General features: G+C 41.0%; 2 protein-coding genes across 2 annotated transcripts; one reads left to right on the top strand and one right to left on the bottom strand.

Annotated features, from left to right (window-relative positions):
- Positions 1 to 27,933: 27,933 nt before the first annotated feature.
- LOC128533271 (olfactory receptor-like protein OLF3) lies at positions 27,934 to 28,896 on the bottom strand. The gene has a single exon (XM_053507518.1). The coding sequence runs from the start codon at positions 28,894 to 28,896 to the stop codon at positions 27,934 to 27,936; it is 963 nt and encodes a 320-aa protein (XP_053363493.1).
- Positions 28,897 to 32,336: 3,440 nt separating this feature from the next.
- LOC128533624 (olfactory receptor 2AT4-like) lies at positions 32,337 to 56,852 on the top strand. The gene is made up of 2 exons (XM_053507911.1): positions 32,337 to 32,392; positions 55,843 to 56,852. Exon 2 carries the CDS (start codon positions 55,857 to 55,859, stop codon positions 56,814 to 56,816), a length of 960 nt encoding a protein of 319 aa, XP_053363886.1. The 5' UTR covers positions 32,337 to 32,392; positions 55,843 to 55,856; the 3' UTR covers positions 56,817 to 56,852.
- Positions 56,853 to 72,089: the final 15,237 nt, after the last annotated feature.

The following is a 72,089-nucleotide window of genomic DNA, read 5'->3' as shown; positions in this document are numbered from 1 at the left end:
CAACGAGCAAGTCTCAGAGGTTTTGCGGCGATGCCGAGGCAAGGGACCTCGAGACTACCGTTGCAACGTCCTCAGGCCTGAGGGACAGCGTACTCCGGGGGGCGCTAAGGGGAAGCCACCTCCCACAACCGTTCTTGCTCCCCCAACTGGTGGAGTCAACTTCCGTTCGGGACGGGTAGGACATCGTGCAGGGACAGCACACAGTTGACAAACTTACTACGGGCGCTCGTGGACACTGTCTCCACTGTTTCGCTGCTGCGCTGTGGATTACTGGGGCAAAGCAAGCGCGTCTGCAGACTGCATGATCCTGCCTTTGACATCCGCACCGTTACTGGGAGATATGTAAAGGTACGGGCGTGTCGCACAGTCCGAGTTAAAATAGCTGAGCGAACTTATTCACACAAGTTCTTTGTGGGAAATGTCGAGGAGGACTGCATTTTGGGGTTGGACATTCTGGAGAGATGGGGTGCGGTGCTGAATTTGGCTAACAGAACTCCGCGTGGTAACTTCGGGGTAGCCAGATTGCTAGGACCCAAACCACAGCCGGACAGGTTAGTAGCACACACCCGGGGGGGGGGGCGGAACTTTCGGTAGCAGACCGATCTCGTCGGCCGGGGCAGCAAAACACGGGGTCGGTAGTGCAAGTGAGTGGAGCGCCGTGGCGACGTAGAACCCTCGACTCCGAACATTCTCCCCGTGTAGTCCTCCAGGCTCTCCGGCCGTGATCAGCCGTCCGAGCCAGCGTGCATCACCCAGAGCGTCACCCGTAGTCCCTTCCCCGGTTTCACAGCTGGACCATGATCCGCTCATTGTCAAGCAGGAGAAGGGCCCCACCCAGTGCTCGCGGGCACCACTGCAAGACTTTCGGGTGGTGGCACCTATGGGTGGCCTATGGGCGTGGACACTCACATCGGGGGGGGGGGATTTTGCTACTGGAGAGCAGGTATGGGTGTGTTCCTCCGAAGGAAAAGGGGGCTCTCGGCCAAGCTTATGTCCCACTGGGTGGGCCCCTGTTCGGTCCTTGCCCAGCTTTCTGATGTCATCTAGCGGGACCGTCTTGCGCCATACCAGCCGCACGCCGACGAAACATCGAACTCTGTGGAGGCCGGACTGCCTCAGGACACTGTTCGCGCTCATCCCTCCCCCGCCAAAGGACTCCGGCGTTCCCAACGCCAGCGCCTTCACGCTTCCGAGACGGAGTTCGTCATGGTAACCGGGGATGGTCACAGGTCGGGTGGGGGCAGTGTGGCATAGGCGGGGATTCGGCTGGCGACCATCATGCTTTGCGGGAGGGATTGCTATGTGTTCATATTGGGGAAGAGTGTGTCTGGGTTAGTGGCTTCGGCCATGTTGTGTGTGGGGGTCTGTGTGACATGTTGAATGTGCGCCGGTTTATGCTTAGGCTAAATTGGATGTGGTTCTTGTGGGAATGTGCTGCTTATGCACATTGCATTGGGCAGCAAGTAAGCTCACTCGTCTCTCCAACATCCTTTCCAGCGGTAAAACGCTACAATATATTCAGTTTGTGCTTTTTAGCACACTTTCAAAAACTCAACAGAAACAAAACAGCTTAACAAAAATTTGTTCTGGGTTCTGAGATCACAGCTTTTACTTCATTAAACTTAAGGTTATGCTTGGCAGTATATGGCTGCTTATGTTTGCTACCACACTGTAGCTCTAAACGCCACAATCTTAAAGGGGTTTGAGTGTTTAATCAACACCCACATTTATTGCTTCTTTTAGGCCATGATATTGAATCTTGGACTTCCTTCTCTTCCTGTTGGTGATGTAGCTTCCTGTTTTTGTATCGCCATGAAAGTTTCGCATTTCTATCAGCGTTTAAATTATATAGCTTTTCCATTTATACAATAATAACATTAATAGCAACTAGTTTTTGTTATGTTTTTCATACTATTGGGCTTTGCCTTTTTTTCCCTTTTTTGCGCTTTTTAGAGAACGTGCGAGTATCTTCGTCTAAGAACAACAAACGAAATTCAGCTCAGAACAACTAAACTCCGACTCAGGTATGATATAATGGATAATTTTCAGCTTGTCCAGTGAGTGGAGTGCAGGATTTTAAGACATTCTTCCTCCGTAGTTAGTGGTCATTTTATTTGTGATAGTTGTGTGTTAGTTAGCACTCTGACGGAAAAGATATCAGCGTTAGAGGAGCGCATCCAGACTTTAGAGATAGTCTTAGGGTTAGAGAGAGCAGTGTTATTCCCGTAGCGGAAAGTCTGGGTGCCACAGACAGAGATAAACAGCCCCCAACTCCAGCATTAGAGCCCTCACAGCGGGGCGGGTGGGTGACGACTCGGCGGCATACTCGTTCAGGCAAAGCAAACGCTAAGGCTACACCCATCTGAGCACACCTCTTCTGCGCTTCACGTGTCATATCGGACATATCAGGTAATCATAAGGCTCTAGGACAGCACAGGTTCTCAAAGACAGTGATACATGCTGGAGCTAATGATATACGCCTTCGTCAGTCAGAGGTTAGTAAGGGTAACTTTACAGAGGTGTTTAAATTAGCAAAGGCGATGTCCGATTAAGTAATATGCTCTGGTTCCATCCCAATGAGACGTGGCAACATAGCTTACAGCAGGTTATGGTCGCTGAACCGCTGGGTGTCCAGGTGGTGCTCTGAAAACAATGTGGGCTTCATAGAGAATTCGAAGAACTTTGACGACAAAGCTGGCCTGTTATGGCGGGACGATGTCCATTTCACTCGGAAAGGTGCTGCTCTCATTTCTTGTAATATATCTCATAGTCTCAGAAGAGGCCTAGTTAATTGGTGACAATCCAGAGCCCAGGCCAGGGAGTAGACAGGCTAAAGCAACCATCTGCTAGCTGCATAGAGTTGTCACTCAGGGTTCATCATATTAAAACTGTGTCTGTTCCCAGAGCTAAGCAAAAATGTACAAAGACTCAAAGTCTGTTTAATTAACATAGATACCACAAACTCGGATCACACTGGACGCACAGCTGGCACCTCTGATCTGAAGCTAGGACTGTTAAATATAAGATCTCTCACCTCCATAGCAGTTATCGTTAGTGACATTATCACGGATTAGGAATTTTATATTCTTTGTTTAACTGAAACCTGGATTAAACAGGATGAGTATGTAGCTCTAAATTAAGCTAGTCCTTCTGGATACAGCTACATACACCAGCTTCGGTTAACTGGTAGAGGTGGAGGTGTCACAATTATTTACAATGATAATCTGACTATCGTAAAAAAACACGGACACAAATTAAACCAGAGGGATGGCATTTGATTTTTAATTTTAAGATTCGAATATTTAAAAAAAAAATTTAACCCATGACATCGATCCCTGCGAAACGGTTCTCATTCGCGCTTAAATGACTACCCCTTGTGGCAAACTTGTGTCATGCACACTCTGTCCGCAACCAGCACTAGGACCCAGAAAATAATACGGTCGTGAACCAGAAGGCATAAAAGGAGACAAGATGGTGTGGCACATCGCTCAGTCATTGAGTTCGCCCATGTCGCTTCGGATGCTTTTGCCGATTTGTAAGTACTCACTTTCTTGGGTTTGCTTTCAGATTGTGTGTGTTAATAGGACGCAGTTTAAATTGTGTTTATCCCTTGCTCCCCATTCGAGAGGGTCCTTAAAACAATCGCGTGGTTATCCTACCTACTCGTGTTACTCCGCGTTTAGGTTTACCATCCATGCTACAAAGAGCTAACCACTAAAGCTACGTCTTCTGGTCTACTCAGGTTAGTTCATGACAACTTGCCTGTATCCATATTACACAAAAATGTGACTTTGCACTCCCTTGCGTCCGCAGCAGTTGGATAAATGGTTCTCGACATAAAAATGCAACAAACAGACACACACAGAGAGATTCCTGCCTTTATTAGAGATAATTATATATTCAGCTCCCTCCCACCGAAGCTTCGAATATTCGATGTCGATCACTACCGAATACTCGAAGCTCAAAAAATGGTATTCAGACCAGCCCTACATAACAAGTGTAGCTACAAATATTAAGTCAGCTCAGTCGATCGCGATAATCATCATTTACAGACCTCCGAGGCCGTATTCTGAATTTCTTTGTGAATTTGCATATTTCCTCTCAAACCTAGTCGTTTCTGTAGACAAAGCATTAATTGCTGGAGATTTTAATATTTATTTAAAGAATCCAAAAGACCCTCTGCGTAGAGCATTTACGTCCATACTGGACTGAGTAGGAGTAAATCAGTGTGTAGGAGGACCCACTCATAAGGCGGGTCACACTTTAGATTTAATAATATCTTCCAGGTAAGCATAAGAAATTTGCTTACAGTTCCACACAGTTCAAGTTATATCAGATCACGATCTTGTCTCAATTAAAGTGTGTTATAGTGATAATGTATGCGCAGCACCACGCTACCTTACTAAACGTACATTCACATTAAATACCACGCAGAGCTTTACCAGTAATCTCTCAGAGTTAACAACTTTGATTGGATCACTGGACCCCACAGAACTCGATCGGGCGACTGAATATTTAGAGTTGACGTTCCATTATACCTTAGATAATGTAGCTCCAGTTAAAAGAAAAATTATTAGAGATAAGAAACTTGCTCCCTGGTATAATGACCACACGTACTTTAAAACAGACAGTTCGGAACTTAGAATGCAAATGGCATCAAACTAAATACTAAATTGTAGGGATGCACCGAAATGAAAATTCTGGGCCGAAAACGAAACCGAAATTTTTGGATGCACTTGGCCGAAAACCGATACCGAAACTGAAAATGGCTTCATTAAGAAAACATGTTTAAAATATTTTCTTTTTGTTTGTATTAAAAAAATGTTGCATATTGCAACTTGCTGTCCTCATCTGAAACTTTGAAGTGCTTCCAAACCGCCGACATACTCCGTGTTTGATGCGTAATGACAGCGCGAACGAGACGGGAGGATGGGAGAGGCGTGGCGACAATTTCGGCTTTTATTTTCGGCGCTTTCTTACGTTTCGGCCGAAACCGATAATGCTATTTCGGCCGAAAATTTTCGGCGGCCGAAATTTCGGTGCATCCCTACTAAATTGTTAGTATTTCAAATAGCATGGAAGGAGAGCATCCTGAATTATAGAAAAGCTCTTAGTGTAGCTAGATCAACGTATCTCTTCACTCTTATAAAAAAGTAATCCTAGATTTTTATTTAATACCGTTGCCAAATTAACTAGAAATAAGACCACTCCAGAAATCTCCACAACAACATCGTGCAATAGAAAGGACTTTATGAACTTTTTTAATAATAAAATTGTAAATATCAGGCATAAAATTAAGGCTTTGAAATTGGACAATGCAATTGATGCAGATATTAAACTAACTATGTCAGATCAGTACCTAGAATACTTTACAACCCTTGAAGAGAATAAACTAATTTCACTAATTTCTTCTGCAAATTTATCAACTTGTATTATAGATTCTATACCGACACATTTTATTAAACAGATAGTACCAGCAATAACAGAACCCCTGTTGAAAATAGTTAATTCCTCACTCAGCATTGGGTATGTTCCAAAATTTTTTAAATTAGCAGTTATTAAGCTGATTGTTAAGAAACCTGACCTCGACCCCTGTCAGCTGTCCAGTTACCAATATCAAACCACCCCTTCATCTCTAAGATTCTCGAAAAGATAGTAGCGGAGCAGCTATGCTCATATCTACATAGGAATAGCATACGTGAACTGTATCAGTCAGGATTTTGGTGTTCCACAAGGTTTGGTTTTAGGCCCACTGATTTTTGTCTTATACATGCTTCCTCTAGGCAACATAATCCGTAAACATGATATTAGTTTTCATTGTTATGCTGACGACACACAGTTATATGTCTCAGCAAAACCAGATAAAAAAAAATAGCTTACAAAAGTTGAGCAATGTGTGCAGGACATAGGAGATTGGATGCTAATTAACTTCTTTCTGCTTAATCCTGATAAAACAGAAGTTCTAGTCATAGGACACATTCAGCTAGAAGTAAGATTTTAGATCACACTGTAACTTTAGATGGCCTTTCTGTTCCATCGAGTGCAACAGTAAAAGACCTTGGTGTGATTATAGATTCCAGCCTTTCATTTAAAGTACATGTAGTAGATAATATTACCAGGAAAGCATTCTTTCACCTCAGAAATATTGCCAAGATAAGAAATATATCGTCGCTAAACGCGAGAGCCCTCATGCCTGTGTTTCCCTCTGGCTCTCCCCTTTTAGTTATGCTGTTTTAGTTAGTCCTGCCAGAGTCTCTGCATGCCCTGTATACTAAATATACAGTGGGAGCCACGTCAAACAGCCGCTTGGAGCATGATAGGTCCATGACAGGACCGTGACAGGACCATGATTGATCCGTGCACGGAATGTGATCCCCCGCGATGACGTAGTTAACGATGCCCCGCCCCATAAACGCCCCCATGCGCTTTCTAAAAAGATGGTTGCAATGCTGTATAATTACGCCAGATGGAGCATTGACTGCTTCAGTTAACTGCAGTGTCCAAGCAGCCGGTTACTATATTTGATATATATAACATAACTTACGTCAACATAGTTTCATAAATAGATGATGTGGTAAAAAAGAGGGATAAAAAACGATTCATAAAACAGATTTAAATCACTCGATACACAACCCATGATGCTTATGCTATTTTTAATTAATGATTAAATTAATTAATTAATAAAACTACTTATTGCAATATTTTTCACGACATCCTTAATAATACTTAAAGACACAGTAACATCTGTAATTTATCTATACCAGTCGTTGTAGGTACGGAATACAAATGCGGGCTATGTACAGTATTTTACATTACGGTGTATTTTATCTATTTCCGTTTAATACACTGGTAGATAATATTTTGCTGCAAAGTAAAGCTTAAAATTTAACTTCTGCTTGAGTTTGTTATCGTTATATTTTTGATGTTTTCGCTGATGTTTTTTTTTTTCGCTAATAGTCAAAAATTGGCAAAACAAATCGATTAATAACGCATAATATCTAGAACAAATATCTGCCAATACGGATCAGTATGTTTTTAGTCATTTAACCAGTATAACGTCCCCCATCAAAGATCTGATGGGACATTAATCACTTATCACTACGGTAAATAGATGCGGCGGGAGAGACGGACTAAATCCCCATAAACATTCACACCTGAACACAATACTAACAGAACTAAACAGTTCCAGAGGGTCAGCGCCTGTTATCGCAGGATCACCTACAGGATACTACTGTAATTTGTACTGCTTATATTTTTTGCCATAGTTTTATTTGGTTTTACGTGATTTCATGTTTTATTTGTTTGTGTGTGTGTGTGTGTGTGTGTGTGTGTGTGTGTGTGTGTGTGTGTGTGTGAGTGAGAGAGAGAGAGAGAGAGTGAGAGAGAGCGCATGCGCGAGAGAGGGCTTATATTGTGATTTGTCCAAGGTTACTAAAGCCTGGCTTACTACTACTAATAAAAATATTTCAATGTAACCCATGGGTCTCAATCACAAAATCAGCCAACGCTGCAAACAGATGACAAGACAAATTATATAGGCTACTCTGAAACGTTAATTTGAACATTAAAAAAATATATATATATATATAACATAAATATAAAAACAATCGACTATTATTGTCAGGGTCAAGTTCGTTAATTTTACTTTTAACCTGAAACCAATGTGGCTAATTAAAGATGCACTGTTTTATTGGACATGGCTGTTTTGTAATGTTCTGCAAAATAAACACTGTCTATGGTTCGAATATACTGTGAACGTCTCAAAGTCACGTCTCTAGATCCTTTTGCAGTAATGTTATCGTGGTGTAAATTATTAACGTATCGATGTATTTCACTTGCAAACAAAATAGTCTAGTAACGAAAGTAATGAATTTGTCACTACTCTTCTCTTACGCAGCACGGCTAAAAAGATAATAAAAATGACACCAATCCTGCCATGATGCTACCCTGCCCATACACAACACTGGCTGGGGAGATGAACTCAGACTTTCCAAAACTTACTATTATTTCATGAGATGAAATTAAGCTGAGATGAAGAGAACAGCTTAGGGGCAGGGGGCGTTTTAGGGCATTACAAACCTCTGAACGTCTTGTGTCTTGTAAATGATTATCTTCGTTCACCTTCTAATCCCCCACAGTGCACACACTCTGTATACTGTTGCTATGTCTGTTGGGGCACTTTGTTATACACAGCACTTTAATGTATGAAACACTTACTTCCTGGTTTGTTTTATTTTAAATATTGCTTATTACCTTTTCCCGCAAAATAAACATTAAACATAAACAACATGTTCTCATTGTGTAAATTATTAACATCTTGATGTCTTTTAATTAAGGACAAAAACAGACCCTGCGCTTGTGTTTAGGACTGATGCTGAACAGCTGTGTTTATAGGTTTAATCAACGATTTACAAGACAACAGTTAAAGCGTTTGTGGATGAGAGGTGTGTGTGTGTGCATTTCTCCGTTGGTTTAACACAAACTATTGAGCACAGACAAGTAAGTCTGAAGTACCCCTCCCCCCGCCAAAACACACACACACACACACACACACACAGAGCAATTAGCACCATATCATAGTCAGTATTCTCCACTGAGGTTTCTCTTTTGATGGAGTTCTTAAAACCCCCCCAAAATTTTATACTGAGAAAAATGATTATGGGTCACATAATCACAAACACAAACTAGCACAGATACATATGATCAAGTGTTTAACTGTTGTTTTCGTTTGTTTCTATAACCAGTAATAATAATAATGATCATAATAATAATAATAATTATTATCATTATTATTAGCCCAACTCTTTGACTATTTAAAACGTCGGGTCACATTTTTTGCACATTGAAATTGTTTGTGTATTTAAAAATACATTTACTTAAACCAAAAATTCCCCAACAATTAAAACACGCACACATGACTTTAAAAATAAAATTTATTCTTCCAAAACTAGTCAAAGGTAAAACAATAATTTGTATAAAACAGGTAAAAGCATGTTTAATTTTTGCTTAAAGGTCATTAAAATATCCGGATAACACCAGCTGCTTATCAGTCTCTATCTGGTTCTTTTATATTAAAATATCATTAAAAAAAATATTAAAGAGGGAACTGTTTAATTCTTTATTTCCCCCCCAAAGTATCAGACGTTTTGCAATTCTATGTCCAGAACATACAGTAGACCTGACCAAACATCATTCTAAAGCTGTTGCACTGTGACGTCATCCCTCCTACAGCTCCCTCAACAGCTTGTTCAGGCTCCTCCAGTAGCTCCAAAAGGCCAACCGTCATCCGTCTGACACCCCAATCCTCCACAGCGGAGCCCCGATTAAAGACAACAGGAGAATTTAGTGAAGACAAAGATAAATAAACTTTAAAGAATATCTAGTTGTAATAAATATAAAAGATATTAGTAAACACCGTAAGAGTGTGTAAAATACTGTTTTGGGGAATTCTGGAATGTAAATAAACTGGGATAACTTTAACCATTGACCTTTGTTAGTGTCGGTCTGTCTGTATTATCGTCTGCATTAAATTAACCGAGAATTTACTTAATGCACTTTTCATACAAATAATTTAGGCGATATAACACTCGTATATATTAATTCATCTCTGAAGCCAAACTATAACTTCCCGAGTACTGAAGCCCCCCACACCTCCGCCCCCCCCCCCGGTAAATAAACTGTAAACTAATCCCAAACAAATTTTATAAATTAAATCACCACTTACCGCGAATAGTCCATTAAGACGCCATCTTCATCTCTAGTGCAGTTTGGCAGCATCAGTTCGGCGGGGGTGGGTTGTTAAAATCACGTGATTGCAACTCAGCGCAGCTAAATTGCTGGCTTGTGTTAACGTGTCCTTGAGAACGAAGCGCCTTTTAGTGGTGGAACCAGGTAAATGCATAAATAGGGCTTGAATGGGCGTTTTTACTGTGAAATCTTGACACGCCTTTCTCGAAGGAAAAGGAGGGGGGATTACGGCGTGCATAGGGCAGCCGTACGCCATTCGTACGCAATTCACACGGCCGCGGCTATTTGGCGTGGCTCCATCTGTACATCTACATTATACATTTATGTGACTGCGACCATACATAACTGTTATCTCTTCTTTTCTGCTCTCCCCTCTTCTGTTCTCTCTCCCCTCTTCTCTCTCTTCCCTATCTCCCCCTCTCTCTTCCCTCTCTCTGTCTAGCCACACATGTTGTTCCTGACCTGCCAGTAATCCAGACTCTCTCTGCCCTCCGGAATTGCCTGACCCATCCTGGTGCCCCGCTTCTGGTTGGAGATCTCGTTGCATAGATGCCCCGTGTGTTTTTTTGGGATGCATCTGGTGTCTGGGGATGGTTTCACTCTACCATAAAAACAGTTCTGGCCTCAGCTGGTGTTGACGGCTGTTTCTCTCAGGACTTGAGGTTCCTCTTAACGTTTCTTTCTATTACCATCTCAGGGAATTTTTCCTTGCCACTGTCACCTGCGGCTTGCTTACCAGGGACGATCTGCTTATCTTAATTCATGCAGACTTACATTCCATATAGACTTAAATTATTTTTTGATTGTGCTTTGCGACAATGACAATTGTTAAAAGCATTATACAAATAAAATTTAATAAAAAATTGAATTGAATGATAGACCCTCCCGACTTTGCATATTGCAGAAACAGATGGATGCCACTGCTCTGATCTTGCACAGTGCTCTTATACACCTGGATATAAAAAAAAAAAAAACATGTATGAGAATGCTGTTCATTAAATACAGCTTTTCCTTTGACACCATAATTCTAGCTAAACTCATCAGTTATCTCAAGGACCAAGGATTGACCACTCATCTATGCAACTGGATCATAGAAAATCTGTTGAAACGAGCATGGGTAATAGCATCTGTTAAACAGACCGTGGGTAATGGCATCTTGGCCACACTGTTTCTGAACACAGGAGCTCCACAGGAATGTGTTCACAGCCCCCTGTTTACTCATGAATGTGTCACCAAGTATAGTTCAAATAATGCAAGATGTACTCAGGTGTGCTTTCTGAAGGTTCAGTGCTTCTGTGGGGGTGCCTAGGGCAGGGCTGTAGGTCCACTTGGCGTAGCTCGGTGCAGGTATCAGTGCTCGGAATTGCAGAATGATGTGCGGAGCAGGTAAGACGCATGGCATGGAGCAGGAGACGAATTAAAGACAGAGGGTGTCTGGCACGCTATTTCCTTCTTGGTGAGATCTTTCTTAAACTCGTGGAATCCGCAGCATTGGATAGTAAGTGACTATTGCAAAAAGGATTTACTTACTGGTCTGGGATTCCGCAGACTTTTTATAGACCATACACAACACCTAAATGGTAAGCCTCCAGGCAAGTGAGTTACCAAATACACTGGCAACACAATCTAAAGATTGTTAAATATGTTAAATATTATATCTCTCATATCAAAGTGCTTATTGTTAATGAAACTATTACTGATCAGGAGTTTGATATAGTTGGACTCCATGGAATTCAATCAGGCAACTTTAAAAAATCAACATTCTATTATACTCTAGATAATGTACAGTAGCTTCAGGCTAAAGGTAAAATAACTAGAGAGGCAAAAACTTGCTGCTGGATATAACAATTACATACAGGCCTTAAAACAGAATGCCTAAAAACTAGAAGGTCAATGATGATAAACTAAATTGAAAGTATTTTAAACAGCATGGAAAGAGACAAATTTGAACTATAAAAAAACTCTTAGTGCTGGTTGGTCAGCTTATCTTGCCACTTCTAGACAATCCTAGATTCTTATTTAATATTGTAGCATTTTCCTTGGCTTCATTTTTGTTTAATTAATAATGGCATGGTGAAAAAGTTGTATGTGTTGTTGCCTAAAACTAAGATTTTTATTATATTTGTACACAAAAGACATTTTGAAAGGTAGTACGTACACTAACTTTTACACGAATGTCTTGCAGAAAAGGCAACCTCTAGCCGGAGGAACTGATAAGGCAAGCTTCCTGGTCGAATGGGCTCTACTCACTAGAGGCGAAGTGTGCCACGCCCCTCACAGGCTAGGACGCTAGCATCTCTCACTCGACTCGTCTAAGAGTCTAAGACTGATCAGGCCCGCGAATAAGCCAGCAACTAAGGGTGTTTTCCACAACCCCATCAGTCAGGACTGAACCATGGCCTCCTGCCAGTGCTCAGCTCTCAGTAGGTCAGTCTGGGATACCTGCAAAGCCATTGTGTGCATGACAGCACCAGCCTGACCCGCTGTCTGAAAAATCTTTTCCCACCAATGAAGATGTTAGTCTACACGCTTGGTGGGGAGTGTGGATTTTTCCCCGGAGGTGAGCTCCCAGAAGAGAGATAGCCTGCAAGCGTCTCTTAGATCTGGGACATCATCATAAAGGACCGCGCTTTCATCAATGACATTTGCACAAATCAATGTCAATAGCACAAAAACACGAGATAAATACTATGGAACTCCAAAGTGATAATTAAATAAATAAATAGGACATGATGAAATAAATAACTCTGTGAATAAATAAGACATATATACGTAATATGAGAATGATATTGTGAAATAATGGAACATATTTTTAAAAAAGCATATTAATGTGAAATATATTGCACTCTGCTATATAAATTTACTTATTATTATGAAATAATACTTCATGGTCATTATTTTTCCCAATAACAGAGATTATTGCAGAGGCATTTAATTGAATTAAATTACAGCTGTTTTTATTTTAAAATCCAGTTTTTCACGATGGCTTATTTATTTTATAATGCGACTTTTCAGCAGAATGAGTCAGTCTGTCAATCCAGAGCAATAGGGGGGAGCCAGCTGTGTGATTGATTGCTTCTTTATTCAGACATAAGTATCAGCGCATGAAGTATTGATTTAGATCTAATGGTGCAATATGTATTCTATGCAGTAGGTGGCAGTACAGTGTCTACTGGTAAATTATCTATCTCCATCTGATCAGCTAAAATGAGTAGAACTGAATGAAGTTCACACTAGTCCGCCATCTTCCATGACTTTTGACTTAGCACACAACTTACTAGTACACACTAAAAAAATGCTGGGTTGTTTTTTCCAACCAAATGCTGGGTTGCCTATGTTGGGTCATTTTTCTGGGTTATTTACAGAGAGTTGGGTAGTTTTTGTGTAACCCAGCTGCTGGGTTGGAGTTTGATAAGCCCCTCCCCCAAAGTTCACCGGTGTGTTCAGTGGCTGCCAGCTTTTTGTCTTCTCTTTTGAGCTCTGATGATGGTTCATCCTCCTCGTGCATTTAAGGGAAAATGATGTTAAATACATACACATGTTCACTCACCTACAGTAAGTCACATATGACTAAAAAATTATCACTATATGTAACATTTATTACTGTTACCGTGTTAAGGTTACACTCAAACTTTCAGGCTGGTCTGAGGTATGATAATTTAGCTGACAATAGCTGCTAGTTAGCCAAAGAACCCCACCTGTGTATGAAAGAAACGGTTAAGATGTCTGAGCTTTTTAGCTTTCTTTGTAGAATGTTTGCAGGGTGATGAAGATGGTGAAGTGATGAATGAACGCTAAACTGTTAACTGTAGTGCCAGCATGACGCTAGCACTTAGTTAGGTTGCTAACATTAGAACTTTATTAATCACACTGCTTAAGACAATAAAATGCTGGGGTGTTACAAAACATTGATCTTGCATATTGCATGTAAGCTAACCAGGTAGCCCTCTTTAACCAAAGTTGCTTGTCACTCAGACTAAATTAACTATCAGTCAACGCGCCAACTACAGGAAAAAGTATTAATATTTGGTTGATTGTAATGTGCCAGTATGACCCCAGCTATGATTCTTTTTTTTTTTTTTGGTAATTAGCTTAAAATCAACGCAGACCACAAGATCAACTAGATTGACAAACAAAAATAAAAATATTTAGAAGCTTTATCCTAAAAGCCATGCTTATTTTGCTGTTTTATTTTTGGTAGAAGCTGTCTTCATGTTTTTGTTTCAGGTTACCTATACCCTAGCTTTGTCATTTTTTTATTTAGTATTAATCCTATTCCACATTAAATTAATAGTCTTATTCAGTTTGATGTTTGCTATTCAACAAAATTCTTCTTTTCTTTCGTTTACAATTTAAATTCAAATTTTATTTGTCACATACACAGTCATATACAGTACGTTATGCAGTGAAATGCTTAGACAACTTCTCGTGACCTTAAAATAAAAGACTATGAATAAGAAATAAATATGAAAAATCAAATTAAAAGGTCAATTTAACTAAAATAAAATATAAAATTAATGTAAAAAAAATAACTGTACAACAAAAATGCACAATATAGAAAATGTATAAAGAAATATAGAACAAAAAGAAAACAGCTCTACAAAGTAGGTAAGGATTTATGTCATTTTGTGGATTGAAGTTAGATAAAATGGTAAAAAGAAAATGGTAATGTTCTTTTGTGCAATACACATATTTAAAGGTGCAGTGCAAAGTGATTTATTTAAAGTGGCCTGTGATAGTGATTTAACTAATGACCACAAAGTGTAGTTGTGCAGTGGCCACTAGTGTGAATGTCCAGAATGTCCAGAGTGAGTATAAAAACCATATCTGTAAGTCAGTACTGTGTGGTGTACTGATTAGGAGACCGTATCACCTGCGGGAAGAAGCTCCTCCTCAGTCTCTCTGTGTCCTGACGTCAACAGAGATAACAGTCCATTGATGGGATGGCTGAGGTCCTTTACAATCTTCCTGGCCTTGGTTCAGCACCGCCTGCTGTAGATCAAGTGCAGGTCAGGGAGCTCGGTGCGGATGATGCGCTCTGCTGATCGCACCACCATCTATAGAGCTCATCTGTCCTGAATGGTGCAGTTCCCGAACCAGGTTAAGATGTTTCCCATCAGGATGCTCTCCATGGTGCAGGAGTAAAAGTTCCTGAGCCCCTTGGAGGGCAGTCTGAAGTCTCTCAAGCATCTAAGGTGGTAGAGACGCTGCCGGGCCTTTTTCACCATGGTGTTGATGTGACAGGACCATGACAGGTCCTGCATGATGTGAACACTGAGGTATTTTAAGCTGTCCACTTATTCCACTGGGCTCTCGTTCATGACGGGGGTCTGGTAGTTCCTCTCCTGCTTAGTGCTGAAGTCCACTATCAACTCCTTTGTCTTACTGATGTTTAGAAGAAGGTTGTTCCTCTGGCACCAGTTCTCCAGATTCCTAATCTCCTTCAGGTAGGCCGTCTCGTTGTTATCAGAGATCAGGCCCAGGTTGCTGACGACAGTGTTGTCAGCAAACTTGATGGTGGTGGAGCTAGTAGTGGCAACACAGTCATATGTGTACAGAGTACAGCAGGGGGCTCAGAACACACCTCTCGGGGGCTCCAGTGCTAAGAGTGATGGAGACTGAAACATGTCCGCCCATCTTTACTGCCTGTGGTCTGCCAGTTAGAAAATTAGAGATCCACTGACACAGAGATGAGCTAAGTCCCAGGTGCTCCAGCTTGGTGGTGAGTGTGGAAAGAATTGGAATGGTATTAAATGCAGGGCTGTGAGTAGGTGATGTGTGGAGGAGATGAGAGATGGCATCATCAGTAGAAGAACTGTAGTGGGTCCAGTGTGTCTGGTGATGAAGACATGATGAATTCCTTGACCAGGTGTTCAAAGCACTTCATCACTACTGAGGTTAGGGCTACAGGGCGATAGTCATTTAGAGAAGCAGGATGAGTTTTTTTTGGAATCGGAACAATGATGGACACAGGTGCTAGCTGGTCTGCGCAGGCTCTGATGATACGACCTGAGATGCCGTCTGGTCCTGCTGCTTTTCTGGTGTTCACTCTCTTGAAGGCTCTCCTCACATCATGCTCTGTGATGATGAGTGCGCTTCCGGTGCTGGCAGTGTCTTCCTGTCTGCAGCCGTTAGCGCCACTAGCATTAGCATCGCTAGCATCTTTAGCTGCAGCCTCGAAGTGAGCATAGAATGTGTTGAGCTCGTCTGCCAGAGTCACAACCACGTTCATCATACCGGATGTTGTTGCTTTATAGTCCGTAATTGTCCTAAGTCCCTGCCACAGGCTCCTAGAGTCACTTTGTTGGGGTTGTAACTCTAGTTTTCTCCCGTAGCGCTGCTTCGCCTCTTTCACCGCCTTCCGGGCGTTATATGACGCAACCTTGTACAGTTTCATGTCCCCTGACGCAAATCCCGTGTTGTAGGCAGCGATGCGAGATCTCAGAGCGTCGCGGATGGTTTTATCCACCCACGGCTTCTGGTTGGAAAACATTCTAATAGTCTTTTTCTCCACGGTATCATCCGCTAGTATCCCGATAAATCCCGCAACCGCTTCCGTAAACACGCTGAAGTCATCATTGGAGCTGTTCCAGAACATGTCTTAGCTGCTGTTCACTATTAAACACACGCCGCCTCCCCTTGACTTCCCCAAGTACTGTGTCCTGTCCATGCGGTGAACCGAGAAGAACTCGGTCCGGCACCGCTGGGTTAAGCCATGTCTCGGTGAAGCAGAGGAGATTGCAGTCCTGAATGTCTCTCTGGAACTTTACTCTGGCCCTGAGATCATCTAGCTTGTTCTCCACTGACTGTACATTGGCGAGCAGGATGCTAGGCAGAGGTGTGCGGTGTGCACGGGCTCTCAGCCTGTTCTTGATGCCGGCTCGATTCTCTCGGGGCCGGCGATTCGCGTCGCGTCCTTCGTTTTCCCTCGAGATCTCGCTCGGCCAGCTCGGTTCTGGAGTTAAAAACGTTGAATTGTGAGTACATTGTATACCAATAGAAACAAGAGTGTCTCTCTCATACCTAATGTACTCAATAGTGGTGATTTTTGCCGGTTTTAAAACGCTGAAAACTAACTTAAAAAACAAAAACAAAGAAAAGGGGGTCAGAGGAGTCTCACGGGGGTCATCTTGCATCTTGCGTTCTTTCATTCTTTCTTTCTTTTTAGAATACCTCCAGCAGGTTGAAGTTATTCTTCGTCATTCTGGTGGGACAGGCTCTGGAGCAATGCACACTACTTGGGGCGGTTGATGTGTGCTGCAAGGCATTTTATATTTTTTACATTAACTATCCAAAGCAGTGTGCTCCTGTATAGGACTTATTGTAATGTTGCTATGAAATAGCGAGGCCTACCTAAAAAATGTCATAGTGTTTGTATGTTAAAATGAGACCAGGGCTGGATAGTTTTGTTCTGCAAAAAGGTTTCTGAAGTCACAGAGAAATCCTACTCTGTAGAAGCTGCCTCAGCCTATTTGTGCAATTACTCCATTCTGGCCTTGTGAGTATTAGTATAGTAATGATGTCGCTGTTAATTATCTGCTCTTGTGCTTTTCAAAAATAAATGTTTTTTTTCTATGAACATTTAATAGGATTTTGTTTATTGTGTATACAGTACGTATGGTTTGCAAACCTTGGAAGTTTTTTTTTTTTTTTTGTAATAGACCAGTATATCAAAGTAATTTAACTGTTTAATAGACATGGTTAGTTTTTTTTTTTTCAGGTTCACTACCAACTTATTATAAAAATAATAATAACTTTTATTTCTTCTAATTCTATTTGTGAGGTGGAATTAACCCAACATTCCAGTTAAAATGAACCAACATCTTGGTAGAACATTTGACCAATTTATGTGGTAGAATTAACCCAGCATTATAGTTAAATATGACCTAGCATTTGGGTTAAATATTTAGCGAAGCGAAGGAATGGGTGATGATCTGGACAGATGGGTACATGGAAGTACGCGTCCTTTAGGTCTATGGAAGTAAACCATTCGCCCGGCTCTATGGACTCTAGAATTTGTTTTGTTGTCAGCATTCTGAACGGTAGTGTTTTTATGAACCGGTTCAGTTGCCGCAAGTCCAGGATTGCAAGTCCACCATCCTTTTTTGGTACAAGGAAGTATTTTAAATAATGCCCAGTGGGCTGTTCGCTGGGCTTATCTGGCCGATTTTTTTATAAGGTTGCAACCTCATTGGCTAAAATTTGTGCCTGGATTAGGTCCTTGACTATGGTCATGTGGACTCCTAAAAAAAATAGGAGGAGGACGCCAGAGTTGTATCCACTATTAGTTCCTGACAATACCTAGGACCCAGGGATCTGATGTGCACTTTTTCCTAGCTGTCCAGGCAAAGCTGGGAGCGTGCTCCGGTGGCTCTGAGACAGTTATGCAGGACCTCCCCGGGGTTTGGAACCCCTGGTGGTGCGCCTCCTTGGGAATCCTTCCCATGCTGGAGGCTGATCAATCTGGGGAGTATGGTAGGATGGTCTGGTGCTTTTTTCATGGGGCTGGTAACCCTTAGTTTGTCTCCTATCATGCAGCTAATGATCTGAACAGTGGGAGTGTGGGGGCCGAAAGAGCTGAGCACCTCTATGGTCAAGTCTAGTGGATGCCATATGACCAAATGTTTGCTGTACAGACTACCTTCTGCACCTTGCCAGGTCGGCGGTGTCCAACATGACTGAGCATCTGAGCGAAAAACAGGAATCACGGGCATATTGATCAATTCTTTTCTAATGATTTCAGGCAAAGATGTCTGAGCCAACCAAATCTGCCTCCGGGCCATGACCGCTGAAGACATAGACGCGCCAATATCCCTGGTAAGTTGTAAATGTGTGATAAGAGCTGCATCAACCAGAGTCACAACATCACGATCGTCTGAGCTAATCACTTTTCTCAGGGCTGCCAAGACTATTGCCAGAGCATTTCCCGATTGGGCTGCCCGAGTCGCTGCATTGTATGCCTGGCTCATTAGTCGCTCTGTCTTCTGACATTTTCTACCTGGACACCTAGGGTTATTTGTGACCTGGTCAGGTCCTAAAAAGGTTAATGCTGCAATTTCTCTCTCTACTGAAGGCATGGTACCCATGCCACTCTCAGGAGCATAATTTATCTTGGCAAAATCGCCTGCATCCTGCATTAAACTGGTGTGCTGCTATTGGATTATTCATGTTTTTCTTAACATTTGAGAATAATCATCAGCCACAGGGATAAACACAGGGGGCTGGACATGGGAAATACTTGCCCAAACACCTTGCTGTGGGGTTGAGACACTAACGTCTTCTTTAGTATCAAGGGCCAATATTTTTGCAGCACTCAAAATATGAAAAAGGATGTCAAAGTGTGGGCTATCTTCTTCGGAAGCGCCAGACCTGGATTCATCCTCATCATCCTCTTTAGCGTTTCCCCCGCTGCCATAAAGTAAGTAATGCAGCGAAATAACATCTACTGAATCATCTGACCCCTCCCGGTGTAATTGCTCATCACTCAAGGAGGTTGTGCACTCCCAGTAGCTGTATGTGTTAAAAATGTATCAGCTAAATTTTGTAAAGCTGCTAAAATTTGTAATTGGGTATCATTTTCAGGTTTTTGATTATGGTCTTCCTACGTTTAGCCTGCAGTACATCAGAACATGAGGACGTAGAGTTATTGGGGGTGCAATCCCTCCTGCGCTTATAAGGATGTTCATCTGCGAAGGATGCCTTAGCCGTAGCATCCTTCTTGTTACCATTCGAGTGGCTGGCTCTCTGCACTCTTTCCTGAAACATTAAGCTTACTGCTGCTGCACAGGGATGCTCAATATCATCAAGCAACATCATATCATCATACCCAAACTGGATGGGCATTCTCTATGTCCATCTGTTGGATGCATCTCAGAATGATAAAAGCGACACTTGGAGTGGCTCATTTTAACAGGCTAGGCTGCGCTAGTGCTCAGCAAAGACTTAGACGCAAGTAATCAACAATTACACAACCCGTGACAAATTACTGTTTATTAAGTGCTCAGTATCTGCAAACAGTACTTCTATTATCAATATTTAATAATCGTTAGCCGAATGAAGTCTGCGGACAGAGCTTTTCAACAGCAAAGAAAATGTAAACAAACAAACAAACAAGTATAGAAATATCCGTCACCCTACGTGTGCACTCGTAGTAATTGGGATAAAAATAGGGATATAAATAGGGTATGCTTTAAAAAAATATATAAAAGAAATTAAACAAAACAATTGTAGGCATTTGCAGTTCCTACAGATATAAGTAGCAACAGACATGGAGGCAAAGTCATTTTATTCCACGAAGAGTGTTGCAGTTTGTGCGGGCAAAAAACAAAGGGTAAGTAAACCTTTTAATAATATATAGTAGTTATTCAGTTACCGATTTTTCCACAGACTTTGACATTCAGATTTCATTGTACTTTTATCCTAATTCTTTATTGTCTGTACAGTGTTCTGGAAAAGAGAACAAATTGCCCCACAGCCCCAAAACAATTGTGAACACCCGGCTCGTAAAAAAAAAAAAAAACGGTATGTATTTTTCTTGCAACAACATTAAACAGTCTGTACATGTCAGTGGTGTGCTAAAGGTATTAAATGATTTTTATTTTGGCATTTACAGGCTACTTTACACTAATCAACAGTCGGCGCCTCGCTGTAACCAGCAGATCAAAGAAGCAGTTATCGGTTAAAACACGTAGCCTTCTGAGTTTGGAGGTCAGGGTTGGTTGGTTGGTTGGAAGCACGTTTGAAGGAGAAGATAACGTCACGAACACACACAAACTCTCCGTGCATACACACCTACAGTATGAGACGCACGCGCGGCCACACACAAAACTCCCTGTGTACACACATCTCTCCGTGCAGATACACCATGCAGGGAACAATTGAACAACAGGCCTTTACTTCGTAATACACCTCGCCATAAATAAAAATAAATATTTAGGCATAAAAAGATGCTTTAAAATTCATCAAAAATTCATTCATTGATATGTGTGTATAAACCTGCGGCTCGCACTTTCACTTGACAAGAGGCAACGTTTTGATCAAAAGGATGATAAACGCGTGCTATCATTAATCATAATTATTATTTTTTAATCTATTTTATGTTTTCCTAAGGAAATAAAATTTAGGCAGAGATGCCCTCTGTCTTAAGTCATCTAAAAACCCCCTACAGTATTTGCCAACAGCGCACAAAGCTTGATAAATTTACATCTATTGTGAATGAAAGGTGAGAAAAGATTCCGCAGAATTTTCTGACACAATGTTTGCTTTAAAAGACTATTCTCAACAAGAATATAAAGAATAAGAATCATATTTATAATAAAATAATTAATTAAATAATAAAATTATATCAAGTAAGAACTTTATCTAAACCAAATTTCCCATTCAGTGCTGAAATTGTTAAATATGCTTATACTGTAGATACGTAGGTTACATTTTCAAAATACATTGCAAGTAAATTACAAACTGCATGTAATGTAAAATATAAATAAAACAGTAATAAACGCAAATATATGATATGGTAGTATATACAATAAAAAAGCTATTTACACATGAGTGCTCATATGTAAAGCAAACGCAATTATTAATTTATTGTGTATATTTAACTTCATTCAGCCGTTTAAGTTATTTAACATTTATCAGCCTTTTGATAAAAAACGTTGCCCTTTGTAAAGTGTAAGTACAAGCCCATGTATGCCAATGAACAGCTTTATTTCAGTCATAAATTCACAATCACATTCCAGTAATTCCAGTGACCATTTGCTATATACTGTCTGCTATATTTTATATTTAATTAAACTGTATTGAAACAAAATTGTGTATTTTCCTTATTTAGTATCACTCCTGGAACGTTGTCTGTGCGTTTTATGTATATGGAAAACAGTGAAACCTAAACGCGACTACACGAGAAGGGACAGGATTCTGGAAACAAAAAACTAAAAGATCCTCTCGGGCTTATGCCCTTACCGAGGATTTATAGGAAGAGAGAGTGTAAGGGCCATATTTACCCTGGTTAAGCATTAAGCATCATACTTAGAATTTGTATTGTGACATCATTTCATGAGTTGTTCTGTGACATCATCTCACAGTTATGTAGCTGCATGTCTATCGCGCACGTTAGTTGTTCAGTTGTTGTTAAGACACGGAAGGATACAGAAAGGTGTGAAGAACACAAGTTTTTGACCGTGAGACAGTAAGCTAAAAAGAATACAGTAAAATGAGTTGTTGTAACTTTAATCTGCTTTAAACTTCACCATGTCACACGGCGAGGACAACGTCGCTATCGTCGAATCTAAGCAGGTGATGGTGCTTGACAAAAATGATTCTCCAGGCAAGCTTCATGAACTGAAGAACGCCAGAGAAGGCAAGTGGAGTCAGTTGACTGTATTATACAACAAACTAGAGGTGCTTATGGACAATGCTTGTAATTTGCATGACGTTAAAGCCAAGCGCCGCAAAGATGAAGGGCTGCTAAATGACTTTATTTAAAGCAAAGTTTCTCTGTTCGATGGTGACCCTCGTAAGTTCACGTCCTTTGTAAGAGCCTTTAAACATGTCATTGAAACCAAAACTGATAGCAATGCGGATAGGCTGTACTATCTTGAGCAGTACACCATAGGACAGCCTAATGACTTCGTGAGAAGCAGCCAGCTTATGCCAGAACATCACGGTTATGCAGAAGCCATGAGATTGTTACATGATAAGTTTGGAAATAGACAAATAATCGCTACAACGCTGATGCAAAAGGCATTCAACTGGCCGGAAATAAAGTCAGAGGACGGAAAGTCGCTGACCACTTTCTCCCTGTTCCTGATAAACTGTCACAATACTATGTCAAGCATCGACTACATGGATGAGTTAGATAATGCCACCAACTTGAGGACCATCGTCTCAAAACTGCCCTACAAACTGCGTGAAAGATGGAGGAACCACGCATACAAGCATGAAAGGCGCACTCAAACAAGAGCCAAGTTTGTGCAGTTGATGGAGTTCGTAGAGCAAGAAGCAACGGTCATGTCCAACCCACTTTTTGGCGACCTGAACGTTTCAACTAGCAATAAAAAACACTGCAACAAACCTCCTCCAGGGCTCAAGCAAACAAATGGAAGGAAAAAGGGGTAGCAGCTTTGCAACCGGCGTGAAACAGGTTGGTAAAAATCATACAGACTCGATTACAGTAAAGAGTAGTGGTGCATCAGCAAAGAGTAGTGGTGCATCAGCAAAGAGTAGTGGTGCATCAGCAAAGAGTAGCAGTGCATTAGTTATTAGTGCCTTCACTAAACCTTGTGCATTCTGTGCAAAAGACCATACCCTAGATGAATGCTACCAGTTTAACGATGAGACATACAACGACAAATTGGACTTTTTGAAAAGGAATGGATTTTGCTTTAGATGTTTAGTAAAAGGACACTTAAGCAAAGACTGCACAAAGAAAATTACATGTCAGTTGTGCTCAAAGAGACATCCCCGCATGCTACACATTGCAGCACAAGACACAGCTCAAGCAATCGTAAAAGCTGACGCAACTAAACCAGTTAAAACACTGCCTGTTACAGTGAGTCATGAAACAAGCGCATGCACTGTGGCTGGAGATGACTATTTTAACAGGTACTATGGAGAGAATACAAAGTCCAAGAAAGGTAATAAGACAGTAGAAGCGTACGCCTTTATGGACCCAGGCAGCTCTGCTACCTTTTGTACAGAGTCCTTAGCAAGGCGATTAAACGTACAAGGTAAAAGAATCGACATCATGTTAAGCACCATGAACGCGAGGAAACAAGTAGAAAGTTCAGTGCTTACTGTCATAGAGGTTAGTAGTCTGGAAGAAAACACTTTTGTTGCACCCCCCAAGTGTTCACACAAAAGAGCATCCCAGTCTCAGTGGAAAACATTCCACAACAGCACGACATTGATAAGTGGCCATACCTCAGCGAAGTAAAATTGCCTCAGAATAATGCTAGAGTTGAAATTCTCATAGGTAACAAAGAGCATAGGCTCCTAGAACCATGGCGAGTAATTAACAGCAGGCAAAATGGGCCGTAAAGACAGTAGACCACAATGCAGTCAACAGAGTCTCCATCGAAAGTGTAGAACAAATGCTGATACAACAGTACAACCATGACTTTCCTGAACGGAATTGTGATGACAAAGCCGAGTTGTCACAAGAGGACTATCAGTTTTTAGACTCTGTAACTAACTCTCTGCAGTTTACAGATAATCACTTCTACATCGGCCTCCCATTTAAAAAGGCAGCTATTCAAATGCCCAATAACCGAAGTGCAGCCATGCAGTGCGCACTGAACCTCAAAAGGAAGTTTAAGAATAACCACTCCTTTCACGAAGAGTATTCAAACTTCATATTCAAACAACATGTTTGAAAAGGGTCATGCAGTCAAGGTCCCTACACCTCACCTAAGTCGACAAGACGGGCAAGTATGGTATATACCTCACCATGGTGTATACCATCCTCAAAAGACAAAAAGCTAAGGGTAGTCTTCGACTGTGCTGCCAGCTATCAGGGAGTATCATTAAATAGCAAGCTTCTGCAGGCACCCGACCTGACAAACTCACTCATTGGAGTGCTCACACGCTTTAGACAAGAGGAAGTTGCCATGATGGCAGATGTGGAAGCCATGTACTATCAGGTTAGAGTTCCGGATAAGAACACAGACTTGTTGCGTTGCCTATGGTGGCCGAATGGAGACGTGAGTCAGGACTTGGTCGAGTATAAAATGGTCGTTCAGTTGTTTGGTGCAAAATCATCTCCAAGTGTAGCTAACTTCGCCCTTAGGAAAACAGCAGAAGAAAACCGCAGATAAGATCAGTTAAAAAAATCTTGAGGTCCGTACTAAAAGAACAAACACTAAACGATGAGAGCTTGCATACATTCCTGTGTGAGGTGGAAGCTATAATGAAAGACCGTCCCCTTAACACTGCTACAGACAATCCCACAGACCTGGAGCCCCTGACACCTAACCACCTGCTGCTGATGAAAAAACAGCCAAACTTGCCCCCTGAACTTTTCAAAAAGGAGGACATTTATGTAAGTCGCACTCATAATAAATGCTGATTTATTCTGGAAGCGATGGGTACGTGAATAATTGCCCTTGCTTCAGAAGCGCCAAAAATGGTCTCAAGTGAGAAAAAAAAACCTCATGATTGGAGACGTAGTTCTAATAATTGACGAGTCTTCTCCAAATTTCCTGATAAAAAAGGACTTGTGAGACATGTGCTGGTTAAAACTAAAACCAGTACCCTAGAAAGACCCATCGATAAGCTGTGCCTCATATGTGAAATGGACTGTTAATCACCTTATAAAGCAGTTATGTTCCTTTCATTTGGTGCGCAACGATATGAACACCTTAAGGTAAACCGCTAAGAAATGTGAAAAGTGTAAAGAGTTAAGAAAGTTAATTAAAATTTTAATCTAATAGTAAAGTCTTGTGGCCCTATGGTAAAAAAAAAAAAAAAAAATGTGTGTAATTGTCAGTCTCCCTGCCTGCCCATTTAGGGCTGGAAATGTAAGGGCCATATTTCAAGAAATCAACGAAACATCTGGAGTCGTGAGTGACATTGTGTAACAAAAGGGACACACGTCAGAACTTGTGAATAACATGCACGTACAGAGAGAATAGAGTTTGTGCTTTGTGCACTTTAACTTGAGAGCGCGTGCTAAACTGATGCCTGTCGCTTTCCCTCACTTTCTCTCTCTCGCTCTCTCTCTGGTGTCCTAGACAGACAGAGGCTTGGGCTTTGTCTGTGTCTCCTTCAGCAGGCTTGGATTTTGCCTGTGTCTTTTTCAGCGCGCTTTGTTATTGGCCCTGACAACTTTTACCGGTGCGACCTAATGATCACAAGAAGTGTCGCGGTATCATGACCCTTTATATGAACATGCTGCCAGGTGCGGCTCATGCAGGCTGATTGCCTGACAGCGGTGTTGCCTGGCAACTACGTGTATAAATGGCCGCGCCTTTGCCAGTTTATGCACGGCTCTGCCCCTCGCGCGAGCCGCAATATTACATATATGCCCACAAATACTTATCAAGAATTATCAAGAATTGCATTTCATATGAATGTCACATATGAGACACGCAGCACAAACATATACTTATATAATATATTCACATACAAACATAATATATTCAGTAAATTTGTGAATTACTTTTTTTGTGAATAAAAAAAGTAATTATGGAGTCTGATTTGATTGGTAACATTAAACATTTTATTTCTATTTATTCTATGTTTTGCTGGTGAAATACATTTTAGGCACAGACGTCTGCTCGGTCTTGTTTGTTTTAAGCCCCTAAATTTTGCCAATTCCCCGATCCGCGAAACCGGTTTGATAACTACACAAATTCAAATTCAAAATTTATTTGTCACGTACACAGTCATACACAGTACGATATGCAGTGAAATGCTTTTTCGACTACCAGTGACCTTAAAATAAAAACTTAAACATAAGAATAAATATAAATAAAAGGTAATACGGTAGAAAATAAAGTTAACTGGTAAAATATACTGTACAAGTAAAAATAAAGACATATTGCAGTAAAAGAAATATTGCAGAAAAATGAAATTAACTAGTAAAAGTAAAAAAATACTGTGCTACCTAAAATAAAATAAAAATAAAAATATACTGTACAAATAAAAACAAAATATATATAATATAGAAATATGAAAGAAGAAAATAGAAATTTGTCCATAAGTAATTAAAAAAATGGCTGAGGTGTGCAAATATGCATAAAGTGACTGACTTCTTAAGTGTCTTATTATTAAAGTGATTTGTGCAGTGGTCCATAATGGAAGTATAAGTAAATGGTGCAAAAGTTGTGCATGAATGTGTCCATACTGTCCATGAATGCCCACTGTTGGATGTAAAAGATATGATATAAGTGCTGTATTGTGTTGTGGTTGAGAGACCTTGTGGCCTGCGGGAAGAAGCTCCTCCTAAATCTCTCTGTATTGGTCTTCAGGGAGCGGAATCGCTTCCCAGACCGCAACAGAGGGAACAGCTACATCAGACCTACATCAAAAGTGAGAACAGGGATTACAGTAACTGAGCGCGCTGTCGCGTTGTATATACTGTACAACGCGTTTATCAGCCTTTTGATTAAAACACTGCCTTTTGTAAAGTGAAAATATGAGCCGCGGGTTTCCGCAAGGCAACGAACAGCTTTATTTCAGTCATTAATTCACAATCACATTCCAGTTATTATTTCCAGCCGTGGTCAAATAATGGATGAAATTTTTGTTAAATGCTGGAGACACACAGCAAAAAAACATGATGATGATTATTACAAAAAGCTTAAAAATTATATGCGACACATTTTTACCTTTTTTAATAAGATATGTTGGCATATCATGAATCAGGACATTCGCATAGTTGACACTATCAGATAACCTACTATCAGGAAATTAAATTAACTGTAAGACCATTTAAACCAAGGCATTGCCATGTCTTTTATTGTTTTGTCCCTGTTAAAACATTACAAAAACTATATAAGAAACTTTCTATTAATTTCAAAGCATGAATTTGGGCATCTCATTTCATCATTATAAAAATAATATAAAGCACATTCATTATGAAAGATCTATTGTAAAACAAAATAAAATGCATGTTTGCTTCAGCATTGGAAACAATATTGTTTTAGGCTAACTAATTATACACAATTTTTAGTTGTACTCGGTCTGGCTTTTAGATAAAATCCTTCCATGTGCTATCTGGCAGATATTCAGTAAAGCACAACACATTTATTTAAATTCCCAAATGTTGCTTGCGGCAAGTCGTGGCACGCCAAATTGCGGCATCTCGCGAGAAAACACGAGCATTCTTAATGGCCACATCTGTAAAATGCTGAGTTTTCCTGGTTGCTATTTATTAATTAAAATAAAATATTTGGCCATTTACTCAAATAACATTTTTATTGTTCCTGTAAGCCTTTTTTTAATTATTTTCTTAATTTTAAACTATATAAAATTAAAATAAAAAATGGAAATCCCTTCCTGTCTAAAAAAAAAAAATATGCACAAAAAAAAAAAAATCTGTAGGTCTAATAGCAACTGTTATCAAAACATTTTGGTGTTAGTGGGTTACAGACTTGATGGAATCATGTAAACTGACTTGTAGCTATGAAAGTAGTAAAGTCGAATAAAGTCTTAAAGCTATAATGTCGAATTAAAAGTTATATCCAACTAAACCCACTGCTTTCTTTGTGCAACTGGGTTAACTTTTAAAAACATTTTAAATAATTTGCTTCTGATTTCCTTTGTTCTAAAGCAGTATATAAAAGGATTCATTAAAGATGGAACAATAATTGACCCCACCATCAATCCATTTCGTTCCTGCAGTGTTAAAACTACACCAACCCTGGTGAGAAGTATTCGTGTTAAATTAGTTACATAGTAGCAGACTAAGACTATACCATGACTTAAACAAGTATGTATGGCTTTTTTCTTGTCTTTGTTTGAGGTCATTCTTGAAACAACAACAACAATATTTATATAAGATAAACAAATCAAACTGACTGTTACTAAAATTATACAAGTTGTTAAAATAGATACATTATTAAAATATGGCTCGGGGTCTGCACAAGTTGCCCTTGTAACAGATGCATAATCACAAAACATGTATTTTACAGTAGAGTAACAAACTGGTAGAGGTGCAACAGAAGCAGGTAGCATAGACAAAACTGATGCAAGTACAAACCAAAGTAAAATGGTAATTGAAACACATCGGAAATTTGTCATAAGAGAACTGTATCGCAAAGGTGTGCTTATAGCAACAAGCCGATCAATTGACATGACAGCAATAGCAAAGATTTCCATTGCTCCGCTAAATTGGAAGGCAAACATCTGAATCATGCATGGTCTGTAGGATATAGTTTTATAGCCAACAAGAAGAATACCAATCATAGTTGGACATGAACTTGTACAGTAGACCATGTCTACAATTGATAAATGGCAAATAAACAGGTACATTGGCTGGTGCAGGCGCTTATCTGTGACAATAAAGCCTATGTTTGCAGTGTTAGCAATTATAGTAAGCAAGTACAATATTAGGATGACCACACCAACAGTCAGTGGTCTTTCCACATTGTCAAATCCAGTGAAAATAAATTCATTAATCACGTTCCAAGAGTCATTTTTAACAGACATTATTATTTAAATTTACTTAAATCCACAATGACAATAATTGTGATTGCTCTCTTATTAAATCAAAATTCATCAAATGGAAACATGGTGATATAAATTAAATAGGCCATTTGTCCAGTATTTGGATGGTTAAGGAGAATCAAGAACAAATGTCTTATACTGTAGTGAATGTAAGAACTGACATGTCATATGTGCCTTTATTTATATGCATTTCTAAGTGGGTTAGTTGAAGCTCATTGGCTCATCAGTTGTACAACTCAATTTCCCACTCATCTTTTGCCCAAAAACATACAGTAAGTGAATAAATAAGCATTACTGAAATGTATCTTAATACAAATAAAAATATAATTTTTATCACATGTATATTACAGCTAAATTTTTTGTTAATCAATTTATTTATTTTACATACCCCAGCTGTCCCAAGACTAAATGTGTCCTGTGTAACTATGTTAAACTTTAATGCAAAACAGTAGTAGTAGTAGTAGTAGCAGTAGAAGTAGCAGTTTACTAAGGCTGTGATTTAAAACGGATAAGTATCACTGACTTATCAGATATACAATACCCATACTAAACAGGAGCACTATGTGCACCTATTATGTCAAGGAACCGGTATCGAATGAAAGCTCTGTGTATTTAAAGAACGTTAATGTGTATGGAATTTTCATATCATATCTGGTGTCATATGAACCAGATTCATGTTAATACACTTTATCTAAATTACTATATCTCCACTGAAATGGCCCCCCACGTGACAGACAACACTATAGGTTAATGTATGCATGAAAAGGAGGAACCATGTGGGGCGTGGCTACAGCCACAACCATCTCTGATTGGGACAAATGGCTGTTTCGTACAGGTTCGGAACCCCTCTCTATCTCTGCTCTAAACCTGACACCTGAGCCTTGATTCTGACATGCGCCACCAATTAATTGGAAACTCTGCTCACTTTGACACGCAAAGAAAATTCGGGCTCGAACTTCGACAACGTTTGAGCGCAATTGTCCAGAGAAGTCCCAGAGTGCCGTCTTCGGTAACCAGGCAACCAATACGCTTCCTAGGTATTCCCCAAAAGAAGTTATCCCAACCCAGTGCACCAACCATTCAGCAATGAGGCGATTTCTTTCATTGAAGGCGAACAAACAAGAACAACTCTCACACAACGCAAGTTAAACAAAGCTTCATCCCTTGCTGAAAAGTGGTGCACGATTCACAAATAAACTAAACCCAAAAGCCTGCTCTTGTGACTCTCAGGTCTAGTAAACAGTACTAGAAAAACCTTGTTAACTTTCACCATCCAAACTGTTTGTGTGTCTGTTTAAGTAACATAGTTTCATGTATCGTACATTAGTTAAACAAATTCTTGTTTCTTTGTAAAGAACTGTTGCATTGGTTGTGAAATTTAAAGGTAATTTGCCCAGATCTTCATTTACCTTGCTCATAATTGATAAATACCAGTTTTTTTTTATTATTCTCGTCGGCCGCGAGATAAACAGGATTGGTAAGATACACCCAATTGTGCTATATGGCGACTCCTCAACCTGTAAACACATACATTACATGCAAGTACTGTATGAACATCAAAAGAACCAGTCATTAACATGTCAGTCATAGAGTGACCCGGAGACAGACAAGTTATAAAACTAAAACAGTGTGCTTTAGTTTTCTATATTGGATTCTTCTCCACTGGTAAGGTAGGTTTTTAACTTTTGTACTGTTTTTGAAACATGATTCGTTCTCACTGTACACTGTACCTAGTTTTTGCTGTTTGGTAGTGTTGATTGCAGTGTGATTGAAGTAGGTCAAAAGCAATTTGTTCTCAGGTAATAATCAAGAGTAGTTTCAAGCTTCCTTAAGGTGTGAATTGTGGGCAGGGCTTAGCTACATATAATGAAGGTGTCTGTAGCAGTTAATAAGCATATCCTAAAACAAAGTTAGTCAAGAATCTAGATAGAAAGTGCACAGAAAATTGACTTGAACTCTTGTTTACCAAGGAAGTACAAGTTGTCTAAGAGATGCCTATCCCCTTGTCTGATCTAAGTTTTTCTTTTTTTTTTAATCATTTGAATGTCATGCAGTTAAGGTCACCTCTCCAATTAACCCCCACATCTTAGGTATTTACCGTCCTCCTGGCCCTCTAGAGACTTTCTACATGAAATAAAGATGCTTCTTAGTCTTTTTCCTTTTGCTTACACTCCTCTCATTGTTCTAGGAAATTTCAACCTTCCATTTGACAAACTCCAATCCTCTTTCCTTCTCCCTCTCCTTAACTCCTTCTCTTTAACTCTAAACAGCTTCCCTCCCACACATAAGGCAGGAATTCTCTCGACCTCGTTTTTTGCCGCCCTTCCCCAGTCACAGATATCACTACTATTCCTCTTCGTATATCTGATCATTACCTGGTATCCTTCACCATAGCCCTTCCTATTCTATGTAAACCTAACCACCAAAATTTCTCTTTAACCTGCAGAAACATTTACTCTGTCTCCTCTTCCTGAGCAATGGCCATGGGACAGCATCCGTTGCCACATCTGCTAAAGACATAATATGTCCCAGATATTGTAGATGCCATTTAAAACATGGCATTTCTCTAGCATTGTTTTCAATCTCATTTGCTGACATTGGCCCAAAGCCTCACATGTCTGAGGTGCTCATGTAAGGAAAACATGTCATTCAAATACAATAGTGGTAGTTGCAATGCTGACCATCAAACATCCTCTCTATCAGTCACTGAAAGATACTGAGGGCATTCCATAGACAAAACAGCATACTCTCAACTTGGACCAAGCCAAGTGGAGGAAAGAAGACATCATCAGTCTGTTTTCCATGAAATAGTAATGAGCTGTCTGTGTCTTGCCTGCTTGTTTGCATTTTCTTTTTACCAAACAGGTGGCTTGTCACGGACCTGAATATAGCAGCAGAAAGGTGAAAGGGAGGATCCAAGAGCAGAGACAAAAGATATCATGCACTTACGGCATTGGTGGATATTCCTGTGCTCCAGAGGGTGCAGTATATATACAGTGATATAGCCTTGTTGTCGCTGTAAGAAATATTTGACTTTAAGTGTGTTTCATGATATTTTGTGCATGTGAGAACAAAGTGTTTTTCTTCCTTTTCTCACGACACGAGCTGCACATTCTATCGTAGTTTATGTTTAAGGTCGTAAAACTGTTGAACGCTCGTAAATGCAGAGCTACTCCTAAATTTATGTTCTTCTTCACCTTATATTTTAAAAACATCCCAGACCAGATGTAAACACTTCTGCATCCACCTTTTCTTTGGTTCTTTGTGTGTGTGCGTATACAGTATATACTGTCTCCCACAATAAACTTTGAACGTCTCACTGAGCACTGACTTGTGTGTATCATTGAGGGGTTCCCTGGATCCAGGCGGGACAGACAGAATACAGGCTGAGCTGAGCACTGAGTAGACAAAAGGAGGTCTACCAAAATTCAAGAAATCCCTACAATTTGGGGGCTTTGTCTGGGATACCTCTAATCAGGTGAGTGCTGCTTTTTTATTTTTCTCTATAAGGATAGAGCAAGCACGCTCACTGGTTTTTGGTATCTGGGTCATATACAGTACGGGGGAGGATTGTCTAGGGGCTTTTACGCCTGTTTAGCGCGCACTCGCTTCTGAACAGTTCCTTGAACTGAAGCATAATGTGGAAGCTGTATTCTGTTGCCTGCTCATTGTTATTGTCTTTGTTGAGCTCTTTTGTTGTTCTTTTTGTTGTATTGTGTGTTGTTTGTTGAAGATATTGGTTCTTTCTGTCGCGGGTTAATTCATATTTATAAAATGGGTAGAAATGAAAGCTATTTGGAATAAATATTTAGATGTAAAAGAAACTAAAATACAGAAGAAAAAGATTTCAAAGGTCACAACCGAAACTAAATTCAAGCCGCCCGTTCTCCCTCCTCCATATCATGCTGAAATAGCAACATCAGCATCTAACCAACAAATTACTAAGAAAATCTATTTTAATTTGAATCCCACTAATCTTTTTGTGAGCTGCCCATCTGTGCCTGTCTTCCCCTTACCCACAAAACCGTGCTCACCTTTGCCGAAAGGGTGTGCCTCAGGAAAGGGAAAGACTCCCAAGAAAGGTGTCAGGACGAACTCCTCACAGCCCTCTTTCAGATGAGATCCTGAGGGACAACAAAGGACGCGACACGAAGCGGCGGCCCCGAGGGAAACGAGCCGGCATCAGGAACAGGCTGAGAGCCCGTGCACACCGCACACCTCTGTCTAGCATCCTGCTCGCCAACGTCCAGTCACTGGAAAACAAGCTCGATGACCTCAGGGCCAGGATAAAGTTCCAGAGAGACATTCGGGACTGCAATCTCCTCTGCTTCACCGAGACATGGCTGAACCCAGCGGTGCCGGACCACGCCATCCAGCCGGCCGAGTTCTTCTCGGTTCACCGCATGGACAGGACGCGGGACTCGGGGAAGTCAAGGGGAGGCGGCGTGTGTTTAATGGTGAACAGCAGCTGGTGCAACAGCGCGAGCGTTGTTCCTCTCACACGCTCCTGCACACCAAACCTGGAACTACTGTCCATCATGTGTCGTCCTTTTTACATCGGTCATAATCAGCGCCGTTTATATTCCACCACAAGCGGACACGGACACTGCCTTATGCGAGCTGCATGAGGCACTCACACAACAACAAACACAACACCGGGACGCTGCGCTTATTGTGGCGGGGGACTTTAATAGTGCCAACCTCAAACGCGCAGTGCCGAACTTTTATCAGAACATAACCTGCCCCACCAGGGGCGAAGGGACACTGGACCACTGCTACACAACGGTTAAGGACGGCTACAAGGCACAATCTTGTCCACCGTTTGGTAAATCCGACCACGCCGCCATCTTCCTCATGCCAAAATACAAACAAAGGCTGAAACAGGAAGTTCCGGTTCAGAGGGAGGTCGCGCGCTGGACGGACCAATCGGTGGCCGCGTTACAGGACGCACTCGATGACGCAGACTGGGACATGTTCAGAAACAGCTCCGACGATGACGTCAGCGTGTTTACGGAAGCGGTTGTGGGATTCATCGGGAAACTAGCGGACGATACCGTAGAAAAAAAGACTATTAAAACGTTTCCCAACCAGAAGCCGTGGGTGGATAAAACCATCCGCGACGCTCTGAAATCTCGCACCGCTGAGGGACATGGAACCATACAAGGCTGCGTCATACAGTGTCCGGAAGGCGGTGAAAGAGGTGAAGCAGCGCTACGGGAGGAAACTAGAGTCACAACTCCAACAGAGTGACTCTAGGAGCCTGTGGCAGGGATTAAGGACAATAACGGATTATAAAGCACCAACATCCGGTATGATAAACGCAGACGTGTCTCTGGCAGACGAGCTGAACACTTTCTATGCTCACTTCGAGGCTGCAGCTAAAGACGCTAGCGATGCTAATGCTAGCGGCGCTAACGGCTGCAGACAGGAAGTCACTGCCAGCACCGGAAGCGCGTTCATCATCACCAAGCATGACGTGAGGAGAGCCTTCAAGAGAGTGAACACCAGGAAAGCAGCAGGACCAGACAGCATCTCAGGCCGCATTCTCAGAGCCTGCGCAGACCAGCTAGCACCTGTGTTCACTGAGATATTCAACATCTCTTTATCTCAGTCGGTGATCCCCACATGCTTCAAAGAATCCATCATTGTTCCTGTCCCAAAGAAACCTCATCCTGCTTCCCTCAATGACTATCGCCCTGTAGCCCTCACCTCAGTAGTGATGAAGTGCTTTGAACGCCTGGTCAGAGACTTCATCATTTCTTCACTACCAGACACACTCGACCCACTACAGTTCGCTTATCGTCCAAACCGTTCCACGGACGATGCAATCTCTCATCTCCTCCATACATCTCTCACTCACCTGGACTCTCGGAGGGGGAATTATGTGAAAATGCTCTTCATCGACTACAGTTCTGCATTTAATACCATAATTCCCTCCACACTTACCACCAAGCTGGAGCACCTGGGACTCAGCTCATCAATGTGTCAGTGGATCTCCAATTTTCTGACTGGCAGACCACAGGCAGTAAGGATGGGCGGACATGTCTCAGCCTCCATCACTCTCAGTACTGGAGCCCCCCAGGGTTGTGTTCTGAGCCCCCTGCTGTACTCTTTGTACACCCACGACTGCGTGGCCACTACCAGCTCCACCAGCATCATCAAGTTTGCTGACGACACTGTTGTTTTTTTTTTTTTTTTTTTTTTTTCGCTTCCGGCTTTGCTACCGTTCGGACGTTCCTGCTTACTGCTCTGCGCTTTGATTGCTTTGCTCCCTATATCTGTACTTTTCTTTGATTTCTACCTCAGCAGATCAGCACAGTGCTTAAATAAAACATTTTTGGCACAAAAACTAAAATTAAAAACTTTTTGTGATTGGATGAAAAGGGGACTTCTTCCTCCCACTGCCAGCAGCTTACATTCCAGAGACGAGAAAACACAGCTGCCTACTTCAAACAGACGAGAAAGAAAATGCCTTTTGTGGAATCTACCTGCTGCATGACCTGCCAAACACTTTTACAAAGGATTGCAGTTCTTGAAACAAAGTTACTTGCTGGACTTCCAAAACAGGCAGAACAATCAGCAGATCGTCATCATGGACCACCTCAGCATACGGCTGGTGAGTCTCGTAAATCTAGCAGGTCTCAACAGTTTATACCAAGTGTAAAGGAACATGTCGAAGCTGACCGACAGATTCATCGGTGGCACAAACAGGGAGCGAGACCCAAAGGCACTCGAGACATCAGATTGTCACGAGTATCTAACATTGCTGCAGTAGCATCCTCTTCCCCAGATATGGCTATAAAAATAATTGCAAACACTGGTGTTTTGCCACCCCCTATTCATCTTGAAAACAGATTTAAAGTGTTAATGAATGTGGATGAGGAAAATGTGACTGAGTATGAATTGGATCAGCCAGCAACTAATGTCGCTACCAACAGGCGCTCAAAGTCGAGCAGACAGCGGCATTCAGCTCAGAGCAAAACCGAGGTTAAGACTCTGATAATCGGGGACTCAACTATCAGAAACATTAGCAGCAGAACAACAACATCATGCTGCTTTCCTCAAGCAACCGTCTCTGATGTGAACAGGGAACTTCGGAACATTCTGACGGAGCACAAGACTGCAAACAGAATCATTATCTACGTGGGGAAAAATGATATTCGGAAAGAGCAGTCGGAACTCCTAAAGAAGGATTTCAGTGAACTCTTTGAAACACTTCAAAGACTTAAAGTTCAGTCATTCATCAGTGGACCACTCCCAGCAAGGGGAACTAACATGTTCTCACGGTTACTTGGGCTGAACACATGGCTTCAAAAAACCTGCAATTCAAAAGGAGTCAATTTCATCGACAACTTTAATCTTTTCTGGGGCCATAGACAACTGTTTAAACTGGATGGTCTCCACCCAAACAAACTCGGTGCAAGGGTGCTAAAGGAAAATATCTATTTCTCCCTCCATCATCCTTCAGCAGAGAAAGGCACATGTACGCCTGGGCGAAGTATGAGTGACCACAGACAGTTATCGAGTCATCATGGGGTTAAAGAATCCCACAAGGACATTGATAACACCACGCAGCCAAAACAACCACTGCTCATGGACATCCCGGCTCAGTCCTGCCCACAGAGCTCATCACGGACAGACTGTGACATACCACAACAGCTGCAAGATAACCTTCTGGAAAACAGCCAGGAAATTCAAGACAATATTCTACAGCCACAGGAAACACCAGAACCAGAGCCCATCTCACCAGACACAATATCCCTCTCTCCAGCTTCTCCACTTCTAAGCTTCTCACAGAAAATGGAGGAACTGGTGTACACTGGGACCAAACTCTCCCACTCTTTTGCTGCAAGCCCCCAGATGCCAACTAAAAAACAGCGGGCTCCACAACCACCAAGGCCTATAGGCCCAGCTCGTCCTCCTCCTCCTGTGAGAGCTCTTCGACCGCTGCCACAGCGCCAAGGCTCGAACCCCCCTCCTCCATCTGGTCTAGGTGAAATAAAACAAACAGATAGCAACTCTCAGTGATGTGTGTCGGGTCCCCGCTACGATAGCAGAAACATTTACAAATGTTTACAGAACAAGCGGGAACCCAGTGTGCCTGTAGCTTTCCCTATCTCTGTTCTATCACGTGATAGAAAGCCCAAGGCCTTCTTAAGCCGTACAGCTGACCCATCTAATCTCCGACCTGTTATACATCAAACTAAGATTACTGTGAGGACAAAAAGTAATGCCATCAAGTTAGCACTTTTAAATATTCGCTCGCTAAAAAATAAATCATTTCTAATCAATGATTTGATCACCACGAACAAATTGGATTTTATGTTTTTTAATGAAACTTGGTTAGATGATAGCTGCAGTGCAACAGTCCTAAATGAAACAGCGCCTCCTAACTTTACTTTCATGAGTGTCTGCAGAACTGCTAGGAGAGGCGGAGGTGTAGCTGCTCTATTTAAAGATGTCTATCAATGCAAGCAAATGTCATTTGGTCAGTATTTATCTTTTGAATATCTAGGTATATTGCTGAAAGGTGCCCCACGCATTCTGTTTATCATTATTTACAGACCTCCAAAATATTCTCCAGACTTTATTGAAGAGTTTACAGAACTGCTATCAATGATTTCCTCAGAGTTTGACTGTTTTGCCATAGCAGGGGACTTTAATTTTCACATTGATAATGTAGAAATCAATATTACAAAAGAAATGATAAGTGTTTTAAACACTTTTGATCTGATTCAGCATGTGCATGGGCCCACACATAATCGTGGACACACTCTAGACTTACTCATCAGTAAGGGTCTAAATATCTTATCCATTATTATAAAGGACGTAGCACTATCTGATCATTTCTGTATTTTCTTTGATATATTGATCTCTGTTACCACCGAATCTAGATCTGTATCTATCAGAAAAAGATGCATTAATGAGAACACAAGTGCACTATTTATGAAGGCTATATCTTTAACACCAAGCATTTCTGCAGACTCTGTTGATCTTCTCCTTGATTCCTTTAACTCAAAAGTTAGGAATGTTATTGACGATATTGCTCCAGAAAAGGTCCGAAAGGCGGGCAGACAGAAATCACCATGGAGAAAATCAACAGCAGTTCAGAATATGAAAAGACAATGTCGAAAAGCTGAGCGGATGTGGCGGAAGACAAAACTTGAAATCCACTATAGCATCTATAAAGACAGCCTTCGTGTTTTCAGTGTGGAACTAGCCAAAGCTAGACAGACCTATTTTTCAAACATTATAAACAGCAACATAAACAACACACGCACTCTTTTTGCTACTGTTGAGAGACTGACAAACCCACCAAGTCAGATTCCTATTGAAATGCTCTCTGACAGCAAATGCAATGAGTTTGCTTTCTTTTTCTCTGAGAAAATCAGTAATATTAGGAGGGCTATTAACACATCAAGTTGTGCAGAGATCAGAAAAACTCAAACACAACCTCACAAAACAGTTACTATGTCTGTCTTTCAAGCAATTGATAGCAAAATCTTGAAAGAAACAGTGCAGCACCTCAAATCGTCAACCTGCGACCTTGACACACTTCCTACATTTTTTCTCAAAAGTGTGTTAAACTGTTTGGAAACAGATTTATTAGAAGTGGTGAACACTTCACTTCTCTCTGGGACTTTTCCAAACTCTCTGAAAACCGCAGTTGTTAAGCCACTTTTAAAAAAGAATAATCTTGATAACTCCGTATTAAATAACTACAGACCAATATCAAATCTTCCTTTTATAGGTAAGATTATTGAAAAGGTTGTCTTTCATCAGGTGAACAACCATTTAAACTCAAATGAATACCTAGACAGTTTTCAATCTGGTTTCCGAGCGCATCACAGTACAGAGACAGCGCTCCTAAAGATAATAAATGATATTCGTTTAAATTCTGATTCCGGCAAAATATCAGTGTTGGTACTGCTAGATCTTAGCGCTGCGTTTGACACTGTTGATCATAACATACTAATAGAAAGACTGGAAAACTGGGTCGGGCTTTCTGGCATGGTACTCAAATGGTTCAGGTCATACTTAGAAGGGAGAGGTTATTATGTAAGTATAGGAGAGCACAAGTCCAAGTGGACGTCCATGACATGCGGAGTCCCACAAGGCTCAATTCTTGCACCGCTCCTGTTTAGCCTATATATGCTCCCTCTAAGTCAGATAATGAGAAAGAACCAAATTGCCTATCACAGCTATGCTGATGATACCCAGCTTTACCTAGCCTTATCTCCAAATGATTTTAGCCCCATAGACTCCCTCTGCAAATGCATTGATGAAATTAACAGTTGGATGTGCCAGAATTTCCTTCAATTAAACAAGGAGAAAACTGAAGTCATTGCATTTGGAAACAAAGATGAAGCTCTGAAGGTGAATGCATACCTTCACTCTAGGGGTCAGATAACTAAAAATCAAGTCAAGAATCTTGGGGTGATTCTGGAGACAGACCTTAGTTTCAGTAGTCATGTCAAAGCCGTAACTAAATCAGCATACTATCATCTCAAAAACATTGCAAGAATTAGATGTTTTGTCTCAAATCAAGACTTGGAAAAACTAGTCCATGCCTTTATCACCAGCAGGGTGGATTATTGTAATGGTCTCCTCACCGGCCTTCCCAAGAAGACCATTAGACAGCTGCAGCTCATCCAGAATGTTGCTGCCAGGATTCTGACTAGAACCAGAAAATCTGATCACATCACACCAGTCCTCAGGTCCTTACACTGGCTTCCTGTAACATTCAGGATAGATTTTAAAGTACTTTTACTTGTTTATAAATCACTTAATGGCCTAGGACCTAAATACATTACAGATATGCTTACTGAATATAATCCTAACAGACCACTCAGATCGTTAGGTTCGGGTCAGTTAAAAATACCAAGGGTTCACACAAAACAAGGGGAGTCCGCCTTTAGCCATTATGCTGCCCGCAGTTGGAACCAGCTTCCAGAAGAGATCAGATGTGCTAAAACATTAGTCACATTTAAATCTAGACTCAAAACTCATCTGTTCAGCTGTGCATTTATTCAATGAGCACTGTGCTACGTCCGAACTGACTGTACTATCTTATGTTTATCTAATTTCTTAAACTGTTTTATTTTTTATTTGAAATTATGTTTTTATTAGTCTTTTATTTTTATTTTAATTAAATTTTAATTAGTTTAAAGTTTTGTTGCAAACTGCATTTATTTTTATTTTAAATGAAATTTAAAAGTTTTTGTTAAAATGTCTTATTGCTATTATCTTTTATTTCATTTTCATGTTTTTCTTCTTCTATGTAAAGCACTTTGAATTACCATTGTGTATGAAATGTGCTATACAAATAAACTTGCCTTGCCTTGCCTTGTGGTGGGCCTGATCACGAACAACGATGAGACGGCCTACCTGGAGGAGGTTGGAAATCTGGAGAACTGGTGCCAGAGAAACAATCTTCTCCTGAACGTCAGTAAGACAAAGGAGCTGATAGTGGACTTCAGTACAAAGCAGGTGAGGAACTACCAGACCCCCGTCATCAACAGGAGCCCAGTGGAGAGAGTGGACAGCTTCAGATACCTCGGTGTTCACATCACGCAGGACCTGGCATGGTCTTGTCACATCAACACCGTGGTAAAAAAGGCCCGGCAGCGTCTCTACCACCTCAGACGCTTAAGAGACTTTAGACTGCCCTCCAAGGTGCTCAGGAATTTCCTGGTTCGGGAACAGCACCATGCAGGACAGACGAGCTCTACAGAGGGTGGTGCGATCAGCTGAGCGCATCATCCGCATCGAGCTCCCTCACCTGCACTCGATCTACAGCAAGCGGTGCTTGACCAAGGCCAGGGAGATCATGAAGGACCTCAGCCACCCCAATACGGACTGTTTACTCTGTTGCGGTCTGGGAAGCGATTCCGCTCCTTGAAGGCCAACACAGAGAGACTAAGGAGGAGCTTCTTCCCACAGGCAATAAGGTCTCTCAACCACAACCACGAACTAACACAATCTTTTCATAATTGATCAAATCTATCAATCTTTTTACATCCATGAACACTATGGACAATTACACGCTCACCTTCCTTCATATCTACACTACATTTTGTACATCTACATCCTGGACCATTGTACAAAGACACTTTAATAACTTTGCACACCTACCTTCACAACTACACTACATGTTTACGTTTACATCCTGGACCATTGCACAAAGACACTTTAATAACCTCTGCACAAAGACACTTTGTTCTATGCATATTTGCACACCAGTACAGTATATTTCAATTTGTACAGTATATTTCTATTTTTATGCACATCATATTTCTATGTACAGTATATTTCTATTTTTATGCATATCATATTTCTATTTTTATTTTTAGTTCCATTTTTTTCTAGCACATTTCTATTTTTATTTTTAGTTCTATTTTTTCCTAGTTTAATTTAATTTTTTAATTTAATTTCTATCATATTCTTTTATTAATATTTATTTCTTATTTGTAAACTTTACTTTTCTTTTAGGGTCAATAGCAGTCGTATAATGCATTTCACTACATTTCGTACTGTGTATGTTTGTGTATGTGACAAATAAAATTTGAATTTGAATTTGAAGGGGAGGCCGCCTAACTAGTGAGCAAGGAGTTATATTGATTTGGGCGCACGCCTGACAGGCTGAAAAAACTGTTGTCAGATTAATGTGCAAAAACTATATAATAAAACTATATAAGACTACATGCCTTTATAAGACTTAACTTTTATTTAAGCGCACTCACAATAACGAAAAAACGTTGTGATTTTGTAAGTGTTGTGATTTTGTAAGTGTTGTAAGTTGCGCTGTTCTGTATTGTTTTTGGTGAACTTAAACGCGTCAGAAAATGAACGCAAACTTTTTTTTAAATGGTCAGAGTCAGTCTGCTTGCTGTTTTCCCGACGCGTTTATAATCATTAGTCTACTTCTGCCGGTGCGCTCTGGAAAACTCCATGCATGCTCCTGAGCGCTGATTAAAACTATGGAGTAAATTAAAGAGGAGAATCACGATGCCGAATCGAAGTCCTGAGCCCAAACCTCATTTAAATTAAATCAACAAATATTATAAGTAAAAAACAATAGCGCACATTTAGAAACCGTTTATAAATTCTTTCCGACATGAGTTGGCCTGGTGTTATGCGCAGAGCGCCGGGAGATTTCCTGAAGCTCCGAAATCACTGGGGCATGTTTTCTAAATAGACGCTATCTTTAATAACTGATGGAGGTTTTGAGCTGTATACACACGCATTCCTGCCTATACAACTCTTAAAACTACACCTGTGACACAATAAACAGTAATATTTCAAACATTCTGCAGGCTGATATTTGGAGAAAGGAAAGAATAATGAATAAACCAGTTGTTAGGTCAAAATAACCCAACCAGGTGTTCATTTGTAAACTACATCTCATATGAGCCAACATGAGCAACCCAACAATGTGTTTAAAGTACCTAAAATAATCCAGAACTTAAATAACAATAAACCGATACAGAGATACGTTATATAACAGCCACTATTGTATTTACTGCAACGAGCGAAAATGTCACTTTGCGCCACCTGGCGGCCATTTTACGAATGACTTTGAAATGCAACTGATTTATTTTGGCCGCTGACGTTTTTACACGGCGGTGAGCGCGACGGTAATAACCATTCCAATTGATTAACTACTGTAAGTGACACTGAAAGACAATATTTCATATAAGCTGGCCAAAATGAAAAAAAAAAAAAAAGAAATAATATCAGGTTTATTTAAACAGAATAAGGATTATATAAGACTTAAAAATTTACCCATGGTAATAGCTTGCTCGATTCTCCTCTTCTATTCTTTGTCGAAGTCTCAGTGTTGTTCTAAGGAGAAGCTAAACTCCTACCACTGTCTAGAACATTCTGTAGAGCTTCAGAAACCTGTACAGCATGTGACGTCTTCTAAACGTGCAGAAAACTCACTAAATCTGTGTTTGTATTTGTGTGCGTGTTGGGGGCAATGCCTTGTATGTAGATTACCCAGACTGTTCTCCCTGTGAATAGCATGTGCGCATGTCCTGTCGCAGGCCATTATTAAATATTGAATTGTCACAGAAGTGTGCTTTTCCTTCGATTCATACATAAAGAGAATATTTATTTTTTATTTATCTTGATTTGTTTAAAAGTAGCTGCTTTAAGCTATAATAGATATGCAGTGGAACCTCCTCCTCAGAACATGACCCAGAAACTGCAATTCCGTGCCGTTATCAGCTGAACAAAGGCACGAGTTCGTCACGCAGAATCAGTTTTGCTCGGTCCACGGTCATGAATCACGCACATGATAAAATAATTTGGTGCAAAGTGGAGTGACGTCTAAGCCATTGCTGAGAAGCATCATCTGAACAAAACTGTGGCGAACAGAGTGCTACACCTTATGAGCTATTTTATGTCTTTTTTGTGCAGCGCAAATGCACAAGTGTGCAGCACAGAAAAAAAAAAAACCCTGAATAGATTTGTAGTGAAAACAGCTGCCACATACAAACCAAAGGCCAAGAAACAAAAAAGAGAAAAAAAAACACTGAAGGAGAATTACCCAGTGTTATTATGGAAGAGGACACTCCTTCCAAACACAATCTTCCTCCCCTCTATTTTTTCATGACAGCGAGTCTAAGAAAGGTGCACGAACAATACATGTAAAATAGAAATGAAAATGAATTTTTATATAATTAAGGCTTTTTATTATTTTGTTTTATATTTTGTGATGTAAACAAAATACATGAAAAGGTAAATATAGTTAGTAGTGACAAAGAATGGATTTATTCTATTTACAGTGGAACCTTGGATTGCGGGCATAATTCAGTATGTAAGCGCGTTCGTATATTAAAACACTCATAAAACAAATTTCCCCATAAGAAAATGAAAACTCAGATTATTCCTTCCACAGCCCAAAAAATAAATACATATAATTCATTAATACAAAATATTATATAAAAAAAATCGAATTAACCTGCACTTTAAAATGGTAAAAATAAATCCCGACAGATAAGTGTTTCCGTTAGTGTTTGTGCTGTGTGTATGTGTGTGTTTCTATGAATAGACTCGTTTACATAGATTTTGCATGTGGATGGAGCACTAAGCGCAGGGGTGGGTCTTCAAAGTGTAAAGACAAGAATCTGACATACTTTTTTTTTCTTTTTACATTAATTTAATAATAAACATTCATTTGGCAATAAACTTTTTGGGAAGAAAACTATCTACCGTTTAGGTACATATTTTTTTCTGGGTTGCTACAATATAAAATTTCATTTACAAAAACACTTGCAAAGAGAAAAAAAGTGATTAGCATTTTCTATAATGTGGTTTTAACCCCTAAGGATTAAATCGAAATGCACACACTGACAAACCCAGCCATCAACAATAAGACGATATGCGACTAATAGAAATACATACGATGATCTACTAAATTTAATTTATTATTAGGGATTTAAAATTAGGATGACTCATCAGTCTATCCCAGTATCCTGTGACACTCACCGCACACAAAGGAAACTATTTATCGGCAAATACATAAACTCTTGAATTTGTAAAATAAATTATAACATTTAATGTTAAACTGAAAAGTTTACATAAAACGCATTAAAACTAATTTCTTTAGCCACTCCACAGATTTTGTGTTAAAAAAACTATAGGTTTGCCAAGTTGATAAGGACACCTACTTTATGCATGACAAAAGTAATTTTTACAACAAAAAATTCTGTGCCAACAATACTATGCATGTGTAAACACCATGGGACTTTACAGCCATCATACCACTTATGAAAGACATTGGTTCTCTGGACCAAAAAGTACAACCCAATCCCAGAACAACAGAAAAGAACCTTGTGAAAACACTGGAAGTAACCGGTACAAACGTACTATATCTATGTCCACAGTAAAGGGAAATCAATATTGACGTAACCTGAAAGGGTGCTCAGCTAAGAAGAAGCCACTGTTACAAAACCACCATAAAAAGTAAGAATTTGGAGAAATGTCCCCAGGTCTGAAAATATTGTCTAAATTTCCTTAATGAACATTTTTGTCTGGAGGAAAAATAGGAAAGACATGCAAGTTAAACAATACATTTCCAACTGTGAGGCAATGGCTTAAAACAACCAATATTACTGTATGTTTATATTTTAGATTTAGCTTTACAGCTTGGCCCCCTCATGGCATCCCCTTTTCAACATGAAGTAACGGGTCTGTCAAAATCTCAACAATAGGTCTGACTTTTAAATAAATTGCAACAGCAGGCCAGGAATTTACATGTGGCACTGGGGAGGAGCATCAGTACACGGTTGCCCACCTGGAACTCGCACAGTTGAACCAGCCAGTCATAAGTGCACTTCTGCTTTCCTAATGCTTTTCCATATACTGTTGAACTATAGGAAGTAAATATTAGCTTGGAGTTCTTAGATATATTCAATTACTGACTAAAATGGAGATGACGCCCTCCCAGACTTTCTTTGCAAAGTCGAGCAGACCACGTGGTGGCCGAAGAGCAGCTTAAACAGTGTAAAGCCGGTGGACCGCAAATACAACATGTACGATCATCTGGTCCTAGTTGCAGCCGCTTTCCCCCCATTACTCTCCGGAGCATCTGCTTTAATGACTGGTTAAAATATTCTACCAAGCCATCCGTTTGAGAATGGTACACAGAAGTGCAGACCTGCTTAATCTGCAACAGCAGACATCACACATTAATTTGCACATACTGTAAATGAACAGGATTTCCTTCGGGAGTCTTTCAGGCTGTTAAAGAGATGCATCATCTATCTTGCTATGTTTTTAGGGGAAGAACCACTGAGTAGCACATGGCACAGAGCATATTCATGTCCTTTCGCCAATTTGGGCAGTGGCCCAAACAGGTCCATTCCTATCCTCTAGAAAGGCATGCTGATGATGGGCAGTGGAATCAGCGGGGCAGGAGCAGGCTTAACAGGCACTGTTTTTTGACAGACAGGACAACACTGGCAAAAGTGTACCTTTGTGTTGAGCACCAACCAGTGGAAACGGTCTTTGATTTTCATATTGTTTATCCCAGGGTGGTCTCCAAATGGCGTAGAATGCACCAAAAACATGGCCAAAAAGTATGTATTTTGGCTTGTGATACCGCCAAGAGATCATTGTCAGTACCTCTTCGTATAGTAACGAAATCTGAGTCTGGCCCCGGCTGCAGGTCTGCTTCAGCTTGACCCTCTATTGTTACCGCTTGTTCCCAGCAGTTCTTTAGCCTCAGATCCTTGCATTGTAGCTGGGCAATTTTTTTTACCTGCTGAGATAGCAAGACATATGGGTTAAAGGGGTCATTAGCCTCACCTTCAGTTTCAGGATCACTGGTTACACCAACCACGACGGCTGTGTCGCTGCTGCTTTTCTCCATTGCGTCCAGCAGGCGTTAAGCTTTTTCTGGGCGCAGTTCTCCAGTTCCGGATTTAAGCTGAGCCAGTCATGACATAGGAGTAGAAGTACAGGCAACTTAGGTATTATGCCAGCTTTGAGATTATATTTAACCAGGTCCGTCCATCCTTACTGCCTGTGGTCTGCCAGTTAGAAAATTGGAGATCCCAGGTGCTCCAGCTTGGTGGCGAGTGTGGAGGGAATTATGGTATATAATTTATAATATAGTATGTGCAGGTGTCCATAAGTGTCCATGAATGTCTGAGCTGTAGTCAAAGAGCATTTTAACATAATTTTCCTTCCAAATGTCCAGGTGAGTGAGTGATTTATGGAGGAGATGGAAGATGACATCTTCTGTAGAGCTGAAAACTTTAATGGGTCCAGTGTGTTAGGTAGTGAAAAAATGATGAAGTCTCTGACCAGCCGTTCAAAGCACTTCATCACTACTAAGGTGAGGACTACAGGGTGATATTTGTTGTGGGAAGCAGGATAGGATTTCTTCAGGACAGAAAAAATAATGGACTCCTTAAAGCATGTGGGAATCACCGACTGAGATAAAGAGAGGTTAAATATGAACACAGGTGGTAGCTGGTCTGCACAGGCACTAAGGACTTGATCTATCTGTCTTTATCACATACAATGCAGGATATAATCATTGAGCTAATATAATACTGGGTAGTTAGAATTAGCATATCTAATGACACCCATCAAAGTCACTCTATTTCACTTTTATAAGTTGTGTGGATAAATCACTACATTTACATGATCACCATGGAGAAAAAACATTATTATTAGAATAAATATTATTATTAAAACTTGATAAAGCATCTAAGATATGTGTTAAGCAGACCTATATCAGCCAATTCTAAGCTAGTTACTGTACTCCTGATTTAGTTTGTTAATGGTGTTTTTCTTTTCCTTTTAGATGGTGTGCTTTGTTTTTGCTTTCTCCTAAGAGTTAGCAGTAGCACTGTTTGTGTACTGGTCCTCTCAAGGGCAACCAAGGATAATGACTAGTAAACATGCCTAATGAAGACTATAGGGAAAGGGGATAATTAGTTAACTCTTTTTGTTTATGTTAAACTGTCTTTAATTTTTCCTTTAAACAAATCCCCTGTTTAACATTACCTAGAAGCATGTAAGCATAAACCAAGTTTCTAGGGATTGCAGCACCTGCTGTCAAGTGTTGGCAAACTAAGTTTGAAAGTTCAGAATAAAACTTTCTTTTGCAAATAATAGTGCTGATGTTCTTCTTCTTTCTTTTTTTTTTTTTTACCTATTATTATTATTATTAGTAGTAGTAGTAGTGGTAGTGGTACTATTGGTAGCAGTAGGAACTAAAATCAGAGACTGAAATTGTATTATATAAACCTGTAAGGATGGACAAAGAGAGGTTTTTACTTTAATGTGACAAAAGATTAGTTTACTGACAAAATTAGTAGCTTAATTTTTGGTCCTTTGTTTTTACACTGTTCATAAGGATGTTAAAATACTTTTTTAGACCTCATATCAAGTTTATTCTAGTATTGTAAAAAAGAAACCAACATAGTATCAGGAATACATTTAATTTAATATGACGAGAGCTAACCTATGGGGAGTAATAAGGGAAATCACTTAAAATCTTGACAAAATAATAATCACACACACACACACACACACACACACACACACACACACACACAGCATTAAGATTATCAACAAAATACTAATTTATTGGCAAAATCCAATCTAGTTTTTTTGTCTTTGTCACCTCAGCTATTGTTAATTTAACAGACAACAATTAAATACAAATATGTAAATAGGGCTAAGAAATGGGCAAACAATTTGCAGTGTTTGTATAGAATATTAAAAAGATTAGAATAGTTAACAAAAATAGTGGAGAATGTGTTATCAACAGTTCTTAATTTAATTTATACATACTACACATTTTTGCACACAAGAGGTGCTGTAAAGTTTAGACATAGAAGTGCAGTTCTGGAAGGTGGTAAAATATATATTACCATAGTAAATATATATTACCATAATTTCACATAAATAAAGAATTCAGTCTTCCTTAATTTTTCTATTTTACAATGCAGAATGATCATAGTTGATTTGGTATACACAAATTTGCACCAGTGTTTACACAGAATTAAATAAGATCAGTAGTCACTAACCGAGCAGGTTAAACAAATAAATGTTTTCTATTTTTTTTAACTAATATTTCCATTTGTTTACTTTGCACTTACAAGTTGCTTAAATAGTGGCATTATCTAGCAAGTTTGTTATTTATGCAGTAAGTGAAATTTTGTACCTTAAATTTACTGTACATGCTTTAATACATTTACATTTAGGCATTTGGCAGACGCTCTTATCCAGGGCGACTTACAAAAAGTGCTTTAAAGTTTACATCATTGGATACATACTTACACTGGGTTAACCAGGTTAATAACTAAGTGCCATTAGTCCAACACAACTGGGAAGAGGTTTTTTTTTTTTTTAATTCAAGTACTGGAGAAACAGATGTGTCTTGAGTCGTCGTTTAAAGATAGTCAAAGTCTCAGCCGTACGGACATCTAGAGGAAGTTCATTCCACCACCTAGGTGCCAGAACAGAAAAGAGCCTGTATGAATGCCGCCCTTGATCCCTGAGAGATGGTGGAATGAGGCGAGCAGTGCTGGAGGATCGGAGGGAACGTGGTGCAGTGCGTGGTGTGATTAGAGCAGAGAGGTAAGTGGGTGCTGGGCCATTTTTAGCTTTGTAGGCAAGCATCAGCGTTTAGAATTTAATGCGGGCAGCTACAGAAAGCCAGTGCAGGGAGCGCAGGAGTGGTGTGGTGTGAGACAACTTGGGAAGGTTAAAAACGAGACGTGCTGCTGCATTCTGGATCAGTTGCAGAGGACGAATCGTGGACAGAGGCAGGCCTGCCAGGAGTGAGTTGCAGTAGTCCAGTCTTAAAATAACAAGGGACTGAACTAGCACCTGAGCAGCCTGTGAAGAAAGAAATGGGCAAATTCTTCTGATATTGTAAAAAAGAAATCTACAAGAGCGAGTAAGGTTAGCGATGTGTGGGGAAAATGACAGATGATTGTCCACGGTAACCCCAAGATTGCGGGCAGTGGTTGAAGGAGTGATTTGGTTGTTGTCCAGGGATATCACAAGGTCTTGACATGGGGATGAGTCACAAAGGATAAACAACAGTTCTGTTTTACTTTAATTGAGTTTCAGCTAATGAGCAGCCATCCAGGTTGAGATGTTTGCCAGACATGCTGAAATCCGGGTGGAAACCTGAGTGTCAGAGGGAGGAAAGGAAAGAGTAAGTTGGGTGTCATCTGCATAACAATGGTATGAAAATCCATGCGATGATATGACCTTACCAAGAGACCGGGTATAAAGGGAGAACAGAAGAGGACCAAGTACTGAGCCCTGCGGGACACCAGTAGAGAGTTTACGTGGGGCAGATGTAAATCCCCTCCATGTTACCTCATATGACCTATCTTCTAGGTAAGAAGCAAACCATTGCCACGCTGTTCCACAAATTCCAAGGCTTGCAAGAATAGATAATAGAATCTTGTGGTTCACCGTGTCAAATGCAGATGACAGGTCCAGGAGGATGAGGACAGATGACAGTTTAGCAGATTTAGCAGCATGGAGCTTCTCAGTGACTGACAGAAGGGCAGTCTCTGTAGAATGTGCCACTTTGAATCCAGATTGGGAGCAGTTAATAAGAGTGAAATTATGATTCCTTTATGACTGGGTCAGAGCAACTCCAAAATTGCAGCCCTTGTGGGATGGTCCTGGTCTGCAGTGGCCAGGACCTACCAAAAGTGGTCCAAGTAAGGAAAACTGGTGAATTGTCATCAATTTATGCCAAGACTTACTGATTTATGTAGCAAGCTAAGAATGGCCTGGTAAAATAGCTACTGTAGCTTAAATTGCTGAAAGGTTAATGCTGGTTCTGATAAAAAACAAACAAAAAAATGTCCTTAATCCCTGCTACCTGCTTCTAGAGTCACTCTGTTCGAGCTGTTTTTCCCGTTGCTTCTCCTCCGCTTTCTAAACGTTGTATGATGCAGCCTTGTACGGGTCTATGTTACTTGACGCAAGTCCCATGTTATAGGTGTCAGAGCGAGATCTCAGTGCATCTGACACAATGTCAAAAAAGGACTTTTTTTTTAATTAGGTAGCAGCACTTCCTAATGGCAAAAGCCAGTAATTGAACATAGAATTAGTAAAATATTGCATTACATAAACTGCAATTGTCTTTGTGTGTGTCTAACTGCCTAGTAACCAAATTGAGTATTAAAAATATACAGTTGATTTCTTTTGCTTACTCGATAACACACTACATAAGCAAAATGTCATGCTCTCAGCGCTCCGCGCTGATCTAAGACCGCTCCTGTCAGTTGACATTTCCGTTCCCACGCTGTCAAGCTCCTCATCACGCGCCCTTGTTTTCCCACGCTGTCATGTCAGACATCACGTCTTTCCGTGACCAGCTCCTGACAGAATAATCTGGCCATACTTTGGATCCAGCAGGATTAGACAGGATGAGGCAGGCGCTGGAGAATCAAGGCGCTCTCCTTGGAAAACATCAGGAGGAACTGATCACTACCAGACAGACGCTTGCTGACGTCACCGCCCAAATGCAACGTCTTCAGATGCCTGTAGCACGGTCCACGGACCCTCCACGAGAGCCACGCCTGCCAGCCCCTCCCCACTTACGGCGGAGAGCCAGGTACATGCAGGTCCTTCCTGTCACAATGTTCTCTGATTTTTGAACTACAGTCCTCCACCTTCTCTTCAGAGAGATCCAGCGTCCAGCGCCCCCACTCTTCTCACAGGTAGGGCCCGGGAGTGGAGCACCGCCCTCTGGGACGCACATGACCCATGCTGTGACACTTTTACTGACTTTTCTGAAGAGATGAAAAGGGTTTTTGACTGATCTCACGTCGGCAGAGAGGCAGGCACCAAGCTACTACGCCTCCGCCAGGGGTCGTGTTCCGCTTATGACTATGCCATCGAGTTTCGGACCTTAGCTGCCTCAAGCGGATGGAACGCCAGAGCACTCGCCGACGTCTTCCTGAAAGGTTTATCGGAGGCACTCAAGGATGAGTTAGTTTCTCGTGAACTTCCTTCTGACCTCCACGAGCTCATGGATCTCGCTGGGAGGATTGACTCGCGCCTTCGCTTAAGGCAGCCAACCCGGAGGTCACCACCCACCAGAAGACCTTCGCCCCCCAGGGCGCCCTGTCCCTCCTCTCCTCACACGCAGATTAATCAGGAGGAGCCTATGCAGCTGGGCAGAACCCACATCTCCGATATAGAGAGACGTCGCCGCCGCCTAGAAAGAGCCTGCTTCTACTGCGGGGGCTCAGGTCACATGCTGAGGGACTGTCCGTTAAAAGGAGGCGCCCTCTAGTCAGACTGGGAGCCCTAGAGGCTCTGATCGAAATCTGATCAGCTCTGCGACGACCAACGCGTTACGGGTCCCCTGCACGCCGCTGAATCATCCCCTGTCCGTCCAAGCTCTAGATGGAAGCCCCCTTCTAGCCATCACTCACAGAACCCTTCCACTTACCCTAAGATCATCTGGGAACCACTCTGAGGAGATTGCCCTCTTCGTTATTAACAAGTCCCACGCCGCCTTAGTCCTCGGTCTTCTATGGCTAGCTCTTCATGGTCTCCTGATTGACTGGATCAAACATGTGATCACGGGTTGAAGCCCCTCTTGCGCCATGTCATGTCTTCACTCTGCACTCCCTACACTCTCTACCACCGCCAATGCCGAGTACACCCCAGATATCGCCAACGTCCCCGCTCATTATCATGACCTCCAGCAGGTCTTCAGCAAGACCCGAGCCATATCGCTTTCTCCTCATCGCCCGTACGACTGCCCCATCGACCTTCTCCCCGGCACCTCTCCGCCCAAAGGCCGACTGTACTCTTACCGCTGTCCACTTCCACTTATGGCGACCGCCTTCGAACTGCTGAATATCTGGTAATCCCCTTCGGCCTCACTAACGCTCCCGCCGTCTTCCAATCTCTTATTAAGCGGAGAAGTGTGAGTTCCACACATCCTCCACCAGCCAAGGTCCAGGCTGTCACTAGCTGGCCCACACCATCCTCATGGCGAGACCTTCTACGGTTCCTGGGGTTTGCCAACTTCTACCGCCGCTTTATACAAGGGTTCAGCACCATCGCCGCTCCCCTGACCTCGCTAACCTCCACAAAGACCCGGTTCCGCTGGGATAAGGAAGCTGATCAAGCCTTTGCTAGGCTTAAGCAAAGATTCACCTCTGCCCCCATCCTCACTATCCCTGACCCATCTCTTCAGTTTGTGGTGGAGGTTGACGCCTTCAATACCGGGGTTGGTGGGATCCTCTCCCAAAGGTCCACCCAAGACAACAAGATGCACCCATGCGCATTCCACTCCCATCGGCTAACCCCAGCTGAGAAAAACTATGACGTGGGAGACCGAGAACTCTTGGCCATCAAGCTAGCCCTGGAGGAGTGGAGACACTGGCTAGAGGAGACTGAGCTCCCATTTCTAGTGTGGACCGACCATAAAAACCTGGAGTATCTACACACAGCCAAGACGCCCTCTCACGCCAGTTTTCATCCTCCCAGGAACCCACGTCGGAAGATACTATCCTCCCGTCCCATTGCCTCGTCGCCGCCATGGAACTGGACATAGAGAGCAAGGTTCGGCAGGCCCTGACCTAGGAGCCCGGACCTAGTCATGTCCCACCCAACCGTCTCTTCGTTCACCCTCGCCTGCGCTCACAAGTTCTGGAGTGGGCCCAAGGATCCAAGCTATCTTGTCACCCAGGCACTGCTCGAACTCTCTTCATCGTCCAGCAATGATTCTGGTGGTCCACGTTGAGGAGGGACGTGCCCAGATTCGTGGAAGCCTGTGACATCTGCGCTCGTTGTAAGAAGGACAACCGGCCGATTGCTGGCCTTCTCAGACCTCTACCGACTCCCCGACGCCCTTGGTCCCACATTGTGGTGGATTATGTCACCCGCCTACCCTCTTCCGACGGGCACAACTGTATCATGACCATCGTGGACCGCTCCTTCAAATCGGTGCACCTCGTGCCCCTTCCGAAGTTGCCATCTGCCAAGGAGACCGCAGATCTACGCGTCCTCCATGTATTTCCCCACAGACATTGTGTCAGACCGGGGTCCTCAGTTCACCTCGCGGTTTTGGGGTGCGTTCTGCAGGCTCGTCGGAGCCACTCCCAGCCTATCGTCAGGTTTCCATCCCCAGTCCAATGGACAGACTGAGCGTATGAACCAAGCGTTAGAGGTCTCTCTCCGCTGCATGACGACCCGGAACTCTACCACCTGGAGCAAGTTTCTCCCTTGGGTCGAATATGCCCACAACTCTCTCAGTCCAAGAAATAGAGGTGAAGCCCCCGTCAGCCCAACACTTTGTCCGCCGCTGCAGGCAAACGTGGCTACGCGCTAGATAACCCTTACTACGTGCCATCTCCTCTTACAAGAAGCAGGCGGACCGTCACTGCATCAAAGCCCCCAAGTACCGTGTGGGAGACCGAGTCATGCTCGCCACAAAGGACATCCCCTTGAAGACTCTCTCACGCAAATTCTTCCCCCGTTTCGTCGGTCCTTTTACGATAACCAGGATAATCAACCCATGCACTGTCCGACTTCCTCTTCCCTCGTCCATGCGACGGATTCACCCCACTTTCCACGTATCCCAGCTGCGACGCGTCATCAGTTGTCCATTAAGTTGTCACTTGTCCGCTGTCATGTCACTTTTACGCCCCCGCTCCGCTCCGCCTGCACACCGGTTTCTCATTCAGCGCTGATTTCTCCGTGCTTATAAGGAAGTGCAGCGCACTGGATCTTTGCCAGATTATTGTGTCTCTCGTACCAGTTTTCTCGCGTTTACTTTGATAGCCCTAACATTGCCAAGTTTGTTTCCGATTCGCGTTTTTTCCTCTCCTCGCCTTTCTATTCTATTTGATTGCTACGCTGACGGATTACACGGCTCACGACCCAACGCGCGCTCTCTTGACTACGGCTTATCTTCACGTCTCGGCACAGACACCACGCTGACGGACTTCACGGCTCACGACCCAACGCGTGCTTCCACGACTACAGCTTATCTTCACGTTCCAGCACAAACACCACGCCGACGGATTTCTGATTCACCCTTCAACGCGCTCTCTCCCTGACTTCGACCCAGCGTCACGCTCGCGGCACGATTTCAGCGCCGGCAGATTTCTCTGCTCTGCACGCTCTCACTCATCCTTAACCAGTCAACGCCTCGTTCCTGCACCTGCGTCTGGATCCGCCTCTACGCACCGATATGGATAAACGTGTGTGTGCGTGTGTGTGTGTGTCGGTGTGTGTGTAGAATAACATCCCCACAGCATGATGCTGCGGCCACAATTTTTGACTGAAAGTTTACTGTATCCTTTTTCAGGTCTGTGTCTTGACATGATTCTATCTTACAGGTCTACAGATAATTCTCTCAAACTCATGGCTTTATTTTCATACAGATATATACCATTTGCAGTGACACCTTACATAGACAGGTGTGTTACCTTTCCTAATAATGCCTAATGAATTTATGCACAGATGGACTTAAGTCAAGTTGCACTCAAGCTCAATTGCAAGTGTCAAAACAGACGATGTGAATACTTTTTTAAATGTGATATTTTAGTCATTATTATTAATATTATTATTATTACAACACATTTTATGTGAACTCATAACTTAGTCATAAAATGTTTTTAAATTCTAGAATTTTGTACATCTGGATGAACTATAATGCAGTTATTATGTGCTTTATTCATGATCTAATTTACATAAATAAAAAACCTAGTCATGTGACTTGTACACCATGTGTTATATAAATAAATTGACATGAACAAAGGCAAATTTTCTGATGTGCAATGACTGTAAGCAACACCCTGGAAAGGTAGGGAATAAACATACAATATATGTAATTTATAGCACTAGCAATGGGTGATATAAAAATCTATGTAAAAACGTAATATTTAAACTTTTTTTTTACTTACTTTTTTCTTTTTTCAAAGTGCCAAATCCCACTCTGTTTTTTTTTTTCTATGTGGCATCATCAGCAATATTGTATTAATTTAATTTAGGTACTTTATTTACATTCTACCTTTTATTTTCCACTTCCCTCTACAATTGTTTGTGTAACCTACTGCTAGTGTAACGCAAAGATTTCTCCTTACAGGATCAATAAAGTCTATCTATCTATCTATCTATCTTTTTTTTTGCTGGTTACATACTTGCTAGTTCATTCTCTACTACTTGCTGGGGCATCTTATGTACATTTTCATTTTCATCTGTATATACAATCATACACATGTAAATAGAAGTATTTTCATATTCATATATTATTTGATAACATTTTTCTATTTTAATGCAACTTAAACTTGACACAACTTTTACAAAGCTTCTTGACTACCTTCATTTATTGTAATTTCATATTTCATACAGTATGCACAATATATATTACATAGTATATTTTTTCTGTGTTTTCTGTTTCAGACTCATAAATAAAGATGCCAGATGGAAATGGGACATTTGTGAAGGACTTTTTTATTGTTGGTTTTCCTGGACTTCATTCAACGTACTATTTCCTTGTATCTGCAGTTTTGTGTTTAGTTTATATCTTTATCTTGATAGCAAATGGAATGTTTCTCTTTATGTTTGCAACTAACAAATGTCTCCATAAACCAATGTATTTTATTTATATAAATCTTGTATTGTCTGATGTGTTGTTCAGTACAAGCACCTTACCAAAGATCATTGCTAGATATTTATTCCAAGATGGGACTATTTCTTTTTCAGCTTGTTTTTTTCAGATGTATTTAGTACATTATTTTGGTGCGGTCAGTTCATACACACTAGCCATAATGGCCATAGATCGATATATAGCCGTTTGCTACCCATTTGGGTATCATGCTATTATGTCAAATAGAAATACACTAATTCTGTCCATAGTAATCTGGGTATTCTCTCATCCTATCAGTATAATGATGGTTGTTCGAGCCTTCCCACTTCCATATTGTGGCACCAATACCATTATTCACTGTTATTGTGATCACGTATCAATTACCAGACTTGCATGCACTGACAGGGCTCCATATAGTTTTCCAGCTTTTGTTTTTGCCATGGTCATATTGCTAGGCTCTCTTGCCATAATTGTGTTTTCCTATTCCTTCATAATTTTTGCTGTCCTACAAATATCTAGTACACATGGCCGGTTAAAAACATTTTCCACATGTAGTTCTCAACTCATTATAATTGCTCTCTTCTTCTTACCCAGGTGTTTTAATTACTTGGCTGCGAATGTAGGTATTACATTTAATGCTAATTTGCAAATTGTTATTATTTTGCTGTATAGCCTGCTACCTCCAATGATAAACCCATTACTATACAGTCTAAAAACAGAAGAAGTTAAGAAAATATTAATAAGCAAATTAAAAAAACACCAAGTACACTTGACTGTACTATCTTAAAATATATGGCACATGAGTAATTGTAATTGGACCTACATGATGCCTAACTTAAATAGTGCTATAGAGGAAATCCCTTATTTGACAAAAAATATTGCTGCAATTGGTACTTAAAATTTGTGCAAATTAAAAAAACATGGTACTGTACCTTGCTAAAATCATGCCATAAAAAAGCCTGAAAAAGACTGAATGCCAATGACTGTTTTTTTTTTTTTTACATGTAATGGAGAAGCTTGAGCATTTTCTTAATCTTTATGTACCAAATAGAATTGTCCCAAAACTTGCAGAAAAAAAATAATTTATATAAATATATTTTAATTTGGTGCATTCCATACTAAAATCGTGTATGATAACATATTTTCTATATATCAATATTTTCTTTATAAATTATACTATGTTTTATGACATTATGGAGAATGATAGTAATCAATCAACAGAAATCAATACAATAAAATAGAGCACAAAATTTACTTTGTGAAGAATATTTTCATTTCTTCAAATGTTTAATAAATTATTAAATAATAAGTCAAAATAGTAATGGGTAGCTAGGGTAGAGATAAAAATCCGCTTTCTTTTCAGCAGATTGGCAGTTCCAGAGGCCACCAACCACCAGTGCAGGGCAATGAGACAGTACTAGAGGGTAGATGAAGTTTTATGTATGTCTTGTGTCGTTCAGTAAATCCACTGTTCTCAAATGCATCGTTCCGCAATATTGCTTGATATTGGTTTCATGATGGGACTATTTCTTTTGTAGCTTTGTAGCTTTCTTTTATGTACTTTAACATACTATGAAGTTAAATAGAAATATAGTATTTATGAGTCTAGTGGTCTGGGTTTTGGATCATGCTTATAATATAATCTTGAATATTTGATCTCTTCCCCTGCCTGATTATGATGCTAACACCATTGTACATATCTGATCATGTGTCTATTATCTGACTTGCATGCACTGAAGGGTCTATGTATTTTTTTACCAGCTTTAGTTTATGCCATGGCAGTATTGCTGGGACCTTTGCCATTATTCTGGTATTAAAATATACATAGAGAACATTTAATGTATTAAAATAAATATATCAATGGCTTGATGAGTTACTGACAGAAAGGTCAGCGGCTAAAGACCCAGCTCTGCCAGGTTGCTGCTGTTGGGCCCTTGAGCAAGGCCCTTAACCCTGTCTGCTCTTTCTTGTATGGGCTCCTCATAATGGCTGACCCAGGGCTCTGACCCCTGCCTACTAAGAAGATGGGATATGCGAAAAATAAAGAATTTCATTGTTGAGTATATGTAATGAATAAAGCCTAAATTTAATTATTTACAAATATACTGTCTTTAAATATTGACTTTGTTTAAATTACATAATGTGCATTAAAAGTCTCACGGCATATTGGAAGACAAACTATCCGTATTTTAAATTGAGCACAAAAATATAGTTTGTAACATTTTTGTTGCTTCAAATGTTTAAACTTTTAACTTAGAAAATACAACAAAAGATTGTACAACTGTGTAAATGGTACATTTTCTGTAGTGTTTTTTTATTTGTTTATATAACTTTTCTCTTATTGTACTCTAAATCTTATACCCACATTAACAATTAAATGCTTCCTTCACGTAATGATAATCGTGCTCTCGTTTACCTAGGTGTTTTAATTGGCTGATCAACAATATTAGTATTGCATATAATATTGTTTTGCAACTAGTGATAATGATGAAGATCTTGCTCACTCTGATAATGAATTATTGGTGGGGAATGCTGCAACCAGAGCTCATGGCCTTTTGACTAAGAGTCTTTTGGGGGCTTAAAAAACTAAACAAACAAATATCTTTTTCACACGCCCTCGAACCCTGTGTTTTAATATTAATAAGTAATATATTTCTTGCTCGAACTCTCTCTTTACGTGTGCTCACAAAGCTTTGGTCCTTAAGGTTGTGGCACCATTATAATTGTGCCACAATTCCGGTTAACCAAAACTAGAAGAGGGACAATATTAAATATCACAATTGTCAGGCAATACTACCAGAGGGTGCCATGCCTTTGTGTTTTCTTTTAGTTGAACTCTATTGCCCAGAATGCACATCAGTCAGGTGATGGGAGCGCTCACCTGAACTGAGGTGGCTCATTAGTTTGATTATAAGCACTTGTTTGTTTAGTGGATCTAAGTCGTGCATCTTTAAAGTTACCTTTTTGTGAATACTTTGTCTTTGCATCAGGCCATTTCCCCTAACTCCTGGGGGTAGTAAAAGAAAGCAGGTTATGTGACATATCCGGGTAAGTTTGAGGGTAAATTAGTGGATAATCTCACCTTTTGGTTCCCAAAACGTAGGTAACTTTCTGGGTATGTATGTAACCAAAGCAACTTACTCTCTAAAGATAGCAGGTTATGTTCCAGGGTAAGTTTGTTTCAGAAGGTTATTGAGCATGGCGTGCCCTTTTGATGATGATCCTGTGGACGTAGAGGCACAAATTATACAAGGTTTTTTTTTTTTTTGCCGGGAGAGAGTTATAAGACCGATGTGTTTTCATTTCCCAATGATTATTTAAAAAAGAGCGTTATCGGTTTTAAGTTAAGTCAACTTGCAGCCTTTTTTAGTGCAATAAACACTGTAACATTACTTAATACAAACACAACAAAATCAAGTTGAATTAACTAATAGTACTCGTATAGTATATTGAGTATATTGCTCACTTGGAAAAACCCACTTTTATTGGTACAGGAACTTATTTATGGGTTACTACAAGTTACCTGTACTCATTTTAATTAGGTTTTATGAACTTAATTTTCTTAGTAAAATTAACCTAATCATATGTGAATAAACATTTTAATTGAGTGCTGCCTATAACCTCAGAAAAAAATCTAAATGGCTATATAGTCTAAGTACTACAGTGATTAACTTAAAATAAACAGACTTTGTCAATAACAATTACAAATTAAATTGAAGAAGAAAAAGATGGGAAGATGGATTGAAGACAATAACATTTATTCAATGTCAACCAGTGTCACTTTTAACAGGGACTACAAAACAGCCAATAAATGTGGCCACAAATGTACACAATACTGTAAGTGTATTAAGTGTATTTTCAACCTGCTCTAAACAGTAAAGTGAAATATCCAAACTGCGCAATCTGCAATGTTTAGATGAAGGTAAATGTGAGCCATAACATCACATTGTACCACACTGGAACTGCAATGTCAAAAATGATACAGTATTTTGGCCAACTATTATTTAAGAACTTTCAACTTGTGCACACCACACTTAAGTATTTGAGGTAATAATCGGCACAGAACACAGGCCAAAGTCCACATTAATTAAGGCACTGAACAATGGAAAAAAAAGAACCATAACCATGTAAATTATATTAACTGAGAAACTTGTACCTGTCAAATGAGTCTTAAGGTCAAAAGCAAAACAAAAGAAATCTGTAAGACTAATTATTTCAAATCAAAATACTGGTAAAATTTACAGACAAATATTTATATCACCCTGAAAATTATCAAATTATTATCTAATTAAGTTACAGTCTGTTTATGGTGGCATTTAGCAAACTCACCTACCAAAGTGATTGCATTTTTTTAAATGGTGGACACTGATGAGGTACTCAATCAGGCATCTCAGGACCACTTCTTCACAGAGGCAGATGGATCCTTTTAAAATCTGATAAAAATTCACAGCCTGATGTCAGATTGCTGTTAAAGGTCCTATGTATGTACTATACATACACCACTGTACTAAAGGTCTCACGCTATTACCAGAATCTCAACACAAAAAAACAAATAAACATACAGTATGTGCATGTTGTTTACTCAAAAAGTCAAGGGGGACAGTTCACAAAATTGAGATTTAACTGTCCAAGTAGGCTGTGTTCATTAATTTGAATCAAGTTTCCAATAGTACATTGTCTATTTCTCATCTCAAATGCTTTCTTAAGTTTGTTTTATGACAAATGTTTTAGTGGACCTTTTATGTGTAAAGAGACTGCTTAGGAGCAAGGCACAGTCTTGGAAAATGGTGAAAAGGGAATTGCATTACTTATGCACTTACATACATATGCAGCCAGCATATTTATTAACAAAAAGAACAGTCCTGGAGTACACAAAGGAAATGTAACTTCACTGAATGTTTGGGCAAACATTTTCACACTAGATCATCATAATAGCAAGGTAATGTTAACTCACTGTGGGGGCTAACTATCCCCTTAAACTATGCTACTCTTAGAACAGTGCCTTACATGTAGTTGGTTTTTATAGAATAAGAGGTGGGGGTCTCATTATCAGTCTCTGGGTTGTATGAATGTGCTCACTATGTGTCATTACTGGCTTTGTAGATTTCATCATATGCTGCAGACACACAGATACCGCCATCCTTCCCATTAGGAACACAGTAAAATATTGATGACTACATGATAGAGAATACATTTTGGATGGAAAATGTTTTACATAGGACCATTTTTTCCTCTGGATAAGTGTCATCATTTGGGACTTAATTCTTTGACCGACGGCCCCCACTTTGTGTTGAAAAGTGACAACAGCTTTGGAGTTTGCCTGTCCATCTCTGACATAAATGTCGACTCAAGTGATATGCCACTGATTCTCAGAAACACATATCTCATTCTCAGATACACATATCTGTAATGAGAAGTATATCATCTTAGAAAGAAAAAAAACATCTCTCTTTTGGTATGTAACTGTGATTTAAACAACATGAGAGTTTTGAATACAAATCAGTTTTCAATCAAAAGAAAATCTTGGAGAGTGTCAAGTGGTAAAGGTACATATTCACTAAATAGTTATTTTTAAGCATGAAAAATGCAAGAATGAATCAATGGTCAAGTTTGTTTCCTTATGTGCCCTGTCTTCACAACTATTGGCCATTTACCATAATTGAGCAATGTGAAATTCAACTGAATGTGGCACAGCAAAAAAGAAAAAGAGCCTGATGGTAAAGAAAGTTTTGTGCATGCTGCACTGTATTTTTTACCTAGTCAACTTTGCTGAGTTAACCTTACCTGTGATGGTTCCACGAGGGCAGGCCATCTCTCTAGAAGGTTTGCAACACTTGGGGCTTGACCTACAATCTCCTGTCTTTTCAAACTGAAGGTTCTTGACCTCATCTCATTTATAACTCTGCTGTTATTCTTTTTTTGGTTTTAGAAATCAACTCTAGCCTGTTACTCTCAAGGAAATCTTCTGTTTCCCCAGCTGGGTGAGGGGGCAGGTAGTTTACCTCAGCTTCCTGGGTTTTTTTATATTCTTTGCTGGTTGCTTGTCTTCAGAAGATTTGCGTCGGTAGTTTCCTACTTTATACTTCAGGCTCTGCTGCCATCCATAGAGACCATTGAAGGAGCCTGGCTCCTTCAAACATGGGTTCTTTTTTATGAGAGCTTCTGCGACTGCACATCGCTGTGCATCACTTGGGTAAGGAGTGTAAGAAAAGATGAGCTCAGCTAAACACTCCAGAATGTTGGACTTAACGCCAGGGTAAGACTTATCTTTGCACAAAAGGGAACAATCTCTGAGGTAGTTTTCATTGCCTTTTTGAAGCACGAGCTCAGTGTTATATGAAAACTTTGGAATAGGAAATTTAGTTGGCCATGGCTTGTGCTCCCCAATCTCTTGCATAAAGATGACAATTAAAACCATTACCAGCAAAGCATAAACATGAGCAACTTGATTACATACCGTGCAATGTGGCACCAAGTCTCACCAGAAGGGCATTTAAGCCAGGTTCCGGGAAGCTGAAAGCTCAATCAGTTCTACAGGAAGACTGCCAGTTTGTTGGGTGGAACAATCACTTCCACAACAGGTGAATGCCCGTGTCCGCTGACTTAAATTAGGCTTGCTGAACTGTGTAAATACCACAGACAAAACACCGCTATAATATGCAAAACCCACGGAAAACACATACACCGCGACTGACACCCTTACCTGCAACACAATCACCTCCGAACTTCCCGGTTCCATTCTGGGTGTGACGACACACGATGAAAGCTAGGAGGCGGGACATGTAACCGCAAGCCACCTTACCCTCCAGCTTAAATAGTATTGGACCAACCCCCAATAAAACGATCAACCAAGAACACGGCCAACCAGAGGCAGGTAGGAAGAATTTTACTCATCCTGCCACAACCGCAAGAGAAAATAGTAAATTTTTTTACAAAGTGCAATAACTGGTCCAAATGCTTTAATGAGTGCTGGATAGTGCTCCAGGTAGTGGTGTTTGGGGAGCAACTTAACCTGGGGAAACGCAGCAAGTAATCTAAGTCGATGCTCAAGCTCAATATGTTTGTATCAATATATGACAAACTTGCTTCAGTTTGGGTTGGTGCAACCACAAGCTCGACTATGTCTTTAAGACACATTATTACATTCCATGCAGGATCATTCAGTGGTATCTTGTGTCCCATCATTAGTGGGAGCAGTCTGATGAGGGTCCAGTTTTCGTGGGCATTTCCTCCGATACTTTTTCAAGTAGAGAATGCAATGGGAATGGCATTGGATAAGACTGAATGCGCAGCCGGCACCTCTGATCTGAAGCTAGGACTGTTAAATATTAGATCTCTCGCATCTAAAGCAGTTATAGTTAATGAAATTATCACAGATCAGGAGTTTGATATACTCTGTTTAACAGAAACCTGGATTAAACAGAACGAGTATGTAGCTCTAAATGAAGCTAGTCCTCCTGGATACAGCTACATACACCAGCCTCGGTTAACTGGTAGAGGAGGAGGCGTCGCAGTTATTCACAATGATAATTTGACTATTGTACAAAAACACGGACACAAATTTAATTCATTTGAAATTCTTTATAGTAACATAAGTGTATTTAACTACTGTATATTAAGTCAGCTCAGTCAATCCCGCTAATTGTCATTTACAGACCTCCAGGGCCGTACTCTGAATTTCTTAGTGAATTTGCAGATTTCCTCTCAAACCTAGTTGTTTCTGTAGACAAAGTGTTAATTGCTGGAGATTTTAATATTCATTTTGAAAACCCAGAAGACCCTCTGAGAACAGCATTTATGTCCATACTGGACTCGGTAGGAGTAAATCAGTGTGTAGTAGGACCCACTCATAAAGCAGGTCACACTTTAGATTTAATAATATTATTCGGATTAAGTATAAGAAATTTATTCACAATTCCACTATCTAAAGTTATCTCAGATCACTATCTTGTCTCAATTCAAGTGTGTCACAGTAATAATGTACGCACAGCGCGCGTGTAACCCAGCTGAAAGTATAGGGTTAGACTATAAATAAAATATTGTACCTGCTTTAGGTTAGGGAAATACAATTAGTTTTGCAGTTAAAATTTATTTAATATTTACCGGAAGTCAGAGCCAGCGAACGGAAGTTGCGCAGAGTGGTGCGGCGGCAGGAAAAAAAACAACCGGATATAGAGAAGGTTTGTTGTTTCGTGTCGTCACATTAATCGCGCTAAACAGTTATAAACTCTTCTTCAGAGTTAAGTGAAAGGAAATAGTAGTACAAGTGGGTGAAGAAAGCTCCACACAGACGGTGTTGAGCGGGAGGATTGCTGTTTTGCCGAGTCGCAGTACTTCTCTGATCTCGGTAAGTTAGCGTGGTGCGGCTGCTAGTCGGCTATATGCTTAACACTGCTAGTGGATTCAGTCATAACAACAGCATCATCACTGTTAAGCGCGAGTTACTATATTTTGTTATACCTATGAACGTAGATATGTGACTATTGTTAAAGGATGACAAATTGAGTGTTACTGAATGTTTGTTAAATTTTACAGTGTGAGCATTGACTGATGTAGATGGTAAATTTCTAACAATTGAATTGAGGGTAATATATTGATGGAGAGAGTACCTGCATATTAAGTTTGTACTTTGTGATACTGTGCTTTATATACTGTTGTACAACAATGAAAAGACTTTAATTACGAGTCAATAGAATTTATAAAGAACAGAAACATATCATGATCCTGTTGTAAATGCAGGTCAGGTCTTAAGAGAGTGAAAACCACATTGACGTCCGCCGTGAGGAATTACAGAATTAGAGATGGCGAGCTACCAGCTGATCTTTATGGAACTCAGCCGCTGAGTGAGGAATCATTGGGGTAGGAGGGTGCCAATCACTTGGAGTGGCACCCGCACATCTACAAGCACCATTATAGGAGAGGAACTAATGAACATTTCACCGGGAAAAACAGAACTGGTGTAGAGAGTGATCACTGAACTTTTATTTTGTTAAAAAGGGCCCATTTTTTATTTTCCATATTTGTATAGAAATTGTGTTTTGTGTGATAAACAAATTAAGACTCTAACTGTTCAATTCACTAATTGTGTGGTGTGTTCTGTTGCACTAAACATCACAGCTCCTTCCGAACCTAGACAGATAGGTGTGCTCACAGAGGGTGGGTTACACGATAATTTGTGGCGAGCCAGCCCAGGAGCTTTGTGGTTAGTGCACCAGACATAACTGATTATTAAGTGGGCCATCTCTACTTCTATCAGTTGGTTGACATAGGGTTGTAGTAAAATCTGAAGTTGCTTATATCACACTAATTAACTGAAAAAAAAATGGAAAACATTGAGTTAGAGGGTGTAAAGGTTCCAAATTCTGTCATCATATCAGGACTTTCACATAGCTCAATAGATGAGGAGATTTTTGACTATCTGAAGCAATATGGGTCCATAGCTAGGATAATTAAGGCTTCAGAAGCCAGTTCAGAGTTTCATGACCAGGTTATTGTGGAGTTTAGTTCTGGTTCGACAGTTGAGGCCCTCAAAGATATTTTACCTATGGATAGGCTTTGTGTGGTCAACCCTGAGGTCGTTCACCATGTTGAGTTCCTAGGAGATGTATATTCTCATGAAAAAGGTACAGGTATTACACGCACATTTTTATCACAACTTAAGAACATAGCCAAACAGAGTGGCAAATCTTTTGAAAATGTTTTAAAAGATGAGTTAGCTAGAATAACTGAGTTTGTAGGAGGGGAGAGTTTTGAGGAGGAAACTGGGTTAGTTCAGGAAACCACCCCGACTACGCCACCGGATGGGAAGGTTGTAGTGTCCCCGGTTACAACTGGTCTCAGAAAAGATGCTGTAATAGTGCCACCCGAGCCAGTTTCTTATGAGCCTAGTTGCTCTGCTAAAGTGGAGGCAGCTGCTGGTTTCCCTTTACAGGAGAAATCGTCCTGCCTGAGGTTGATCCCTGACCAGCTCAGTCCACAGGAAGTGCAGCGTGTAGTGGTAGAGCACATTGTCAAGGGTACAGAATTCACCTCACAATTACACTCGCCAGTTAAGCTCAGATCGTTCTCAGGAAGGTCCCCTTGTTCTAATTATGAGGTTGATTATGAAACCTGGAGAAGTAGCGTTGAGTTCTACATAGCTGACCCTGCTGTATCTGGCGCCCAGTTGGTGAGGAAGATTGTAGACAGCTTATTGCCTCCTGCTTTGAGTGTAGTGAAACCGTTAGGGCCCCATTCCACTCCTAGAGTGTATTTAGACCTGCTTGACTCTGCATATGCCACAGTCGAGGACAGGGATGAGCTGTTTGCAAAATTCCTTAACATCAATCAGAATGCGGGGGAGAAGCCGTCAAATTATCTGCATAGACTACAGACAGTTTTGAATAGAGTCGTACAGACTGATGCTATTGCAGCTAGCAATGCAGATAAACAGCTCTTAAAACAGTTCTGTAGAGGATGCTGGAACAACAGCTTAATAACTGCTCTCCAGCTAGAACAAAAGAGAGAGAACCCCCCTACATTTACAGAGTTGCTGCTGCTTTTGCGTACGGAAGAGGATAAGCAGGAAGCCAAAGCTAACAGGATGAAACAGCATTTAGGCTTAAATAAAACAAAAGCTCAGTCCCAGATGCACAATGTTTTCTCCCTTGATGAGTACAATTCACCTGTTCAAACTCATACTCCATCTCCTGCTATAAAGCAACTTCAGAAACAAATTGCTGATCTCCAAGCTCAGATCGCAGCTCTTGCTCAGACAAAAGAAAGAAAATTTGAAAGATCCAAAAATGGAAAGGAGAGAGAAGGACCAAACCCGGAACCGGTTCGCGAGAAACAGCTAAAAGCTAGGCCCGTCCCCATAGTTGGAAGACCCAAACCTGGGTATTGCTTCCAATGTGGAGAGGATGGGCACATTGCAACTGGTTGTGACAATCCCCCAAATCCATCATTGGTGGATGCCAAAAGGAAGCAGTTTAAAGAGAAGCAACGCCGATGGGGAAAGGGTGTGACCGATGACACTTCTACTTTAAACTAAATACCAATTCTGTTGAGGGACAAATAGGAATTGGTGACGATGCAAGTCCCAACCAGACACACAAAATAAGGACAAAAGCACTTCTGAAAGAACAGAGAACAGTAAAGGCAAGAACACTCCCCAGAGGACTTGTGGGAAGCCAGAGCACTGCCAATATCATCGTTAATGGTGTTGATTGTCATTCTCTGCTGGATACAGGATCTCAAGTTACAACCGTGTCTCAGACATTTTATGACACGCATCTGTCTGATCATACTATTCACCCAGTCAGTGACCTACTTGAGATTGAAGGAGCGAATGGTCAGTGTGTGCCTTACACAGGTTTTGTACAGATAAGTGTGAAATTTCCAAAAGAGTTAATTTTGTCTGAGCCGGAAATCCAGACGCTTGCTCTCATAGTGTCTGATGTTCGCTCCAATAACAGTATCCCTATTTTGATAGGCACAAACACTCTTGATTCTCTTTATAAACGATTCTGTGATGAAATGTTGCCAGACTCCAATATGTATTATGGGTACTATCATGTTCTCAAGACATTGCAACTCAGGCATAAACAAACGATAGATGGTCGGCTCGGTTTAGTCAAGCTCCGAGGCCGTGGCCCAAGTGTCATCCCTGCCGGTCAAAGAGTAGTCCTCGAGGGCTTTGCTAATGTTGGTGTCATGAACAATGAGAAGTGGGCATTAGTGGAACAACCTTCTGATTCACCTTTACCAGGTGGGGTTTTCATTGATCACTGTCTCATTAGTCTTCCAGCACAGTCTCCTTGTAGAGTCCCTGTTATTATTAGGAATGAGACTGGTCATGACATTGCTATACCAATAGGTTGTGTCGTAGCTGAACTCAGTGTTCCTCATGGTATAATACAGACCCCTGACCTTTCGCAGCCAGCGATTAATTTCTCTTGTATAGTGCAACCATCTGGTTGCCTTAGCCAAAATACAATTGGAGGTCACAGTGGTCAGCAGCAGTGTAACAAAACTCTAGACTTAAAGTTTGATTTTGGTGACTCTCCACTCTCGGAGGAGTGGAAGGCCAAAATAACGTCCACATTGAACACTTATTCAGATGTTTTCTCACATCATGACCTTGACCTTGGTCATGCAACAAAGGTCAGGCACTGCATAAAGCTGAAGGATGAGACTCCTTTCAAACATCGACCACGACCTATTCACCCACAGGATTATGAGGCTGTAAGACGTCATCTCCAAGACCTTCTTGATGCCGGGGTCATCCGAGAGTCACAATCCTCATTCTCCTCACCTATTGTGGTGGTAAAAAAAAAAAAATGGTGATATTCGATTATGTGTGGATTATAGAAAGCTTAATATGCAGACAATTAAAGATGCTTATGCATTGCCGAATCTTGAAGAGTCGTTTACAGCGCTCACCGGATCCCAGTGGTTTTCGGTGATGGATCTTAAATCTGGCTACTATCAAATAGAGATGGAGGAGTGTGATAAGGCAAAGACCGCTTTTGTGTGCCCGCTAGGGTTCTGGGAGTGGAATCGTATGCCGCAGGGTGTAACAAATGCACCGAGCACATTTCAGCGTCTGATGGAGAAGAGTATGGGTGATATGCATCTGCGGGAGGTGTTGGTCTTTCTTGACGATCTCATTGTGTTCTCTAAATCATTGGAAGACCATGAAGCCAGACTGATCAATGTGTTAAACCGATTGAGAGAGAATGGGTTAAAGCTTTCACCTGAGAAATGTAGATTCTTCCAAACATCTGTGCGCTATTTAGGACACATTATTTCTCAGAACGGTGTGGAGACAGATCCTCAGAAGATTGAAGCACTCAAGACCTGGCCGAGACCCCATACCTTGAAGGAGCTGAAATCCTTTCTTGGTTTTTCCGGTTATTATCGGAGATTTGTGCAGGGTTATTCAAAGATTGTGAAACCCCTGACTAACCTTACGGCTGGTTATCCACCGACCAAAAAAGGGGTCAGAGTAACAAAAACGGATGGGTATTATAACCTTAAAGAACCGTTTGGAGAAAGATGGACCTCAGCCTGTCAGAAAGCTTTTGAGGAAATAATTGAGAAGCTTACTTCATCCCCAATCCTAGGGTTTGCAAATCCTAAGCTTCCATACATCCTTCACACGGATGCTAGTACAACGGGGCTTGGGGCAGCATTGTACCAGGAGCAGGATGGGCAAAGCAGAGTCATTGCATATGCAAGTAGAGGTCTGTCACGCAGCGAGGCTCGGTATCCAGCTCACAAGTTGGAATTCTTAGCCTTGAAATGGGCTGTTACCGAAAAATTCCACGATTACTTGTACGGAAATACCTTTGTTGTGATAACCGATAACAATCCGCTTAGGTATATACTAACCACTGCCAAGTTGGATGCCACTAGCTACCGCTGGTTAGCGTCCCTTTCAACTTTTACATTTGACATCAAATACAGAGCTGGAAAGCAAAACCAGGATGCAGATGGCTTGTCAAGGAGACCACACGGGCAGTTGCTCAATGACAGCCAATCTGAGGAAGAAAGCTTGAGGATTCATGAATTCACCTCTCATCACCTGGCTTCTGGGGAGATTGTCAAGGCCACTTGCCAGCGTCATCTAGTGATGCAGGATGGGATCTTACAAACTCCATGTTTCATTGAGTCACTTGCCATCAACCTTGAGGCCATTCCAAACTTGTTCGGGGAGGAAAATTCCCCAAATAGCCTTTCTACAATCCCTAAGTATAGTGCTAAGGAATTAGCCGAATTACAGAAGGCAGATCCTGAAATCAGTAGAATTATTGCGCTGATTGAGTTGAGAGACCCTAAACCCACCAGCTTAAGTTCCGAACCCCTTGGGTTTAGACTGATGCTCCAACAGATGAACCGTTTTGAACTGAAAGATGGCCTGTTGTACAGGAAAAGACAGCAGGACAATCAGTTAATGTCTCAGTTTGTCCTTCCACAGATATTAAGATCTTCAGTACTTACTAGTCTTCATGATGAGATGGGTCATATGGGATTGGAACGCACTCTGGAGTTGGTTAGGACGCGGTTCTATTGGCCAAAAATGGCAAATGATGTGGAATTTAAAATCAAGAACTGTGTGAGGTGTGTAAAGAGAAAAAGCAACCCAGAAAAAGCGGCACCTCTGGTTAGCATTCAGACCAGTCGACCCCTGGAACTGGTCTGCATGGACTTTTTGTCGTTAGAACCAGATAGTCGTAACACTAAGGATATTCTGGTCATTACCGATCACTTTACCAAATATGCTGTCGCCATACCTACCAGGGATCAAAAGGCTACTACAGTGGCTCGATGCCTTTGGGAGCAGTTTCTAATCCATTACGGGTTCCCAGAACGCTTGCATAGCGATCAAGGCCGTGACTTTGAGTCCCATATTATTAGAGAGCTTTGCAACCTAATTGGTATAAAGAAAACCAGGACAAGCCCTTATCACCCCAGAGGGAACCCAGTAGAGCGGTTTAACCGTACGTTGCTAAGCATGTTGGGTACCTTAAGGGAGAGAGAGAAAACAAAGTGGCGTGAGCATGTGAAGCCCCTTGTTCATGCATACAATTGCACGAGGAACGAGGTAACTGGGTTTTCGCCCTATGAGCTCATGTTCGGCCGACAGCCTAGGTTGCCCGTTGATATTGCTTTCGGTCTACCCGTTAATGACAAATCAGGGGTAACACATTCGCAATATGTGAAAAACCTCAAGTCCTACTTGACCGAAAGTTACCAGCTGGTCGTCACCAATACTAGAAAAGTGGCGGAAAAAAACAAAAAAAGGTTTGACACCCGGGTGAGGGAGTCTGTTTTGGAAGTTGGAGATAGAGTTTTGGTGCGAAATCTTCGGTCCCGTGGAAAGCATAAACTTGCAGATCGATGGGAGTCCACTGTTTATGTTGTGGAGAAGGGAGCGGGAGCCATACCTGTCTATACAGTGCGCCCTGAGAGACAGGATGGTCCCGCACGCACTCTGCATCGCGATCTGTTACTTCCTTGTGGGTTTCTCTCTGAAGAGGAACAAGAGCCTAAGAAGTCAATGTCAGTGGCCAAACCTAAGACTCGACGACAAAACCACACTCAATCAGATGACAGATCCCTATATTCCGATGAGGAGGATAGGGATGATCCTGGGTTTTACCCTGTTCGACTTGTAGAGGCAGAAACAAGAATCCTAGAGCCTTTGACTTCTTGCGAGGAAGTCGCTGTTGACAGAAACGGAGCCCATACTTCGACCGAATATTTACAAAATGAATGTGTAGACACAATTGAAGTGAGCCCTGATGAGGTGGTTACTAGTAACACCCCTCCGTTGTCCTCACTCGTGGAAGGAGCAACCCAAATTGCAGCTCACCCCTTACCTAACATTACCTCAACCAACCTTAAAACTGCAGAAGGCTACCCTGTAAGTGATAGGGACATGGGGGAAATAAAAAGACGAAGCGAACTCCAGCAGGAAGGAGAGGAAACGGAGAGGAACGCACAGCAGTCATCAACCATAGAAGGGCCGACGAGCCTAAAAGCAGTAGCAGGATTGGAGGCCCCCGAATTGCTAGATAATAGCACCATGGCAGAAGTCGACTTTTCTTTAGAGAGTGGGTTAAGACTCGGTAAAATTTATGAAGATAATCAAGAAGGAGATAGTCAACCAGCTGAAGTTAATATCCCCCTAACCTTAGAAGAGAAAGCAAAGAGTCATGTTAGTGAGTCGCCCAGTGTCACTTTGCGAACGTCTGAACGGGTTAGGAAGCCACCTGGAAGGTTTACTTATCCTCAGCTGGGGAGACCCTTGATTTCTTTTGCTCAGACTATCCTGGACGGGTTTAATAGAGCTTTAGTTGAGACTTTCGAGGGAAATTGTTCCTATGAAGATGGTCATGAAGGGATTCATGCCAGTTTAGAGGGGGAGGGTGTAACCCAGCTGGAAGTATAGGGTTAGACTATAAATAAAATATTGTACCTGCTTTAGGTTAGGGAAATACAATTAGTTTTGCAGTTAAAATTTATTTAATATTTACCGGAAGTCAGAGCCAGCGAACGGAAGTTGCGCAGAGTG

This window comes from Clarias gariepinus, chromosome 11, assembly GCF_024256425.1.
Source record: "Clarias gariepinus isolate MV-2021 ecotype Netherlands chromosome 11, CGAR_prim_01v2, whole genome shotgun sequence".
Classification (NCBI taxonomy): Eukaryota; Metazoa; Chordata; class Actinopteri; order Siluriformes; family Clariidae; genus Clarias; species Clarias gariepinus.
Note: the sequence above shows the minus strand (reverse complement) of the source record. Positions and strands in the feature narration are given on the sequence as shown.

Coding starts and splice junctions, on each gene's coding strand:
- LOC128533271 (XM_053507518.1), bottom strand. CDS start 28,896: ATGTCTGTTAAAAATGACTCTTGGAACGTGATTAATGAATTTATTTTC.
- LOC128533624 (XM_053507911.1), top strand. CDS start 55,857: ATGCCAGATGGAAATGGGACATTTGTGAAGGACTTTTTTATTGTTGGT.